This window comes from Panthera onca, chromosome F2 (genome assembly GCF_046562875.1).
Source record: "Panthera onca isolate mPanOnc1 chromosome F2, mPanOnc1 haplotype 2, whole genome shotgun sequence".
Taxonomy (NCBI): Eukaryota; Metazoa; Chordata; class Mammalia; order Carnivora; family Felidae; genus Panthera; species Panthera onca.
Genome location: NC_138356.1, coordinates 21,896,055 through 21,968,143, shown reverse-complemented (window position 1 = coordinate 21,968,143; position 72,089 = coordinate 21,896,055). Strand labels below are relative to the sequence as shown.

Sequence of the window (72,089 nt, the reverse complement as noted above, 5' to 3'; positions counted from 1 at the left end):
CTTTCAGTCCCTTTAAATAGGTAAGTCATGATCTTGTAGATGTCAGTGAGACTTAAATGGTAATTAGGAACTAAATACAAAAATGACCTCACTATTCCTCATGATGGTTTGAACATCCAGATGTACATTTCCCCTCATGGTAATGGATTTTCTGAAGTCAGATTTTCTTGGGGCCAAACTATGATTCTGTTTTCCAGTTGTGAGACCCTGGTCAAGTTACTTGACATCTCAGGGGCTCAGTTTCTTTGTCTGCAAAGTGGGGCCAATAAGGGTGTTGTCATGAGAATTAAATAAGACAGTAAGACACTTAAGGGCTTGGAGCATTGCCCTGCACACAGTATATACTCTCTGAATATAGTGGTGTGGTTTTTCAGGTCATAAGCTGGAGCAGAATGGGCTTCTTCATCAGAAAAGCACCTGGAATTTTGAAATGTACCAACCACAGCAACAGAAATAAAGCCAGGCTTGAGCTACATAAACTTCTTTCACAGACTTCATGGGATTAATTGGCTTTATGACTCTAAAATGAGCAATTAGCATTTTAGGACTATCTGAAAACGTGCCTAATGCAAGTATAAAATAACATTTCCCACATTCTGCATGATGGTTTATGGTTGTAGAATTGAATTTCAGCCAAATAATATCAACCGAAAAGTAATTTAGGAGCAATCCAGAATCGGTAATATAGAAATACTACATGCAACTAGAGAGTAAATTATGTTTCTCCAAGAATGAGAGAGAACTCCACCATCTGGATTTTTTAAATTACAAAGAGCTGTTACAGACTATATGCGATAATAAGTAAAGTAGACCACAGTTAATCCCTTCGTGGAATTAGCACAAAAATATACTAGAATATTTTATGGTAGCAAGAAAGCAAAGACAAAGACAATAAAAACATGAAAGTACTTGGAAGAAAAAGCAATGAAATATATCACTTCTACACCGGTAACATGTATATCTAGGGTTTACATTCATACTTCTAATAAGCATGAGACCTCACTGATTTTCTAACCATGAAGGTGTCGCAGCAGAGGGTGATGTCTCTTGAAAAGACCAGAAGAGGCAGGCTGGATACGTGCTGCCCTGTGGTTAGCATGTCCCAAGGAATAATTTCAGCCAGGAGTCTGGTCTTTCAGGTCACAGTTTGAGACACATAGAGTATGCAACTCAGAGCCCATCTTTACGGAAGATAAATAGGACAAGGACCCATTTTATTGTTACTTGAATTCCTCGCTTTTCCTATTAGCAGGCTCTAATAGCACAAGCATCAAAGAGACCAGGAGAAAATCGGTCAAAATAGCACAGAGAAGGGAGACAAAAAACAACCTGGAAACAACAACAACAAAAGGCTCCTTTCTTTTGGCATTGTTACCTTGGATCCCCATTTCTGTATATTTTAACTTTTATTCTGTTTATCAGTTTCCATCTAAAAAATAATGTCTGAGCCAAATTTCATCCTATGTAACTCTATGAGGATTCTCTTTGCTTTCTTGGAGTCTAATTCTCCCATGGCGTTGCCATGAGATGTAAATCTGACCCTGAGGGAATATTATTTCAGTGAGAGGAGAAACTGCCTTTTATGGCAGCATGGTATCATTTAAGTGGGTTTTTTAAATGTAATCTTTAAGAGAGATATAAAATTTATAAGTGGTAATGATATCATTTTAATCATTTGAAGATAACAGACCAACACAAAATGAGGGTGTTTTCTTCTTAAGTGGGCTTAATCAAATGCAGAGTTTGAGAGTCTCCAGTTTAGAGAGACTTCTTCAAATAAGCATTTTTCCCGCTGAGTCACTGTGGTTTTCATGGAATTGGTTTCTGAAGGTTGGAATTTACATGGTTTAACATTTTCCCTGTCCCTCCAACCCTAACTCCGACCCATTTTTGGTTCACTCGCTCTCCTGAGTCACGAGCCCGAGGACATCCCGGCATGACCAACCTGCAGGATTATTTGGCTCTGTCTCTTCTCACTTGACCACGTAAAGCTCTTCCTGAAAACAGCAGTGGGATCTCAGGCAGTCCATGCTATAGAGATCCGAATCCAGTGTCAATAACCGAACTGTCCATCTCAGTGCTCACATACATTGCGTACTAATCATTTATTTCCTTACAATTATAAAGATCTAGTGCCAATCGGTTCTGCTACTGAAATACTGGTATGCCAAGGAGTAGTGGCTTGCAAACTAGTAAAGGTTTAGTTTGTTTTTTAAAAGAACTGGTCAGTTTGGGGGCACCTGGTTGGCTCAATCGGTTAAGCGTCTGACTTCGGCTCAGGTCATGATCTCACGGTTTGTGGGTTCAAGCCCTGTGTCGGGCTCTGTGCTGTTGGTGCAGAGCTTGGACCCTGCTTCCCATTCTGTGTGTGTGTCTCTCTCTCAGCCCCTCCCCTACTTGTGCTTTCAGTCTCTCTATCAAAAATAAGTAAATAAACATTTTAAAAACATTAAAAAAAAAAGAAATGGTCAGTTTTTGTCAGTAATGCTTGGTGTTAGCAGAAACATACTATTTTATTTTTCAAAAGAACCAGAGAATGACTTTTTGGAATAAGGATTTTCTGATTAAATTAAAATTGAAAAGGTGGGGGGGGGGGGAAGTAGAAGAAGAAAAGGACCAACTGGGCCAGGCATGCTGTTTCTGCGTAGTGAAAGGCTCCCTTCCCTTTAATATACACATATCTTTCCTCTCTTATAGTTTAGGGAATAGTATTGTCCAATAGAACTTTCTGTGGTGATGAGATGATTTCTGTCTGCACTGTCCAATACAATAATCACCAGTCATATTTGGCCACTGAGCACATGAAATATGACGAGTGCAACTGAGAAAAGAAGTCTTTAGCTTTATCTAATCAATTAAAATTTAAATTTAAGGAGCCACACCTGACACTTTTTGGGATGGTGCAGTTCCAGAATCTTGAGTTGTGTAAATTTGAGTTTATTTTCATTCCACCCATTAGAGTAGTTAGATGTTTGCATTTCTTTATGTCATTTTCAAATTTGATTGCAAATCATAAAGCACAAAAATTCGAAATTGTCTTCTTCTTACATATCCTATGGAAGAATTTTGTTTATCGGTCTCTTTAAAAACTTCTTCTGTTGCTGAAATTTCACTCACCTTCGATTTATTTAGGAAATGTATTATTTATTAAATGAAGATAGGGAAAAGGCTAGCTTGACCTTTGCTCTGGGAAAACCAGCTCCTAAGTATGGTTTTGGTCTCTTTAGCATAAAATTACAAGATCACCTCTGATTTGCATTGGCTTTCTAACTACCTCTTGATTTTTAATTGTTCCTTTTGCACTAACAGTGCCCTCAGGGTCCGTGCTATAGGACCTGGTCAGAATAAATTTCTCCCCAGCATTTCTAGTAACTAATTTCTCTTGGAAGAAACCCATATAACATATTACACATTTGGTATAATAACGTTATACCAAATTCTACACAATGTTAGCTTATAGTAAAACACCTATGCATTCTGTAAGTCTTTCTGAATGCGTTGTAATTTATTATATATAATGCAACTTCATTTTGCAAAATTATAATATAGATGCTTATGACCTACTTTGTGAAATTCTATATAGATGGATTTGGAGGTAATTAGGTATGTGTTTTACTAAAGAACCTGCTTTTAGTCATTCAAATGTTTCAGTCTGAGAAAATTTTATAGAGCTCAGTCATGTAAAATTCTATCATACGGGATTTTAAGTGTTCAACTTTCCTACAAATGTCATTTTATGGGTTACTAGTGTGTTTAAAATATTGTGCATCATTTAAGATTTACATTAGCCATAATAATAGCATACTTTCAAATAATTAGCTGAAATTTTTAGGTAATTTTAAAAATAAATTAAGAAGGATTCCTTAAGACGACACACATATCTGTGGTAATATTAAAATTTATGTGTGGGTAAAAATAAATACTGATCTGAAAAGAAGTAATCCTTAAAAATATCCTTAATTGCATTTGAAAAATGGGTCAGTATTAACAACATATAATTACTCTTGCCAGACTAAGAATTTAAGTTGGATCAAGCAGTATGTAAAATAATAAGGAATAAAGTAATAAATATCTATTTGCTAATGTAAAATTATGTATTTAAAAGAAGAAGACAAAGGGTCTCTATTCTTAAGCCTTTTCAACCATAGCTGAAATACAGTAAGAATTGTAACAAGGGAAAGATAAGTGATATTAAATAATGACAATCTAAACAATCCAAAGGTCACAAAGGATGGCAAAAAAAAATGATAGCCATGTGTATAAATCCTTTTGATATATTACTAGGATTCAGATGTAAGAGTACTAGCCTTGACGTTACCTGCTGTCTCAATGCTTAGATGTTTCTGAAGAGATAAGACATGAAATTAGAAATGCTTTTCAGACACTGGACGTGGGATCATTAAGGTGTTTTGACTAAATCGCTTGCAGGGCTTGACTCTGTGACTCACTCTCTCTCCCTCCTGAGCTAACAAAAGTTTTGCTTGAAAGGAACCATTGATGACTAGGGAAAAATAGAGGAATTCACAAATTCTCTAACAAGATGTCAGAACCACCTAGATATTTTTTTATGAGACTGATATAAAATGAGCATATTGATGAGCAAAATGAGATATTCATGAGCCACCAGAAATGGCATACAATTTTAAAGGACAGTAGCTCAAATAAGAAATAGTAACAATTTAGGAAAATAAATTAGACACGCACATTGAGACAGGAAGGCGATGGTTCTCAAGGAATGGAGGTGAGAAATTTTGTTTAAATGCTATGTTTTCACCTTTATTTAACTTAAAATCTGTTAAACTAGGGTGAAGTCTGAAAGGCAGTTTAGAAATAGAGCCCGTTTCAAAAGAAGAAACATGATATGTAAATGGACTATAATGGATGAGAAAAGCTTAAGAAATCTTGGGCAAATCCAGGGATGTTGAGAAACCAGTTTAACTTCCTCGAGCTTTCCATTCATTAAGTATCCTCACTCCAAGAGTGGAAGCTAAGCGATGGACTTTTAAGTACAAGTTTTCCCCACTCTCCAAAAGAGGAGTGTTCCTGGGAAACCTTTCATAAGCTGAAACGGCATATAGTGAAGAAGTAATTACCATCAATTTATATGGCCGCTCTCACTGCACAGGTGTCCCGCTCTCTACAACAGCTTGCTACCAAACAGACATTGAAGAAACACTATTTTTGCTTTTGGCCTTTTTTTCCCTAAAGGTGGGGATCCTCTCTGCATTTCTTTTGCTTAGCAAAAGCGGGACTGATGTTGGTCTTTTATAAAAGGAACGTGGCATAACCCGAACTTTCTTTCTTTTCTTTTTTTTTTTTAACGTTTATTTATTTTGAGACAGAGAGAGACATAGCATGAACGGGGGAGGGGAGAGAGAGAGGGAGACACAGAACCGGAAGTAGGCTCCAGGCTCTGAGCCATCAGCCCAGAGCCCGACGCAGGGTTCGAACTCACGGACCGCGAGATCGTGACCTGAGCTGAAGTTGGTCACTTAACCGACTGAGCCACCCAGGCGCCCCTAATCCGAACTTTCAAAACGCAGAGGATACCTGTGCCATAGGCAACATGCTGGTGACTAGCCTAGAGTCTAAGTAAAATGTCTTTAGAGTTTATCCATGACAAGATAAGCAAACTCTCCTCCTGGAGAGTAAGGTTTATCAGTGATTTCTCACAGAATTCAGAGCACTTAACACCTGGGACTATTCTGGTAGGGATGTTGTGTTTGCTACGTAGCATCATGTCATAAGCTTGCAGTGGCCTGTTTGTGAAAAGCGTTAAAATTCTGATCTCTGATTATCGAATTATAGAATCTTAGGGTTAGAAGTCATTTTCGATGTTGCCAACTCATCCCAATCCTTTCGGCGATATCCCTGCTGAAGGCCCACCCAGCTTCTTAGTAAACACTAACAGCATCAGAGAACTTAGTAGATCGTTCTCATTTTCAGAGTTTTACTTGTTAAAAGGCTCGTCCTTGTGCAGTTTCCTAAGTGCATCTATCTTTAACTACTCTCCTCTAGTACTAATTACACTTTCCCCTAGACACTCCCAGTGGGTTTAGAGCTCCTCCCCCAGGAAACCCTGGCCACCTGGTAAGCCTTCTGAGTTGTTTCCATCATTGCTCACTTACCATGATTTATGGTGTGCATCATCTTTTCTGGATCTCTCCAGTTTGCCAATGTTCCTGTTAGACTAGAGCACCAAGAAGCCAGCATGATATCCCAGGTGTTATCTGATCTAAGCAGGAAAGAGCAGGACTTAGCCTTCCCCAAGCAAAGCCCTGTGCTTCCTTTTAAGATTGGGTCAAGTTCTCTGACAGCTACATCACACTGCCAACGCATATTGATCATGTGGTCCACCGTGTGATGATATTAGCTGCAAGTGTTTTATAGATAAAGAAGCTCCCTTCTAGTCCCGGTTTGCTGAGAACATTTCTCAGAAAGGGATATACATTTTATTAAACACTTTTTCTGCATCTTTTGAAATAGCCATATAATTTTTCTCCTCTATTCCTTTAAAGGAATGTGGCAAACCTTCACTGACACATTTTACAAAAGTCGACCCAACATTGTATTCCTGGAGCCAATCCAGTTCGGTCGCACTCCATTGTCTAATTGATGTGTTGCTGGGTTCTGCTTGCACGTGTTTTGTGTAGAATATTTGGATCTATCCTCATAAGTAACATCGGCCTAAATTATTCCTCTCTTATAGTATCTTCATCAGGTTTAAAGATTATTCCTCCCTTATAGTATCTTCATCAGATTTATGGCCTCATAAAAAGGAAGTAGGTATGCTTCCTCTTTTTCAATTCCCTGGGAGAGTTTGTGTTTCTATTCTTTCTCAGATAGTAGAGTTTGCACTGATCCATCCAGTCCCAGAGGGTTGTTTGCTTGGGTTTGACTTGGTTATTGTTGAAGGTTCAGAATTACAGAACTAACTTCTTGAATAGCTGTGGATCTTTTTTTGATTCTTTTTTCGTTATAGCTATTTCATTAATGTCTGGTCTCATTTTATCCCTTCCTTCTTTTTTGGGGTGAGTTGGAGTTCTTTTTCTAACCGCATGAGGTTAATATTAGCCCACTTCTTCTCAACCTTTGGTTTTTATCACATATATAAAAATAGCATGTTTCATTTAATCCAGCATGTATCTTTGCCTTTTCATTGCATAATTTGGTATGGTTAATTTTTAATTACTCATGCAATTTTTAATGTAATGTAAGTCTACCATATTATTGTATCTTTCTATTTGTTTTCGCTTGGTCTCTATTACTTTTTAACTCCATTCTTGCCTTATTTAAGATGATTCTTTCCCATATGCTCTCTATGGATTTGGAAATTGCATGGGGGTTTTTGGATATTTTATTAGTTCTTATCCTAGAAATTATAATATGTACCTCTGGCTCATCGAAATCTGATGTTAGATTTCTGCTTCCAGCCAAAGTTGAGTGACAAGGACTTAATTTATCCTCCTACCTGAAATAACTGAAAAACCAGATGAATTATATATATTACAAATATATACAAACCTCTAAAGATATGGGGCACAAGTAACCTAAGGACAGTGATGCCTGGCAGGCAAGAAATCAGTGAAGTGAGCCTTGCAATCACCTCTGCTTATAGCCTGGAAAAAGGCAGTACAGGCTGTGGTACAAAGAGGGGGATGCAAAGGAAATCTAGGCGGTATTTCTAAGTGTAGAGGTGGATCTGTGTGAGTGGAGGAAAGCAAAAATTGCCAGGGTCTGTAAGGCAGAGTACGAAGGAGGAGAGAATTGCACAGAGGAGGAGCTCTGGAGAGACGCAGGTTTGTCTCCAGTATACAGCTGAGCATCCATCCACATACACCTGAGGAAACTACCCAAGGCTGGGTAAAGAACTACTCAAAATGTTAGAGGGGATAGTGTCCCCAGATCTCTGGGGATAGGAATAGTGCCTGCTCCTATATTAACTCTATTTTCTTATTTTCTAAATTCCTGATACACTGGTATCTGAGGTTTCCCTGACTGAGGAGAGACAACCCCTCCCAGGGCTGGCTAATTCCTAGAAATAGCAAATGATTCTCCTGGAGCATACCTTTTATATGCGAACCAACCAGTAGAACCCAGACCCTCAACTATTGCTTTTATGGAACACTTGAGAAGACAATATATCTCTGTCCTAATTGCCCCAGGGCCAGGTCGCAGACAACTAGGGAATGCCCCTACAGCCCAGAGCCTGACATGATTACTCAAACTATTCAATCCTGAACCTGTTCAGCAGTTACCTGGCCACAATTTTCCCTCCCATGAAACTCACAATAAAGACTTTTGCCCATGTTTCCCCACACTGCTTTTGCCTCCCGACTGACCTGGTGCTTCCCCACGTGGCTTGCCACGATGTGCCGTGCTTCTCGTTTCTAGGGAACCGTCAGTAAAAACAACCCTCCTCCGTGACCGTCATTTCCAAGCCTAAGTGTCTTACCGTTTCGGATTAAAACAAATGCTAAAAGATGGAGTGCAAAATCTCAAATTCATGAATCATTTGATTTCCAAAAAGAGTCTTAGTACTGAGGACAAATTACCATAGGCTAGATGCTGCTCTTGTCGCACATAACAAAGTATAAAAAGACCACAAAAATCCAACCGATTCCAAAGAACTTAACCACATTCCAGAATAAAGCTAAAAAATTTATAGAAATACAAAAATATTGAACACCCCAAAAGGTAAAATACTGTGATTAGCATCCAATAATAAGTCACCAGGCATGAAAAGAAACAGAAAAATATAATCCATAGTAAGGAGAAAAATCAATCAATTGAAACTCACTCTGATAGGACACCAATGATAAAATTAATAGAAAAGTACATTAAAATATTTATTATCTTAGAGGAAAGACTGAGCATGTTAAAACAGGAAAGATCTAAAAGAATACAAATGAAATTTCTTTAAATAAAAATCACAATGATCAAGAGGCTCCTGGGTGGCTGTGGGTTGAACATCTGACTTCAGCTTAGGTCGTGATCTCCCTGTTCATGGGTTCGAGCCCCGTGTAGGGCTCTGTGCTAACAACTCAGAGACTGGAGCCTGCTTAAGAGACTGGAGCCTCCCTCTCTCTCTGCCCCTCCCCTGCTCATACTCTGTCTCTCTCATAAATAAATAAACATTAAAAAATTTGAAAAAATCACAGTGATCAAGAAAAAAAAATACACTGGATTAGATTAATTGCAGATTAGACATTGCAGAAGAAAACATAAGTAAACCTGAAGACATAACAATAAAAACTTCCAAAGTACAACATAGAGATAAAATGGACTGAAAAAAAAGTAGAGGGTCAGTGGTCATTAAACTTTAGGACAACTTTGTGCAGCCAAAGTTACATGATATTGGAATCTCTGCAGGAGAAGAAAGAGGAAAGGGGACAGGAAAAATAATGGAAAAAATAATGCCTCCCCCAATTTTTAAACTTAATGAAAACTGTTAATTCACAAATTCTTGAAGTTATAAAACACCAAACACAAGAAACATGAAGAAAAGTACATAAAGGCTCATCATAATCAAATTGTGATCTGAGTGATAAAAAGAAAATCTTAAATGCAAGTGGAAGAAAGAAGAGAGAGAGGACCAAAGTTAAAGTGACACCCCATCTGCACTGAAAACATACTGAAGAAGGTCCTTAGAGCAGAAAGAAAATGATACCAGGTGAAAACATGCATCTATACAAAGGAATGAAAAGAATCAGAAATGGTAACTACATTGGTAAACATAAACAGTTTGACTCATTAAGACTCCTTAAAAGACAATAAACTAGTTAAAGCAAAATAAAAACAATCTATTGTGTCTTCAAATCATATACAAAAGTAAAATACATAGCAGCAACTAGCAGAAAAGCTGGAACAGGAGAAATGAAAGTATACTATTGTAAGGATTTGCAATGTATGTGATGTAGCAGATCACTTCAATGAATGTGTGTGTATATATATATATATATATATATTTAATATATAGTATAAATATATAATATTAAATATCATATATTTTGTATATATTACATATATAATATATATTATATTACATTATATTATGTATGTAATACATATACATTACATATACATGTAACAATTATATTACATGTATGTTAAAGCAACCACTAGAATAACAGGGCAAAGTGTTATAAATAATAGGTCAACAATAGAGTTGAATTCATTTAAAAAAATCTTTCAGTCCAAAAAGGGTAGAGAAAAAAAAAACAAAAAAGAGCACACGAGACCAGAATCAGGTTGATTCTGACCTGTGCAGTCATATGAGGCCTTGCTCTTAGAAGGGCACTGAATTTGGATTAATGCTCTGCTGTTACTATTTTGAAATAATTAAAAATTTATGAACAAAGACCCCACAGTTTCATGTTGCACTGGACCCCACAAATTACATAGTCAGTTCTGCCTGGGACAGATAGAAAATAAATAATGTAAATTTAAACCCAGCCACGTCAATAATCACATTAAATGTAAAAGACCTGAACATTTCAATTTAAAGTTACAGATCAGGGGCACCTGGGTGGCTCAGTCGGTTGAGCATCCAACTTCAGCTCAGGTCATGATCTCACAGTTCATGAGTTCGAGCCGCGTGTCGGGCTCTGTGCTGACAGCTCAGAGCCTGGAGCCTGTTTCAGATTCTGTGTCTTCCTCTCTCTCTCCCCCTCCCCACTCATGCTCTGTTTCTCTCTCACTCTCAAAAAGAAATAAAAACATTAAACAAATTTAAAGATGCAGATCAAAATAGATTTGAAAAACCTTTGAAAAAGTCAAAGGTACTTCCTACAAGAAACAAACTCTATGTGAAATTTCTTAGACATTGATAACAAAGTGTTAACCATAAATTGAACTTCATTAAAATAAAGAACTATGCTATCTGAAAGACACTGTTAAGATATTGAAAATAAGCTACAGACTGAAAGAAAGTATTTACAGATCACATCTCTAAAAAACAAAAAAAAATCACAGTTGTTTCCAGAAAATATAGAGAATTCTCAAACTTGATAACAGGAGAACAAATTTTGAAAATAAACAGAAGACTTAAACAGATTTTTCAACAAAGAAAATATACAGATAGTAAATAAGCACATGAAAAGATGGTCAACTTGCTTAGTTACTAGGGAAGTGCAAAATCACAATGAGATATCACTACACACCTATTAGAATGTCTAAAATTAAAGACTGACCTTACTGTGTGTTAGTATATGGAACAGTTACAATTCTAATGCACTACTGATGAGAATATAAAGTGATACAACCTTAGAAATTCATTTGACAGGTGTTTTTTTTTTTTTTTCCCAATTAAATATAGATGTACCATGTTATCCACCCATTCTACTTCTAAATATTTACTAAAGATAAATGAAAGTATATACACAGTTTACACTAAGTATATACTTTATACTGTATACTTTGCTACTACCAAGACTAATAAATAAATGCTCATTGCAGCCTTATATGAAATAGCCAAGAACTGGAAACTAGCCACATATTTATCAACAGGTGAATGAATAAACAAATTGTCCTATATTCGTGCAATGGGAATATAATTCATCAATAAAAAGAATGAACTACTACTTCCTGAAACAACATGGATAAATCTTAAAATAATTATGCTGAGTGAAAGAAGCCCGAGAAAAGGGGATATACTGTATGGTTTCATTTATATAAATTTCTAGAAAATGCTAATTTTCTAGCTTGGGGATCACAAGCAGATCAGTAGATGTCTGGGAGTGGGGTGGGAGGGGAGAAGAGTTTACAAAGAAGCAGAAGGAAACTGAGGTGCATGTGTATGTTCATGTGTATGTTTCACGGGACTATATACATGTCAAATCTTACAAAATTTGTCAGTTTATTATATGTCAATTAAACTTCAATAAAACCATTTTCAAAATAGAGTTCTAAAGATATTGCATGTCCAAGAAGGAAACAATAAAGAAAATTTTACACTAAAAAAATATATCATGTTAATTGATACTCTTAGCCCTATTCTAGACAAACCCAGAATTTAAAATTTATTGCCCTACCTATTTAGGTAACTATTCTGTGTTTTAATTCTCTATATAATTTTACCCACATAGTACATTATTTTTGTTTTATATAGTCAGTATTGATTTACATTTACCTACATTTTATCATCTCTGTTCCTCTTCTCTTCTTGCTTCTCTTGTCTTCTGGTGGGAAAGCTTTTGCTTCTGCCTGAAGAAAAAAAAAAAAAAAAACCAACTTATTTTAATGCAGATCTTCTGGTGGCAATTGCTCTCATTTTTTGTTTGGAAAACTTTGTATCATCTTCATTCCTAAAGTAATTTTTACTGGATGAAGAATTCTGGGTGGGCAGGGGGATTTTTCATACATTGTTGATATTATTCTCCAGTCTTCTAGCTTTGTTGCTATTGAAAAGCAGCTGTCGATCTAATGTTGCTCTTTTTTTTTTTTAATGTTTATTTTGAGAGAGAGAGAGAGAGAGAAAGAGAGAATGAAAGCAGGGGAGGGGCCAGGCTCCCCTAATGTTGCTTTTGGGAGTAACCTGCCCCCTACCACCACCAGCCCTGCTACTTTTAAGATTTTCTCTTTGTCTTTGGTTTTTGGCATTTCTCTATGACGTATCAAGGCATGGATTTCTTTTTATTTTCTCTGACTTTAGATTTGGTAAACTTTTACATTCTGTGGGGATTGGTAGCTTTCATCACCTTTGGAAAATTTAAATCCACAATCACTTTGAATATTGTACCTTCTACATTCTTCATCTCCTCTAGTTCTAGGTCCCCAACTGAATATCCGTGACAGCAACTCACTGAATTCTTTCTCACTGTCTTTCAGGTATTTCTCATCTTTTTGTTATTCCATGCTTTGTTACATACAGCTTATTCTTAGCTATCATCAAGTTTACTGTTTCTCTCTTTGCTAAGAGTATTTCGTTCGTAAACTCAACTATTGTGTTACCATTTTTAGTTATGGCAGTTTGCAGTTCTACAACGTCTCTTCAGTTCATTTCACATATGCGATATCATGCTTTCATTTAAAACTTCTGGCTGAGTTTAAGCTGAGTTTTCATTTCTTTAAACATAGAAACCGTGGTGGTTTTATGGTCTGTGTCCAGTATCTCTACTATGTGGAACATCTATAGGTCTCCATGTCTTGTCTGTTTGTGCTCATTCTCGTTCCTGTTGTCTTAACTCCTCATATGCCTTGTTATATTTGATTTTTTGGTGGACATTGTATTTGAAAAATAATTTTTTTAATTTATTTTTTAGAGAGAGAGAGAGAGAGAGAGGGCATGGGAAGGGCAGAGAGAGAGAGAGAGAGGGAGAGAGAGAGAGAATCCCAAGCAGGCTCTGCACTGTCAGCACAGAGTCCAATGCAAGGCTTGAACTCACAAACCATGAGATCATGACCAGATGCTTAACCAACTGAACCACCCGGGTGCCAATAAAAATAATTTTTGAACACAATCTGAGACCTAAGCTGATATTAGTTTCCTCCATAGACAGCTGTCACCTTCTGCCAATATTTTTTTTTTTTTTAAGTGTTCAAAATTACTGATAAGTTTAAAGAGTTTTGCACCGAGCATTTCCACATTCACCACCTAAACTCTACCTTTCACATTTTACTACACTTTCCTTATCATGTATCTATTCATCTACCCATGTAGGAGGTTTTTTGGTTTTGGCCTTTGCCTCTGTCAAATATATGAGAAAAATGACAATCTGGGATCATTTTAATTTAGTTTCAGGGCTCAAGATTTTTCTGAACTAAGATGAGTTGAGTGCATCAGTCAGTACGAAAACTGCTTTACTTTTCCTTCCTTTCTCTGTTTCAGCGTGCTTTTTCTTTGTGGCACTAACTCAAGGCACATCGTGTTTTATCAACACTCTCCTGTAGAAGACTCTCGACTAAAATTTTGGCTCCTCAACTTGTTGAAACTACGAGATATACTGATTACTCTCTCAGCCACATTTTCATAGTTTACAAACACCCCCAGAGCAAAAATAGCCCCATATTACGCATTCCATCTCTGGATTCATAACTCCTTCTCTTTATTATCACTACAGTCACTTAATAGTTTTTTAGATCTTTAACGATTTTAGAAGTTTTTATAAATACTGCATCAAGAAGTGTACATTTTCTTAGCGTAAGAAAATAAATGACCTAGACTACCATTAGCAGAAGCACAAATCTCTCATTCTCTCATGAACCCATTCAGATCACAATTTCATCGCCATCACTCCATTAAAACAGCCCTTCTCCAGGTCACCAGTGACTCCCAAGTTTATGATTCCAATGGTTGATTCCCAGTTTTCACCTCAACATTTCAGTAGCATCCAGTATTAGGGGTCAAAACTTGCTTTATTTACTTCATTTCTGAGACTTCCCACTCTCCCGGATTTTCTCCCATCCCAACTCCTTCCTTCTCTAAGCTCATTTGCTGGAATCTCTTTCATGAACTGGAGCCTGAGTATTCATGTGGCCAGAGCTAAATCTCTGCAAAATTTCTCTTCTTTATGTCTACTTCCTAGGTGCTCTCCTCCTGGTTTAAATAACATATACATCCATCGTGACTGTCAAAGTTTATTCATCAAATCCTAAATCTAAATACCATAGAGACACATTTTTGTCAATTCTCTAAGCATTCTATTTTGGCTGGTTAATTTCAAAGAGTATTGTGTACATATTCAACATAACATTAAGTACTCAAATGCTCTCGCAGTTTAATGAAGTTTTTATCCCTAATAAAAAATGAGATGTCATTCTTAGAGTAAGGAAATGGCAGTAATTTACCTACCATCACAAAGCATTCTAGAGGTAAAAACAGAATAAAAACCAATGGGTTCTGATTTTTTCACCCATTTGTTCTATATCAAATTGCCCCTTCAATATTTTTACTAGAATATCTAAAAGACTTATTGACATTAACACGTCCTAAACTGAATTCTTTATCCCAGCCTGTTCAAGCTTCTTCTTCTCGCTGTTACACATATTTAATGAATGGCATTATCATTTGCTCAGGTTTTCAGATCAAAAATCCATGTGTCATTATAGAAGTTATAACTTTATGTCTTTCACCAGCTTTGGAAAATTTGTACTTCCATATTTTCAAGTATGCCATTGGCTCCATTTTCTTTTCCTTCCTTTTGGGACTCCAAAACCAATATGCTAAACCTTTCCACCAGGTTTCACATATCTCTTACACATTTTCCATACTTTTGCCTCTTTATGTATGCTTCATTTCCTTTGATTTATCTTTCTGTTCATTAATGCTCTTTTGGCTGTGTCTAATGTACTGTTAAACCCAACTAATAAGTCCTTAATTTTAATTATTTTATTTTTCAGCCTTAGAATTTCTATTTAAAACTTCATTGTATTTGGTTATCTACTGAACTTCACCATCAAGTCCTCTATTTTTTGTGCATATTAATGACAGTGTTTTTTTTAAGTTCAGGTGAGATACCCAGATAACTGTTATCACTAATTTTCCTCTTTTTTTATTCTATGATTTTCTTGGTATTAAGTTAAATAACTTAAACTCAGTCATTTTCTTATATGCTTGCTAATTTTTGATTGCTAATCAGAAATTTGAGGGGTGCCTGGGTTGTTCAGTCAGTTAAGCGTCCACCGTCAGCTCAGGTCATGATCTCACAACTGGAGAGTTCAAGCCAGGCATCAGGCTCTGTGCTGACAGCTCAGAGTCAGGAGCCTGCTTCAGATTCTGTCTCTGTCTCCCTCTGCCCCTCCCCCACTCACTCACTCTCTCTCTCTCTCTCTCTCTCTCTCTCTCTCAAATATAAATAAGCATTAAAAAATAAAAAAAAAAAAGAAAACCAGAAATTCGAGATTCTGTTGTTTTCCTCAAGAGAATGTACTTTTGTATTTAGCAGGAAATAGGAGAAAATCTTAAGAAATCAGGCTTTGAGCTGATTATGACTTGATCTTTAGTCTTAGGAAGTCTGGTCCATTTATAGTTCACATTTACTTATAGGATATATCCCTTCAGTGGTCCCAACAGAACATTTGAGGTGTTTCCAGCACCCCCCCCCCATCTTGATAAGGCTTGAACTCCAAGGTTTTTTTTTGTTTTTTTTTTTTCAACGTTTTTTATTTATTTTTGGGACAGAGAGAGACAGAGCATGAACGGGGGAGGGGCAGAGAGAGAGGGAGACACAGAATCGGAACCAGGCTCCAGGCTCCGAGCCATCAGCCCAGAGCCTGACGCGGGGCTCGAACTCACGGACCGCGAGATCGTGACCTGGCTGAAGTCGGACGCTTAACCGACTGCGCCACCCAGGCGCCCCTGAACTCCAAGTTTTGTCTCACTAGCTTCATGGGAGTGCTGAAGGTTCTGCTCAGCTTGTCAGCCTCTATGCCACCACATGTGGATCTGTAAATATCACAAGGTGGAAAGCAGCATTGAATGTTGGGCTCACTTTCTGTGCTCTTTTTTGGGGGGGGGAGAAGAGTGGTTCCTAGAATCTCCCATTTTGGCTGGTGTGGTAGTTCTATGATGCCTGTATACCTATGTGTTTAGCAGTTTATTCAGCTTCCCTAGTTCATGATGCATGGTCTGATAAATTCTAATCCACCATAGCCCGAGCATAACCCACAGGGGTCAATCTTGATGTTTTTCTTTCTCTTATATCATATCCATGTTTGATCCATCATGAAGTGTTGTGGGTTCTGCTGTCCAAATATATCCTGAATATAACCCAGTTATCACTACCTATCTCAAGCCAACATCACCTTCCACTTACATAACTGCAATAGCCTCCTAAATAGTAGGGAATTTCGCTTTAGGTGAAAAGTTAGCTTTTATTTTGAAACAGAGAAGGAATATATAATCATACGGATTAAGTTGCATGTGTATATTTGGTGTTAATTAAAAATGTAAGAAGGTTCCTCTTCCGTCCTCTCTATTTTCTCTGTAACTTAGGAGGTAAGGTAATCTACAGGGGAAGAGGAAGAGGTAGAAGTCAGGGGTTTAAGAAGAGTAAGAAAGTGGTTTGATTTGATTTAATGATTGAACTAATTTAATGCAGCATCGTTGAGACCCCCCACTGGGTCACGAATGTAGTAGAAGTAACTGCCATGTTCTATGACCCAGAGAAAGTAAGTGGTTGGGCTGACCAAATTTAATGATTTGTGAGTAAATAAAGGAACTCTAGGTTATTGGAAAGATTGTTTTTCCTACTGGAATGATTGCCTGCAAGCTCTAATTCCAACAGGACTGAAATAAAAACAGCAAGGCTCATATATTTGTACAAAGTAAAATGGTCTGTGACCTAGAGGTTTCAAATGAGAGGAAAAAAACATTATAGCAAGAAGTACATGAACAGATAAACCAAAAGCAGTAGAGTTGTGGTCAGACCTGGACTCAAAAACTAGTGATATTAGAGGTGGAGAAATTGCAAATGGTGACAGAGTCTGAGGTGAGGCTGTCACGTAGGTGACTGAAGTAGAGTGGAAAGTGAGGCGAAGAAGAGGGAAAAAGTGAAAGTTCTTGGTGATGGCAGTTGACCTGTGGGCACTGAAGTAACTCAAGGTGTTGGCAGGGTTTTGGGTGGAGAGAAAGACCATCAGCCAAAGTCTTTCACTGGCTGAGAGGTTAGAAGAATGGCTTAGTGGAACAGCCTGGGCTTCAAACAGGAAGTTAATAACCTGAGAAGAGCGGCGGGGAGAAAGTGACTAGTGTGAGACTTTAGAAAATAGACAGCCACTTGTCATGCTTCATGAAAGTAGCTTCATGAAAGTAGCTCCAAGTCTCAAGCTGGGTCAAGGACAAAAACATACAGGACATTTGGGGAATGACTGTAGAGTGGAGGGTCAAGTGTATATAACAGACAGCTTCCAGGTTGTCTTCTATCCTTGAGACCCTAGGATAATAAGGCATCCAGATGCTTTTTAAATAAAGTATAGCAAAAATTCTTATTTACTTTCTGGAGGATAAAATTAGTTGTGGTATCAAAAGTGTCTGAATATAAAGAAAAAATGCTGCCACTAAATAACTGTCTCAACATTGAAGGAGAAAAGGACATTATTAGACATTTATTATTTCTGAAGAATTTCAAGGAACATGCTACTTATAAAAATGACTCCCATAAGACAAAACAGCAATGTGCTCATTTTGTTGAAGTGTCATTTCTGTGCCTATGGAATTATTTGTGTGATTTCTCTTAGTAATGTGCCCATCACAGCTTCAGTTTTTTACTAAAACTATGGCCATAATTCTATTACATGTACCTTCCAGAAAGAGGTAGAATATGGTCTTCCTTTTAAATAGAAATTTGGAATAAGAAAAATGCTTTCACCTGTTGATTAGAGAGCCCCAGATTAACCAGAAATATCTTGATTCACTCTTTCATTTTTTTCAATTGACATTTAGTGAATATCTCATAAGTGCAGCCTACTGTTTTAAAAACCAAAGACTATACTACAAAAAGAAAAAAAGAAAAGAATGATATTTATTCTCCATAACACTTATTTTCTTTCTGATTGTGCATACCTCTTCTCAAAACTAAGACTTGTTAATGAAAAGACAAAAATGGTCATGCAATTTGATCCAAAGATCAGCAATAGTCCAGAATAACGTGGATTTCTGGCAACATACCAGATAATGTAAAAAAAAAAAAATTAGGTTTTAAAGATCCTTGCACATTTGTTTTCAGTATGCTCTGATATCAAGATGTGTATTAATTGATAAAAATCGTGACTTTTTTTCATGAAATCACCAGCTTATTCCATAAGCTACAGAATAAAAAATCTTTAGGTTGATTAAATCTCTGCTTATAGATAGGGTGACTTTCCCTCCCTCAATTCCTAGGACAATCCCTTGTTGTTCTGGATAGCACTCTCAAAAGTATCCTGGTTTGGAAAATAAAATATATGGTAGGGTTACTTATAGATAACTGAGCCACAGAATCGTACGTAGAACTACGTTACAAAAGAAACAAAGAAAATACATAGGAGCCATATGCAAATTTTAAATTACATTTTAATATTCAAGTTAAAATTTTCTATCCATAACTAACTGTGGATTCTCTCTTAGTATTTTTTGAGTGCTATTTTTTGCATTAATTACTTGAAAATGAAGACAGTGTTGATTAATGTGAACTTGCGTTTTAGAACAGGTTTTTAATGAGTGGTGACATATGATATTTATCTGCAGAATCAGTAAAAGCTATTAGCTTTTGGTTCCACCGCAGAGAGACAGCAGCATGTTATGCATGATATCCAGAAAAAACACTAAAGTAGTTTAACGAGCAAATTTCATTGTACCCTCAGGGGTGATTTTTAGTCAAGATCACTCCAAGTCTGCTATAACAAAGGTCAGAACATAAAGAACACAGACGTACTGTCCAAAGTGCCTTGATCTTTTCTTGGTGACTTACAGTGTAACTGTCCCCCACAACATTCTCAACTGACAGTCTTTCCTTTAAGTCTGGAAATATTTTTATATTTTCTTTCACTTATTCTTCCCACTGGCATTTGTTAAGTTGTTGCATGAAAATTATTCATACACACCATTGGTTTTAAAATAAAGAAAGATTTGTCCTGAAATCACTTTTTAGAATTAAATCTGTTTGGATAAATTATCATCCTATTTAAGCCAATGAAGCAAAATTACCCCCTGGGTTTCTGGGGTTAAGAATTTGGCCTAACAAAATGATAGCTCATGTCTCAGTAAATGTCAGTTCATTAATAATTTTTATGTGCAGTACCGTAAAGATGCAATTTCAAGAAATTCAATTCCACCTAAAGATGTTCAAATGATATTGTAAGAATTTACCATGACAGAGTTAAGAGTGGGTATATACCCATTTTGTAGATGAAAAAGCTGATGTTCAAATATAAAAATCACAAGGGAGGGGGGAAAAAAACAAGAAATGTATAATCCAGGCTTCTGCTGTGTGGAAAATAGAAATTTAATATTTGGGGTTTTTTTGTTTGTTTTTTTAAGAGATTGGAAAGGCCATGGGGATTCAAATTCTATTGGTCTTTGTTTTATTCCAAGCCAAGAACTCTACTAGGTGCCTAATCTACATTATCTAATTTAATTCTTTTTTTTTTTTAAGTTTACTTATTTATTTTGAGAGAGACAGAGACAGTGTGAGTGGGATAGGGGCAGAGAGAGGGGGAGACAGAGAATCTCCAGCAGGCTTCGCACGGTCAACACGGAGCCCCCGTCACGTGGCTCCAACTCACATACTTCGAGATCATGACCTGAGCTGAAACCAAGAGTGGGATACTTAACCGACTGAGCCACCCAGGTGCCCCTAATTTAATTCTTAACACGATGTTGTGAGGGCATGAAAGTCGCAAAGATGAATTTACCTCGGTTTTACGGAGTTAGGATTCAGACTGAGCTTTCTAACTGCACGGCGTCTGCCATCAAGCAGGCTGCTTAAACATTTCCCAAAGTGAGATTGCCACCCATGATACTCAAAATCCTATGAGTCTGCACTACCTCCATTTTGCAGATGGAGAAATTGAGGCCCTAGCCCTGTGTAAGATCACTGCTTTGTGTGGCTTTAAAGCAAAGCCTTTTCTCTGGTATCAGTGTCCCTCCTTAATCCCATCCCCTCCTTTAAATCATTTTACTTTTAGAAAAGCTAAACAATCAAGTGTTCTTCCATTCTCTTTTTGTATAGTCTAGTGTTTTCCTTCCCACCAAAGAGAATTTCTCCATGTGGCTAAAAACAAAAGGTTTTTTTTAAGGAGTTTATGCTCACGCAGTTATGGGTGGCCTACCTCTCCCTGTCTCAGTAAGAACCTTTTCCGATTGCAAACTGGCGTGATGTGTGCACACATGATGTGCATGTGTGAAAGGTAGTGTAATTGGACGGGGGGGGGGGGGGGAGGTGGTGACACCATCTCTAACTGACATAATAACATATTTGCAAAGTAGCTATTTTTTATTTGCCCACTTTTCACCTGATATTATTTTACATTATTGTATTATTTTCTGCACACTTTTTAGATTAGCGTAGACAAAGGTCCCAGTGTTTTGTCATTTCTCAATAAAATACTAGGCTCTGATTTCTATCTGTGTGACTTCAGACAAGCTACTTCTCTGTGACTCATAAAATGGGAGTAATAAATGTGCCTACTCCAGAGGAGTGTTATGAGGATTAAAAGAGTTAATTCATATAAAGATCTGTAATTAGATCTCAGAATCCATATAAAGAACCTGGCAATCAGATGATAAGATTTAGGATTATGATTTAAACACACACACACACACACACACACACACACACACACATCAGAACCTTCCAATTATTTGTCCAGCTTTCCTTTTCCTCTGGCAATATCTTCATGGTAAATCTGAGTTTCATGAACACAAATTATATACCCTCCCCAAGTCGCAATCATTTTGTTTTTGAAATTGGAGAAATGTTGAACTATACTAGAAGTGACCCAAGACAAAGAAGACATTTTGAAACTCACAGAATAAAGAAGCTTACTACTAAAAAATGGCAGTAAACGTTGGACTGAAAACTGTGGTAAGAAATCATCTTGTCTATATTTACCATCAGTTGTCTTCTGAAGTAGATTATGGCTCTGATTATTGTCACCCTCCGTAATAAATGAAATCTTGAATAAAATGACGGTACAATGTAATGCCTTCCAAAAAACTTAGGTAGATGAATGTTAGCATGTTCCTCATAATACTGGGAAATCATGTTTTTGACAAAAGCAAACCAAATAATGATTTCAGACCAAAGAATATTAGCAACAGGTTAACCTTATCTACAAAAGAAATGTGATTGGCAACCATAACATTGAAGCAGTTGTCAGAACTAAGCACACTCCACTGTAGGTCTTCAAAGTAATAATATGATGGACTGGGGGCACCTGGGTGGCTCAGTTGGTTGAGGGACTGACTTCGGCCCAGGTTATGATCTCGCAGTTCATGAGTTTGTGCCCCACGTTGGGCTCTGTGCTGACAGCTCAGAGCTGGGAGCCTGCTTTGGATTCTGGGTCTCAATCTCTCTCTCTCTCTCTCTCTCTCTCTCTCTCTCTCTGCCCCACACCCGCTTGCGCTCTCTGTCAATAAAAAAAATGAATAAACGTTAAAAAATTTTTTTTAAATATGATGGAATGCAACAAGAACAAAGGCAGGATAAGCTTCCCGTATATGCTATCATTTTTAAGGATATCTGAAGTAGAAATGCTATAGCATACTTTCCCAAATATTTGTTGGCAAAATTAGATTTGTGTGTGAGCTTGAATACTTAACAGTATATATGTTTTGTCCAATATCGTGAGTGAAAAAGTTCCCTGGAGCTCCATTATTTCAAGCTATGTTTTGTTTTTGTTTTTGTTTTTGTTTTCTGTAAACTTTGCTGTTCCGGCAAGTACCATGAACTTTGTTGATTATCAGTTTAAACTGGCAATGCTTGCATTTTCTCTGCTCAGGAGGTGGTGCCAGAATATAACTCAGTGAAATCTGCCCATTCTGGAAAGATTGTAGATTGAAAGCAAACATAGAAGGTGAAGGAAGACAAACCCGCTCCTGAATGGTTATTAACGCAGTACATCACCGAACCTTGCATACAGACCTTTCATGTCCATATGTGCAGCGTGCCTGTATTTGTAGTCCCGAATCAACAATGTGACTGTTATCTTTTTCTATGTACATTGCATGTTCTGATTTAAAATTTCAAAATGCTTTCCCATGTCAATGACAATCTTAATAGAGTCCAATTAGTTCCACAAGGCACTTTCTGATGCGCAAGCCTCTGGCTTGATTGCGGTGAATGGTGGGTATTTCCTGTGTTTAAGCCCACATATGGATTGAGTAAGGTAGTGGCAGAGAGACTACTGTTTTCCTTCACTACATCTTCATTTCTTTTTCACAGGCTAAGCCTTTTTTGTTTTTCCTGGCTCTGTTGTCAAAATACTGACCAAAGTTTTGGCTCATGGCTTGGAACACCAGGCCAAAACAATCCTCTGGAAACTAGTGTGGCAAAATGTATTTTAATCTATACATTCACCGTTCAACCATGTGCATAACCACACCCATTGACCCACGCTGTGGTTTAAAAACAACATGGGTTTGCCCCCAGAACAGTTTGATTTATATGACAAGTTTTTTCAAACCTGCTCTATCAACATTAAGAAATGTTCTGAGGCTTGGTTTCATCACATCTCTTGCGGGGTGGGGTGGGGGGGAAGCATTAACTACACGAGGATCACTTTTGGTTCTGTTTTTAAAAACAAGGTGAATTCCATGCGCATTCCGCAGAATTTCTTCGAAAATGTATTCAAATAATAGGCTATTTTGATAACACATGAAAACTATGTCTGAATCAGAGAGCAGTTAATGCAATTATTGAAAGTATTTCCTAGCAGGTTACAAATAAGAAAAGATTAAGAATTTTCTTTGAATGAGTCATCATATTTTTCCTTTTAGACTAATTAAAAATGATTAATTCCCCTAAGTGTCAATTTGCATTTCCCGCCCCCCCCCCTCCCTTCCAGGAGTGCTGGTTAGTTGTTTGTTAACTCTATTTCACAATACAAAAGCATAAAGAGTTGATCTCCCATCCAGCTTTGGATATTGCTTGAGAGATAAGATTGTTCAAAGGTATTCTGAAGAACTTTACTAACAGTGGATCTTATTCTTAATTATTCATCCATTTCATTTCCGCCTTTGTATATCTAGTAAATCTACATTTTAAAATTCTGAACTGATGAATATTTTAATGAATGTTAATTGCTTCTTATTTCAACAAAAGCAGATTTTGATTTGTGTCTCAAAGTACCTGCTCCACTCAAGATGTTTGTGTTAAACAAAACGACACTGGAAAATTTTGCTGAATTACTTAAATTTGCCACCTGGATTTTCTCCCAGATGAACGGCAAGAGCTAAAGTGGTCCAAAAAATGTCCTTTGACTTTAAATTACGTATTAAAAGTTTTCAGCAAAATGCAATTTATAGTGTGTGCTGCAAAAAATGTTACGGTTCCCCCTCCCTCTGCTGAAAGAGAGAGAGAGAGAGAGAGAGAGAGAGAGAGAGAAAGGAAGCGCAAATTTCCTTTAAATCCTTAAGTCTCTCCTCCCTCCCCCTCCCCCTCTCCTGTCTCATATCTGACTACCTAAGTCTTAGTAACATATCTCTAGTAGGTCTGGCAGGATTGAGTTTTCAAAGCCCCCAAATCTAGATCCTCCTTTTTGAAAGTGAAGAAAATGTTGATTTGGGAACGTGGCATTCGACAGAAGGTGGAAAAAAGAACGGGAATGAGGGGAAGGCATGGCGTTCCCATTGCTGGTGACCTACTTTGGGCTATCTGCAAATTGTAAATACATCGTTTATAAGATATTCTAGTTAGTTCGAACTTCTAGACTTGATTGTTCTGTTCCCTCTTCTCACCCCAATTACCATTTCCTAAACTGCAAATAAGCTTCCATAAACCAGAGACATTCCCAGTTCCAAATCCATTGGTACTTTCAGATTCCATCTGGGACTATTGATACCACCTAAAGGCTTTCAGGCGCATTTAGGACAAGGATTTAAGATTTTGAACCAGAGGCAGCTTTTGGCGACTTCACTGTCTGCGGGTGTGGAGCCTGCAGTTATCAGGGTAGGTGTGCTCTCCGTGCTCTCTGAGCACCAAGCATCCTTGACTGCCAGCCGCGGTCTTCACCTGGAATCCATTGAGGCCGCACAACCCAGTCCAGGCGCCAAAGTGATCCCTCTGCCCAAATACATGCACCCCACCCCGGGGTGCAGGAGGGAGTGGTGACGATGTCACCTCGTTTCGCATATCTCTGGGTTGGAGCCTGGCTTGTAACCTGTCAAGGCAAGTCCACAAGTGCATTAGAGGTCCAACAGGGTACCTGGACCTCCTACACCTAAGTGAGCTGTAATTTTAATAAGCTGGATCCTATTTTGCAGTGCCTCTCACTTCATAGGAAACAGGGAAAAACTGAAAATACCTCGAGCAGAGAAAACAAAACTGTTATTTGTGGGCAAGAGAGTTTTGTTTGGTTTTGTTTTTTAGTCTGTGACCGGTGATCTGTTCAAATGTTGGTCCTAGAAATACTGGATATTGAATTACCAAAGTTTTTTTATTAACTATACAACTAATACGATAATCTTCGAGAGGCTGAAAAGAATCAGAAAATTATTATATGGCACTTATTTTATTAGGATTGTGCAGTTGATCACTTATTAATACATTCTTATTCTGTAATGCAACAGGAATACATCTGTTTTTAACTTGCTGTATAGATCATTAGTCTACCAGTCTTTCTGATCTGTTTCTGCAGTGGCAGAATAAACACCATAATTAGTGCTATTTCTGTGCTTGTATGTTCCACTTTTGTACACGTTCAGAGATGTTATTGGGTCTGCTAATGTGATGCTGGTTTTCAACTCAGGTGATTAGTGTAGGGAATTAAGTGTGTCTACTCATTATCACTGGAGATGGCAAAGATACAGCAGACAATCAGAATCATAATTCCAAATGAAAATAAAGGATGATTCTTTAAAAGTGTTTAGAAGGGTGCACGGCAGGGCATATTTTCTTTCTTCCTGGCAAGAGTTTGTAACTGGATACGTTAACATTACTGAGAACATGAAAACATGAAACAAAAGTATTGATTCAAGAATTCACTGAAGAATCCCAGGGCACACTGGCTGGTTTTCCTTTATTCTTTCAAAGTACAAGCATTATTGGTTGTTTATGGCAGACAGGTACAACTTGGCTGGTCCTTCCCTTTATGCATGTTTCAACGTACATGAAAGAAAGTGTTATTTGTATTGTTAAATTTACATTATCTCCTCTTTAATTGCATCAGCTGCTAACTAGATCTAGAAATAATGACACTTAAAGGGAAAATGGCAACTATCTCCAGAAGACTAGAGTATAATGGAGGAATCTAATGAATGTAACCTCATAATCTTCCCTAATGGCTGAGTTTCATCATTCCCACAGATGGAGCTTGGAGAATTAAGAGTGCTGTGCCTCCCCACAGACTCCACAGATTGGCTGGCCAGGGGGAGATTTTTCTTTATGTTGCTTCAATTCACATATTGGCAATGTCTGCTCGAACTATACTAGGAAGACAAAGTGTGTGGCATTAAAAGGTGAAAGTGAAAACCCCGTGATTGCAAAAAGTCTTGCCTGTAGTTTTATACAGTGGAGGCAAAACAAAATCTCTTTGTTGAGAGACGTGGGACCAGGAATTTCAGATTACCTATAAATATTCTTTTAGGTTTAAATTGCAACAGAAAGGGAAATAAGGCTTAACCTCAGGAAAATGAGAGATTTGCACGTGTCTACAACTCGGTTTAGAAATGCCCTTATTCATTTTTTTCTCTCCTGAATGATTGGTAATATTTCCTGGAACTTTTCCTAGTCTAAGGAAATGGAAAGATGTGGGGATCCTGGGCGGGCACACCTACAACAATAGAATAGGAGATGTATTTTTTAAAATACTTGGGTCATAAGAATAGTTTCACTGTTTGATTTCTCCGCTACAATGCCTACTACCCGAGACATTATACGATGCCCAAATTCATTATTGGTGAAGAAAGCCGGGTGCATCTCAGTCATCTTGTTCCAAGGAAGCCACTTCCTTTCCTTTGTCAAAAAACTATATGTTCATTTACGTACCATAATTGTGAATATGAGCACGGGTTCATGTTTCTCTGATCACACTGATCATTTAGTCTCGGAAAATATGGACAACAGTGTCTGAGGGAACGCCAATGTCAGGTCCTATCCATATTGTGTATGTATTCGATGGGCTGATAATCATGAAATTGAAATTATTTGCTTGGGTCTCATGCAAATCTTAGAAATAGGGAAGACGGTAGTCGCTGAGGGCTCACTAGAAGAAAAAAACAACAAATAATAATAAACACAAATAATATGTTACCCATATTATTGCCAACACTGGCATTTACTCCTTCAATGATCATTGCACTTCTCTGTACCAAGCCCTGTGTTGGAGGCAAAAATTGTGAAGGTGCCCCCACAACGAGTGTTCTTTTGGGTCAGATTGTGGTTTTTAAGTTGCTGATCTAAATTTCAAAAACACCCCACGTCACTCTCTACCTTCCCCAAACTTCCGAATCCGTCTTCTGGAGGAGGGCGTCTTTACCTGGAAAAAGCCCCATGGGTCTCCTTGTAGCCCTGGGCTGACGAATAACGACCTCCCTAGATGCATTAGCAAAGGTGTTGCCCCAGTGAGTGGTAGCTGGGCATCGTTGGACCTCATTCAGCCCAGCCAGTTTACTGCCTTGGCGGAAAGAACTGGAGACAGCCTGGGCGAGGCTGAGCGGTCTCGGTTCTTCCGCACTTTGCCCCGCCTCGCCTCGCCTCCTTCCTTCCCGGGACGGTGTACCACGGTCCCCCCAGGGTGGTGGCGGCCCCGGATACTCTACAAGGCTTTAGCTGAAGGCAACAGGGCGCTTGGAGTCTGTCTGAGGGTGGAGGTGTGGTCTTGTCTTCAAGTCGTGATGCACTGCACGCACGCTTTTTTCCGCTTAGACTATTTGTTCACGGTGGGGGGTTGGTGGGAGCGATGCTAAGGCTTCTCCAGGCGACCTTTAAGAGCTCCACCCCTGTCTTCAAAAGGAAGGTTTGTACTTGCCGGCGGTTAAGGCCTCCAAAAAAAAAAAAAAAAAAAAAAAAAGTGGGGGATGGCCATAAAGGTGAGAGGAGACTGAGGAGGAAGGCTTTACTCATTGTAACTTTCGGCCGGCGGCAGTTTTTGATCCTAAGGAAAGGGTACGGACCACATTAAACTCCCCAGAATTGCAGAATGAAAACTGAGGTGGGGGTGGGGACTGGAGAACAAGCATTCTCAGAAATCTGTATGGAAGGGAGGAGGGCGAAGAGCTTCTGGTTCTCTGGAGTCTGTTCGTAAAAGGGCATCTGAACTGGGTTTGGGAACATTGTCCCCAGGCCTTGGAGCGCGTGGAGTGGGCGGAAGGTATCCTGGCACGTGGTTACGCGTCGGTTAAAGCGGGTGCGGGGCGATTCCGACCTGGCTTCCCGCTCCCGAGTCTGCGACCCCCTGGCTGGGTGTCCACTCATTGAACCCAGGTCCAACGACGACTCGCTTCGCGCCAGGCTCTATTCAGGACGCTGGAGAAAACAGCCCTGTCATCTGAGGTCACTTAACCCCTGGGAACGTCAGTGTCTTCAGTGTCTTCATAGGCAGCGCCGCAGGGTGGGACGGCTGCAGGGCCGCTATGATCCCTTCCAGCTGTCAAATATGACACGGGCGCGAATGGGTGTGCCCTCCGCTGACGGATGAGCCCCCTACTCTCGGCGGTGGGCGGGGAGAAGGACCCGATAGGCCATTTTGCTTCGGTCACTTCTAGGCAGGCGAGATACAAATGTTCCTGATGCTCAGCCTGAAAGACAAACCTGTTCGAGGGTGCGGGAACTTAACTGATCTCGGCCACAACAGGCTGCTTTTCCAAAATATTACGGCAAACCTGGGCGAAATCTCCTCTCAGAAGCATGTCCTTACCTAGCTGACCGTCCTTAGTGTATGCACAGGCCTGTGTGCGGCAAGCGGGCCAGCATTAGGCCCCTTACAGCACCAGGCGACTCTTGCCCCGGCCCGGGGTCCCACTCCAGCTTGGCGCTCGGAAGAGAGACCGAATCCAGCCCGCTGGAGCGGGGCCCCCTCTGTGGCGCGGCCGTCGGCCCGCGCCGCCCCGCCCTGCAGAACGGAGACCAGCGCCCGGGGCCCGCCTCGGCACCCCGAGCGTCGTCGGCTTCCCAGTCCCAGTGTCCAGCAAAGCCTTTGTGAGCGCCTGCGGTCGCTTCCAGGCTATCTGTTTCTAGCCCGAGCTGAAAATGCAGTGAGAGGACGAGGGACTGCTCGGGCGGCCCCGGCGAGCTGGGCCGCCGGTCACCGAGCGCGCTCTGCAGCGCCAGCGAGGGCCCTTCCGGAGCCCCCGGGGGCCCCGCGCCGGGAGCCGCAGCGAGGGCACCCTCTTCGCGAGTCCCACCTCCCCGACGCTACAGGTGGCGGGCAGGGCACCCGGCCCCTCTGCCCGGCCCAGGCCTCCGACGTCTTCCTCGGCGCGGGTGAAGGGAGCGAGCCTAGCCCGCCTAAGGCCTCCTAATCCCGCCGCCCCAGCTCCTTACTCCCACCTCCCTGGGTAGGCTTAAAGCCTCCCGGTCCTTCTGGCTCATTCCTCGCGCTCCCTCCCCCGGTGCCCCCACCCTGGAGCTCAAAACCTGCGCGCGTGACTTCGCCACCGCGTTGACTAGCCCCGGTCGCTGCGGAGCTTGGGAGGGGGGGGGGGGGGGGAAGGGAGGCGGGGAGGGGGAGGGAGGGGCTGGAGGAGATGGAGCCAGGGGAGAGGCCGTGGGTTGGGGCAAAATGATCCTCGCAGGGCTAAGCAAAAGCAGCTGCTGGTAACAGGCGCCGCCAGGGAGGGAGCGGGTTTCCCAGCCCCGGTCGCTCGCTGCTGCAGCGGGTGCACGGACGGCGGGAGCAAGCGCACGCGGGAGTGACCCGCAGCAGAGACGCGAGCTCTGTCGGCCCACCAAACCCTCGCTGGGACAGAACAGTCCCAGAGGGCTCTCCCGACCAGCCTTCCTCACCAAGGCGTGGTAAAATGCCCCCCCCCCCCCCCACCACTGCTCCCTCCCGAACGAGCTCTCTCCCTTCCTTGCTCGCACCCCCAGTGGGGTGCTAGAGGGAGATCAGTCAAAGCTTCACGAGGAGGTGGGGTGGAGGGCGGCAGCTGACTTCCCTGGCCTCCGTCCCCCACACCCAGCGTCCTTGCGGAGACGTGGCCAAACGCTTCGCATTGTTTCCTGAGGTCGAGCAGCAAGGACCCGTTTCAGTTAGAAACACCTCTGGTTGTGTCTTTTCCCGTGTACTTCTGAGAAGTGAAATAAGGAACTGATGCCTGCTGCACTTTCAGAAGCTCATATTGGACAAGTGTTTGTAAATGCAAAAAATTAAATAAATACATAAATAAATAAAACTTAGGAAAATTAATAAACACATGGAAATCCACGACAAGCCGTAACAACTGATTTTTATCTACCATTTTATATCCGTCTAGTATCCATCTAAATATAAAAACCCCGCGATTTTATGTAGTTTACATAAACCACAGGTATTTGGCACTTCATCTTGTGTTTTATTCCGATACATTCATGAATTGGCCATGGGCCTTCCAAACAGACTAAATACATACTTGAATCTTGGAAAAATAAAATTCAGCTCAACTTATTGCATTTACATTTTATGAAGTTTTTTCTTAATTGGGAGCTAGTTCTCTAAAATCCCTTCACCACCCAGTTAGAGTCCTAAGGCTTTCAGCCTCTGGTTCCACTGCTTCAGTGATATCTAGTAATAAAATCTTTGCGGTCCCAGAATATAATCAATCTAGAATTTCTTTCTTTGGATGTTTACATCGTGAGGAGTTTTCGTTACAATCTTGTTAACATGTTTTGTTTAACTCCAGACATGTTAGAAAAGAAAAAAAAAAAAACTGAACATTCTTATGGAGAGAATATTTTTTCTTCAATCTTGATTTGACTGAGATATCAGGGGTAGCACTTTGATTTATCTTCCCTTTCCAAAGAAAATTTTGTGTTTGAATTTACTTATCAAATGATACATCCACACTGACAGCTTGTCTTTTGATTTTATTGACAATAATATAAACTTTTAGCAAATAAGAAGGTACCTTCTGAAGCAAAGCAGCTTCCAGAAGTATCTCTTTCGCGTGTCTGCCTACCTGTTCAGCTACCCAAAACAGACCATAAAAAGATGTCTTTTCATCCGCACTTCTCTCATTCTTGAAAGCTTCAGACATCTCTAAATAAGTGAAATTCGAATGCCCCATTTGAGGGAGCTTATGCATTATAGGGTCTTGGATTTGGACAAAAGAACTGTTCAAAATCTTTAGAGAAATAATCTCCGTGTATTTAGAAACAGCCTGGGGAACGGCATCTCTCTCTCTGAGGTTCCTCCACAAAAGCCCCCGCTGGCGAGCCGCTTGTACATTTATGTCCGTAGACACGTCACTATTCGGGCCATTATCTTCCCTCTTCCACTTTTATTGGGTAAGCGCAGCTGTGAAGAATCAGAAACAATATATATTGGGAAAGAATAAGGGAGATTCTGGAATTCTAAAGCCGGACCATAATTTCTAGTTTCACTTCTCTCTTCCCCACCTCCCCCACCCTCCTATCCCATTTGCAAGATCACGTGTGCAGTTCTGCATCCCACAGTCTGTTCTCGAATTTCTTATATGGTCCCCCCCCCCCCCCCCCCCCCGCTAGACTTCCGTAGAGTGAAGGCGAAATCGGCAGAGAAAAGCCTCCTTTCCGAGGTGAATTTTGCTTAGCTCTCTGAGCCCGGCTCACGTCGTTTGGCGGTCTCTGCTTCTGCGATTCCTCCCACGATGCCACAGCCCCAGTACGCGCGACCCCAGACGGTCTCTCGTTCTGTCTGTCTCCCTCTCTCTCTGCCTCTTCCCAAGCTTCCTAGCTCGATTTTCACATCAAGTGAGTCATTCACCATTGATCCTTGCAGCCACGTTCGCAGTATTTCTTGAACAGTAAACGCCTCTTTCCAAAGGATTTGATCAGCATTTCTCGCTCACATTTAATTTTGTACATAGTTTCACACCCCCCTGCGCCTGGCCTCACCGGCAATCCAATTGCATTCGCACAGAGTGCAGGTAAACGCATGGTGCCTTTTGCCTCCATCGATGTCATTGTATCTGATTGCGGGTGAGAATTTCGCGAGTTGCTGGAACGACACCCAAAGCGATTAAATTAATGATTTGAGACTGCTAACAAAACTTTACCTAACTTCAAAGATTAAAAATTGCTGCAAGTGGTCGCACTGCAGTCACCACAGGGATCATATTATACACACACACACACACACACACACACACACACACAGAAGAATAACTCCTTTTTTCACTCCAACAAACATTTTGCCCCTGCTAATCCAGTAGTTTCCTTAGCTGATCGGGACATGATTTGAGTTTTCCTTTTGCATATATAAATAAATTCTCTGATCTGAAAGGAAATATCTACATCATGTTAGATTTAGGCAAATTATTGAGCTGGGCATTTATTTCAGGATCTACAGCAAATTAAAAAATGAAATCCGGGGATAAGGATTTCAGAGTAAAATGGCCACTAGCTGTCAGCATGCTGTGTGTTCTAAAAAGTGATTGCTAAGATTTCAGTTGGATTCCCCCCCCCCCCCCCTTCATAGTCACCATAAATATACTGGTCTGGGGCTATGATTCAGTTAATATAGAGATTTAATATCCTGTCAAAGCACTGGTTTAAATGATGCATAAAGCAATTTTAAGTTTTGTCCCTTCAAGAATACTTTAAGCTATCAAATATTTGTTTGATAAATAGAATACCAAAACAAAGCAAGCAAACACAATGTCTTGTGTTAGGAGAGAAACCACATGGAGGCAAAGAATAAAACAAAGCAAAGAAAAACAGACAAAAACAAAAACAGAAACAGAAGAAGTCAACCCCAATCAACAATTCAGCTCTCTGAATATCTGACTAATATTCAAGGACACATTAGGTTTTCATTACCAAGAACAGCTCTGAAGTGCCTCTTGTTACATGTTAAGAAATAAAGACAATTACAATGTTGGAAACATAATTTTCCTCACTATAAATATTTTATGCTTATCAAACAAACAGTGGATTGTTTGCTTTCTCCTTTCCACTACTCCTTTGGCACTAATTTTGGCGCTTAGACGGTACTTGGTTTGGCATGCAAGGCAAGGCTGTTTGAAAATTATCTTTACAGCTACCTCTGGTACTATTCTTCAGGCTTATTTTTGGCCAAAAGAGAGCTGATTGTTTCCTCTAAATGGCCTCAGCCCACAATCTCTGCTTTTACAGGATAAACCTTTCATGTTACATCTTTTCAATGAATCCAAGCTTTCTTATCCTGGGCTCTCTACCTGTTTAGTTTTATTTTTGCATGATGACAGAACTCACAAAGTAGAATCCGTTTCAAGACAATGTTGATAGTAATTTACAATTATAAACCAAAAGTCAACAAGAGTACTATCAGCTATCTGCCAAAAACATGGTCAGGAAATAGCAAATGAGATTTAACCTAGATAAGTACAAGTAGTATGTCTGGGGAAATATAATCTAAAAGTCATAAAGTTGAGGTCCAACTTCGTACTCTTCATGAGTCAAACTCCCAGATATTTCCGTTCTGCTGGTCATGAGAGTTTACTTATGGAGAATGCAGTTCTGTTCTAAACTATACCGGAAGAGCAATTATGCTGGTTATATTTTTTTAATGCACCTGCAATTTTATTCTTGGAGAAAAAGGTGCTGTTTTAAAAATTTGCTAGTTGTGAGAAAGAGGAATAAATCTGATGCTTGTTTGTCATATGATATTACAGAAATGTAAAAAGAACAACCAAGCCATTGGCTGTGGAGTGGGGGCAAGAGCAAAGGACTGCCACATCAAGGAATCATATTCCCCTGAAGCACTTGTTAGATATTATCTCTTTATAAAAGTAAAGGCAGCTCACAAATGGATATGTTAATAAGTAGAATGATCTGGATAAAAGCAAATGGGAAGTTCAGGAAAGCTCCACCTATAACAGTCGTTGAGAATGAAAAGTATCTATATGCCAAGAGAGAAAAATGATAAAAAGAAAAGAAAAAATGGGCAAATTAGATTAAATTCAGAAAATCTGAATCTCAGTAACTTTGGAAGATTCACCTAAAAGGAAAAGATCAACACAACAGGTATTATTTGTTTTAACTAATCAAAAGTACAATAAAGTTTGCTGTAGTAATTACTTGTGAGACATAGGGTATGGGTAAAACATAACTTGACAATTCATCTTAAGTCTTTGCTTTGGTAGAAAGCTGGCCAAGGATCCTTGTGTTGTATCCCAAACTCGGTTTCCTAAGTTGTAAGTGCATAAAGTGCCCTTTTACTACATACCCCCCAAATTGCTAGTATAAAGAATTTGATAATGTTCTTTACAAGTCTTGATAGGATGAAATGTATTTGCTAATGTTAGTTAGTCAACAATAAATGGATTAGAAAACTAGCCCTAATGTAACAAGAAATTAAATGTAAAAGTCAAAACTTATGGCTCACGTAGAAAGTTCACTATGGCTCATGTAATAAGTTCACTATGGCTCATGTAATAAGTTCCTGTCTAGTGGATAAATTTCTCCCGGGTTTACCTCCTACCACTTTTTAGTGGATCAATAGGCATAGACCTTAACTTTCAGATCACAGGATATTTCAGTAGACTAAGAATCACAAGTGCTTTTTAAAGTATATAGGCCTTAAAGCATAGGGATCAGTCTTGTGCATAATATCTCTTGGTATTATTATTCTAGTGCCTTCAATTCATGCTCTCTAGCCAGACATACTCCAGGAGTTAACATGATGCTAACAGTATTAAGTGATTTAGCTAAGTGAAAAAAGAAAGACCGGTACTGGGGGGAAAAATCATTGATCGATTAAAAGTTTCTTTAAATGGCTCCTGCACATAAGAAAATGTCTAACTCACACTTGAAGAGTTGGCTTGACTCTTGGTTGTTCCATATGGTCCAGTCTTCTCCAACTGATGATCACAAGTAAATCTTGATCTAAGCTAGTGGGCTGGATCTTCTTTCCCCTTTAAGGAAAACTCCCATTAGGTGCATTTGACAAGTCTTTCGAGATGAAAGTACATTGCCAAACCAAATAATACAAGGATTTTTAAAGTGTGTGCGCATGTGCGCGCGTGTGTGTGTGTGTGTCTGCGTGAGTGCACGTGCACGTGAGAGAGAGAGAGAAAGAGAGAGAGAGAGAGAGAGAGAGAGAGAAGCACAAAATTTCTTTTGAATCAGGATTGTTCATAATATACCTAACCTGTCATTGTAGACAGAATACAAATGCTCAAAGAACTACAAAATTTCTGTTGATTTTTGTCCTCTCCCTTCTGTGGATATGTATTTGAGAGTTTGAATAAGTCCTTGGTTTAAACATATATTTCTGTCACATGTATTCTATGTTTATGCCATAAACTAGAGTAAAAAATTCTACACTTAAGCAATTTTTGTGCCTTCATGTGCAAGAAACCCTGTCATTTCTTTATTGTACATAGGTAGGTTAGGATAGCAGTTAAGATTAGCATTTTATGACATGTAAACAGCTCAATGTTCTTGGTCCAATATAAACTAACAGATACATAATTGAGTCCTTATGGTAGTTACTAGTTTTTTACATGGAAATTCTCTTCCTCTCTCTCATATATATATATATATATATATATATATATATATATATATACATATATATATATACATATATATACATATATACATATATACATGTACATATATATGTATACACACATATGTACATATATGTACATGTATATATATGTATGTATATATATACACACATACATACATATATATATATACACATCGATAGATGAATATAAACATATATATTCTCAAGTGGTTATGAATATGTGTTTTATTGGATCTTGGCTTGGTGTTACAAAGGACACTTAAATTTTTATTGAAAATTTTATTCATACTTGTATTCTTGTCAAATGGAAAAATAAGTATATTTTATGTTAAAAATAAACCTATCTTAGGTGGTATCATGCATTTGCGGACTGTGACCCCGTGCCCAGACAGGACTACAAATCCACACTGTGCCTGTGACTGATTTGGGATTTGGATTTCTGATTTGGCAGAGAGATGTGTAAAAACCTCAAGTAGTCAACAGCTCCCTATTGGCTGTGCATCTGAGGGGCTCAAGAGCATTGTTTATTCCAGCAAGTGTCTGGAATACATTATACTCAATAAATTGGCTCCTGCTACTCCCGTTTTGGAGAATATGAAGAATTTGTATACTGCACTAAAATAAATGTACTTTGCCCAAATAGCAATTTTCCTTAATAGGAAATTCTGAATATGACTTTATCTTCTGAATCTAGTGCTGCCAATATTTTAAACACATGGCATTTCCTAAAGAGCAGTAATGAAATAATTCTTCACACCTTCAAGTTCAGAAACTGGTTCAAAATTTAGCTATTTTTATCCAAAGACCATATGAATCTAGGTTTTGAGATGTTAGAAAAATAAAATGGTAGAATATTTGGGTTTGGAGCTGTTCTATATATATTTTTAAAGAAATATTAGAATCAGGGATCAAAAGACTCTTTGTATTAATACATAAAATTTAGATTATATGTTATTGCTTCTAAATTACAAAGATTGATTTTTTAAATACGATTTTCAAATAAATACCATGCCTGTAGTCTTTGACAAAAGAAACTTTCATTGCTTTTGGTGAGTTCATAGCAGATACTTATATTTGGTATTTTGGGGTTTTTGTTACTTCCTCCTTAAATAAAACTTTTGATCACCTGAGCTCTAAAAGACTCTGGATTTGCTTTTTTATACCATATTTTTTTATATTCATAATGAGAAAGGATAAGCAATGGATTCAAAAAGGCAAGGTCGTCCTCATCAACTGGCTGATTTGGTTATTATTTCTATTTGGACAAGGTATTGGGGAATTATTGAGTTAACATAATTTATCAGTACACTGACTTGTAGAAATCCTCTCACCTGACATACATGGTCTATTTTGGAAAGTTTCAGGGTCTGCACACTAATAAACATCCAACAGTTCAGGACCCCTAATCCGTGTTTGTGTATATTTCTATTTATTTCCTGCATGTTGGTCTTATCTCAATCTATAACCTATGGTCTTTGAAGGTGAAGGATTCTGACTCTAACTTCATGGTATCTCGTACAAGCCAGCAGATACTTGACTCATAAACAACAGCAAAGCATGTGACTCTAGATGAATTTGCCCGAGTATGCACAATTATATCTGTATTCATACCGTGCTTTATACTTTCCGAGGGCCTTTGGCCTACATGATCTCATTCGATGTGAATAATTGAGTGACGATGCGGAAGGCAGTTTATTTGAGAGCGAGAGAGAGAACTGCAAACATTTTAATGCTGCTCACTGAGAAGCATGAGTCCTTATAAGAGCAAATCATCAAAGTGTCTGCAAATCCTTCACTGCTTGTGATTGGATTCCCTAATCAAGTAAGCGGAAGTTGCCAAAGAAGGAGGAGCTCAGATTACTGGCCTCTGATGGAGGTTTCATCCAATGCTGAAACACTTTACAGGTTGAATCCAGGTTGGCCCTAGCCCCCATCAACTCAAAGATACAGAGGGACTTGGAGGTTACAGGAACTTCCACCTACCTTCCCCAAGTGTTCCTCGATGCAAAGAAAGGCAAAAGTCCTTAAGTTACAGTACTTACCTTTAAGACCACTTATAAAATTATTCGAATCTCTGATGTTTTAATAAGTTTCAGTCTGACGACTTAAGCACTTCAAGGTGCTCCCCACCCACCAGGAAAAAAAAAAAAAGATCACCATGTCACTCGGCCTGTCTGTCCCTACAGGCCCACCTCAAGCACACCTAACTGCCCCACGCTGACAGACCAACCCCCCTCCACCCTCACCCTGAGTTTAAACACGGCCAAGGCTGAGGAGTCCTAGACACCCCGCGGGGCGTGGGCAGCAGGCCCAGGCTCCAGCTCCCGTGCGGAGGGGAGTCGGGGCCCAGGGAGGGGACTGGGGGCCGGGAAGGGGGGACTGGGAAGACCGGGGGTGCTGGGAAGAGGGTTCCCCTCGCCAGCGCCGGCCCTGGTGTCGCTGCGCACTCGGAGCCGCGCAAAGGGCGCCCCTCAACCCGGAGGCACAGGCGCATTTCAGAAGGAGAGAAAGAAAAAAGCCACCACCGGCTCGAATTTCTGGAAGCCAGAGCCGTTTTTTGCCCTAAACACCGAGACAGAACCCCTCTAAGCGCTGCCCTGGCCTCTCCGTTACCCATTTTCGGTTTGTTTTCGGAAGAACCGGTTCCTCAGTCCCGCGTCGCCGCAGTTGGGACCCGAGTAAGTCCAGCCGCCAGGACCCTGTCGCCAGCCACCCTCCCCTCGCGCGCTCTCTTCCCACCTTCGCCCGCGGCGGCTGCGCTCCGGCCCCTGCCCGGGCTGCCCGGCCGCTTTGGCCTCCAGTCCGGTTGCAGTGATGGGGAGAGACTTTGTTGTGAAACTGAATCTGACCCTCTGGCTTCCAGGCAGCGGCCGAGAGCCCGGGGCCGCGGCCCCACCCGGGGCGGGAGGGCGGCGATGGGAGCCCGGGGAGCCGCGGAGGGGGCGCCGCCGCCGCCGCCGCCGCCGCCGCCGCCGCCGCCGCCGGGGTCCAGACCCCCGGGCGAGCGCGCGCGCCGCCCGCACCCTCGCCCGCCGGCCTCGTCCGAGGCGCGGGCACCGCCGCCAGGTACGCGAGGCCACCTGGAAGGGCGCGGCGGTGCGCGCAGTGCTGGGGACGCGCGTCGCCCCTTTGCCTGGAAGCCTTGGGGCGCCCGCTGCACGTGGAGGGCTGTGTCTGGGGCCGGTTTGTTTTTCTTCCGGGAGGTGGTGACTGATTGGGACGTCGGGGGACCGAGGGGGGTCATCTTGGCCCTATTTGATGTTGTGATTGCTGTCTTGGACGTGTGCTTGCGCTCGAAGCTCCAGTAATGGAAAACATTTGGGGAGCAGTTGAGGCAAGCAGATATTTATATTTAGTGCTTTCTAGCCCCCCTCCCGTCCCCAGGATTCCTTACTGTGGCTGAAAGTGAGTCGGTTGGTCCAAATCAAAGAGGCCAGTTAAAAGAAGTAGCAGATGAATTGGAGAGGTCAACAATGGTGACCCATTATTATTTCTAGGAATAATTAAGAAGCCGATGAGAAATAGACAGGATCTCTGCGTTGCCTTCGGTGAGTTTGGGGGAAGGTGGGGACAATGCCTCCAGTACAGACAATTTTTATTGTTTTCTTCATGTTAAGACCCACCCAACATTTTTCTTCTGGTGGCCACACTGATGAATGCTAGCCAAATAAGTCATCTCATAAGACTCAAAGCCTCTTCCAAAAATCCTGGTGGGAGGAGGACTCAAACCTGTAGAGAAGTGCGAGTTAATTACCTGTTTAGAAGAATCAAAGCGAGTGTATACTCAGCACACAAAGTCGCAGTTGTGAGTGAGAAGTGCTATGTAGAAGCAGGATGTCCATGTAGAACAAGAAGGCATTCTTCCATTCTCTTCAGAGACCCCAAGTGTGCCGTGTGTCAAGCTCTGAGCTGTTCAGTGAGCCAACACTGGGAAAGGTGCCATGTACCAAGCATCCAGTTACATGGGTAAAAATGGGTAAAAACGCTCCTGAAGGAGCAGTGTGGTGGACAGTTGTGACCTCATGTGATTAGTACTCTAATGGGCGAAGTCACAGGTGTGCAAGGCTTCCTGGAAGAGAGGACTGAATGAGCCTTGCAAGGTAGGCAGGAGTCTGGGTGGACAGTGTGTCCTCTAGGCAGAGACTTTTGGCACCAGAGGCATTTAGAAGTAACCTGGAGTGGCTATGGGTGAGCAGGAGGGACCTGGGATGTGGTAGAGATGTGCAGGGATGGTAACTGGGGCCAGCTTGGAAAGGATTTGGTTATCAGACCACATCAGACTGAATCAGACTTGTTCCCTGCTTTGGGAGAGAGCACAATCTAACAAGTTTCACAATGTGGAACATGTAAAGGCCTTGGAGGGAAGGCAGGGCACTGTGCTAATTAAGGTCAGTTACAAAATAGGAACTATGAAAAAAATCTGTTAGTGGGATTATTTAGCCCATAAAAAAATCAAGGTGTTCACAACAGGTAATTAAAGAGAGGGAGTGCTACAATAACAGTGTTGTTTTCCTAATTGTTATATTAGTAACCTGAAATACAGCTTCTAAAAGTGTCTGATTGTTCTTAAGCAGTTGACTTACATGATAATTTTTGGAAGTAAATACTAGAGACAATTAGGCATATTGGGTTATCGTTTTATGACCTTTCATCCCTTACAAAATACTTATCATCTGCTCAGCACAAATTTAGTGAACGTGGACTAAGTGTAGGACGCATTTTCAATCATCTCTATCCTATTGGATGGTATTAATGTCACTGTATAGGTGAGGAAACAGGCTCAGAGAGGTGAATTTTTCCAAGATCACAGAGATGGTAAGTTACCAACTGCAGCCCTCGTCCTCCTGCTCTAAGCCTTCAGTAGTCTTTTTCACCCTTTGACTCATCAGGACTAACTCTGTTTTTGGCTTTCTCCCCTTTATCATTTCTATCAGTGACTTGAAAGTTGCAAGCTAAAGCCGTGGTTTTTAGGTTGGTGCATTACGTAAAGCTGGAACGGATGCATCAGTCATTGGCTTGCAGAACCCTGAGTCACAGAACAGCCAGTGAGCTTGATTGACACGCAGAAATTAACAAAATGAGAATTTCACAGGGATGAGTCAGTTCCTCAAATAGAGAAGAGAGGGATAATGCCTTGAAAATAGGTCATTTGCCCAAGAGTTTGAGTGTCCCTAAGCTCAGTACGGTGTTTGCATCCAGGGACCACTGGCCAACAGATATGTCCTGTGGAGGGAGATCAGAAAGTTAAGTAACTCATTTTAAAAAAGATATTTTGGGCCTAGAAAGGAGAGCCCTTAGGGGATATTATTAATCTTAAATGTTTCAAGAACTACTTTGTATAGGAGGGTATTGCAATATGTTTGTGTCTGCGCAGAAGAAAAACTGATTTTAGAGAAAGGGGCTTTGATGGGTCTATTTCAGCTCATTATAAGGGAGCACCACCTAAAGGTTAAACCTTCCAGTTGTGGACCAAGCTTGCCAAGCTGGTGAATTTCTGTCCCCGGAAGTGTTCATGCAGAAGCGGGTTGGCTGTCTGTAAAGGATGTTTTATTTATTTATTTATTTATTTATTTATTTATTTTAAAAAAGTTTTAATGTTTATTTGTTTTTGAGAGAGAGAGAGAGAGAGGGAGAGAGAGAAGGGGAGGGGCAGAGGGAAAGGGAGACACAGAATTGTAAGCAGGCTCCAGGCTCTGAGCTGTCAGCACGGAGCTCAGTGCAGGGCTGGAACTCACGAACCGTGAGATCATGACCTGAGCCAAAGTGGAACTCTTAATCAATTGTACCCAGGTGCCCCTGTAAAGGATGTTTTAGATGACTTCCACTCTAGATGGGAATTTGGATTCCACAACTTCCTTCTGTGGCCCCATCACATCTCATACCATGTATATCCTTGTGGATTATGTCACCTATTTTTTTCTCATGGAATTGAGGGGAGGCAGATTTCTGAAACTTTTTTAGCTTTGCTGTAATGTAAGTTACCCTTTGATTTTAAGGAAAGAGTGAGATTCATGAAACCCTGAGCCAGTACATCTTTTCTGACAGCTTAATGCTTTCTCCATTACTGTCTTTATTTTCGATGTTTTGGCCTCTGAGACGTAGTCCTGCAATCTTATTACATCAAGTAATCCTTTCTCTGGTCAAGAAGCAAGTAAGAGTCAGCATCCAGGAAATGAAGAAAATGCTTTGCTAAACTTTAGTTGTGATTGTCAAGGGGAAGGGAATAGTGTTGGAGCAGAGCAGAGAGGTGTTTATTCTCTAGTTTCTCCTAAACTGGCACATGTAATATGCATTAGCTTTAAGGTCTAATGATGAACATACGTTACCTAATGAGCTGGACATTGAAGTCTATGCCTATATCCATGGCTAAAATTGCCTCTGAATTTTAGCAGAAATGGCATAAGAGTCTGCGAAATAAATCTTTCCATTTTATTTTTTAGAAATAAACCTGCTTTTTAAATTTTGATAACTGAATTTTTTGTAGGCCAAATACTTTATGAATCTGACCCAGGGTATTACTGAAAACCGGACCACCATTCAACATTCAAATTTAACTCTTTAAAAAATAAAACCTTCAGAATCATAACTATTGACATGCCAGTTGAGCCTTAACGTTAAACAACATTATGTACTTTTTAATCCTCACCTCTTAAACCAAGGATATGTTTTAAAGCCCCTTTTCGGGGGCGCCTAGGTGGCTTAGTCAATAAAGCGTCCGACTTCATCTCAGGTCATGATCTCAGAGTCCACAGGCTAGAGCCCTGCATTGGGCTCTCTGGTGACAGCGCAGAGCCTGGAGCCTGCTTTGGATTCTGTGTCTCCCTCTCTCTCTGCCCCTCCCCTGCTTTCTCTCTCTCTCTTTCTCTCTCAAGGATAAATAAACATTAAAAGAAAGAGATAAGGAAAGAAAGAAAGAAGGAAAGAAAGGAAGAAAGAAAGAAGGAAAGAAAGAAAGAAAGAAAGAAAGAAAGAAAGAAAGAAAGAAGGAAAGAAAAGAAAGAAAGAAAGAAAGAAAGAAAGAAAGAAAGAAAGAAAGAAAAAGAAAACCCCTTTTCACTTTTACACCTGAAAGTGAACATTATTGTTGGACCCATATAGTTTACTCAAGCAGGAGTGAATATCACCTGTGTTAGAGGTGAGTGTTGGTGGATAAACAGTTAGACAAAGATCAGCACTAATGTCATGTTTTATTAGGAGGGGCAGGGACTATTATGTCCAGTGGTGAAGGCCGTCATCATCAAAACGTTAATTCCTTGATGGTGCTGGAAAAAAGAGGTTGACAACTGATAAGAAACATGAATTGTGGCACATTTAAAAAAAATCAAGCTGAAGTGTATATTTCAATGAGTTTTGATAATCATTTTCGCTCATGTCACCACTACAGTCAAGGTAGAGAACACTTGTAAGTGCCCCCAGATCGTTCCCTCGTGCCCCTTTACGGTCCATCCGCCACTTTCCACCCCCTCGGCTCTGGCCCCAAGCAGCCACTGTCCTGCTTTCCATTCCTATGGGTGAGTTTTTCGTGGTGTATTTTTAACATCTTAGGAGGTATTTAATGGTAGGTCTTCCCATATAAAAGAAAAGGAGTTGGTGTTTCATATCTCCTCTTTGCCTTTTGAATGAAGTGAGAACATTCATCATTTAGTTCTAGTCATTTACTTAATTTAAACAGCAGAAAAACATAACCCCTGAATGGTACCAATGTAGTTGGCTACCAGTTATTCCAGACCTTGTTTTTTTTTTACCTTTATTTATTTATATTGAGAGAGCAAGAGAGAGAAAGGGAGGGGCAGAGAGAGAGAGAGCGAGAGAGTCCCAAGCAGGCTTCACACTATCAGCGAGGAGCCCGATGTGGGGCTTGAACTTGTGAATTGTGAGATCATGACCTGAACCGAGATCAGGAGTTTGATGCTTAACCAACTGAGCCACCCAGGCGCCCTGTAGACCTTATTGTTTTAAAACTGAAACTATAGTCTCTGTAGGCTGAGAAACTATTTCCGTGATACATTTTTTTTAAAAACTACATCCCCGGAGGACTGACAATACCCTCAATCCAGCAGATACAAGCAGAATTAATATACCAGCCCAGTGAAATTTTAGATGAATTTCTCATTTGTGATTGTGGGTTTTTTTTTTTTTAAGGTTTATTTAGTTTTAAGAGAGAGAGAGACAAGGTGGTGGGGGGGGGGGGAAGAGAAGGAGGAGGGGCAGAGAGAGAGTGAAAGAGAGAGAGAGAGAGAGAGAGAGAGAATCTGAAGCAGCCTCCATGGGGCTCGAACTCACAAACCATGAGATCACGATTTGAGCCAAAGTCAGACAGCTGACTGCCTGAGCCACCCAGGGGCCCCTGTGATTTATATTTTTAGCTTATTTTCTCTTGGATGCCTGCATTTCTTCATTACATATGAGATTTATAGGCCTGCGGTTCCTAAGCAACGTGCTGCCACACAACCATGGTTCCTCAAATCCCTCGTGGATATGCCACCAGTCATAATCAGTGGGCACCATTTACTATTTCTATGCTTGAATATAAATTATTTTATGACAGGGGCACCTGGGGTGGCTCGGTCAGTTAAGCATCTGACTCTTGATTTCGGCTCGGGTCATGATCTCCCAGTTCCTGAGATTGAGCCCCCGTCAGGCTCTGTGCTGATAGCATGGAGCCTGCTTGGAATTCTCTCTGTCCCTCTCTCTGTCCCTCCGCCCTGCTTGTACTCACATGCACGTTCTCTCTCTCTCTCTCTCTCTCTCTCAAAATAAATTAAAAAAGTTAAAAAATGGTTTTATGACAATGGTCGTCAGACTCCACCAACCGAGTCGTGTGGCACGGTGATTCACCTTGCTGAAAGAAGACGAGAGAGTGATCAGGATGGTAATGAAAGATCCCATATTTACTGGAATGAGGTTTGACTTTTCATCTGGAGTCCACGAGAGCAGATCGTATTCAAAGAGCAATGCTGAGTGGAAGAGAGAGCAAGTGACCGACGCGGGAGATCAGCACAGTGAAGGTCTGCATCGTGATTTGGTTAAGGCTTTCAAACGCCCAGCCGCGGTTTTTCATATTCAAACGTTCGTCTGTGAACACGAAAATTTGGTACCTTTCGATATGGGAGGATTCACGAATGCGGTCGAGATTGTAGGATCTGTGGGAGCAATTTCCTTTGAATATCCTTAAAATATGACTTTCATGTTGCATCTTCTCGTACTAGGGCCACTGTTATATGTGAGAGAAATCTGAATAAGTGAATTTGACCTCACTTTACAAGAATTACTACTTTCAGACACCAGATCGTTTGATCCTCTGATTACACCGTTTGGAATTTGTGCTTAAAGAAAGCATTAAAAAGAAGGCCAAGAGCTTGATGAATGCAGATTTTGAAGTGTTGGATGCCATAGTGCAAGAGTGAAACAAACCCCAAATCTCCCACCTTATGGGATTATCTCCCTGATGGAACATAAATTACAGGGGCGTTAAGAATGACAAATGTAGACTGTAAAATACTTATGCAACGAGGTTCAGAGAAACCGAAAACCAAGCAAGCCTGATGATTCGCTGTGATTATAGTTTCCTAAAGTAAGTTGAGTTGATGGGACTATGGGCATGTTTCTCTGGAGTTTTCTTAATATTGTCCATGTGTGAAGTGCTACATTAAAAGACTGTGTAGGTCTGCCGCTCTCTCAAAACGTAGTTTGAGTTGAACTTCAGTTGCTCGATAAACACATGCCATTAATTTTCCTAATTGGTTTCAACTCATTTGATTGTCCCCACGCTTTCCATTCTTCATCTGAAATGAGAAGGAAGTTACCTATGGTGGAAGCAGAAATCTGGTCGTATTTGGATAGAAGTTCTATAATGAATAGACAGGCCTCATGCTTAAAACAGTAGTACCAGGAAATCCGTGGAACAGCTATAAGAGCAAATTGTTGTGGACATTTATTTCTGTAGAAACTTTATCTCCAGCTGGAGAAGACATTCACCAACATAGAGCTGAACTTGCTTTTTTTCAATGAATGGCTTCAGTGGCTGGATGTGCTCCTTAACAATCTGAGAGATGATTGCGTATCTGCTTTCTGAATCTCACTCACATATATCTCTTTGATATAACCACATTTCTTTGGAAGGTGAGTAAAGCAAAGAAGAGGTGACAGTGCCACACGGCCTCTTGTGGCTTTGGGAACCATGGAATTGCCAGCTGAGTAGGTCCCTGGAGGTCATTCATCCAGTGGTTCGTTTCACTGCAGGCTTCTGTTTGTAAATTTTGTTAAAGACCCCTTGATTTGATATGTTTATTCAATCTGTAGTTGTAGTCTTCTGGGGACACACTTCAGAATAGCCCTTTTCTTTTCTATAAAGCAATGTTCAACCGCTAGTTTCCTTCTGCTTCTCAGGAATGTTAGAAAACTCAACACTTGGTGAGACAGCAAAGATTAAAGTGATGGGGCGCTGTAATGAAAATATTCTTTCATCCAAGGAGCCACAAGTTATTCACAGTGTCTGATGGGTCGCTGCTTCATTACAGATGATTTACGTGCCATCTGAAATATAACCCATTTTTTTCAAAACCGGCAGGAAAAATTAAAATAGAGATGATGCATCATATTTTTAAAAATATTATTTTCTTCCCAATCATCTTAGTCTCCACCTGAGTTTTCTTCAATCTGGAAGGTCTGTCCCAAGAGCCTGCTTGACAAGACCCTCTCTCCGTCTGTTTTATGCCCCCGTAATTCACACACTTATGCCAACTTAACTTCTCCCAATATTTTGTTTTGACAATGGCCAGGATGCTTTGGATGAGCTGGAACTAAGGCAAAAGCAAGATAAATGTTCCCACGTAAGGAGAGGTGCTATTGCTTATTTTATCTGCTGCCCGGCTTTTGCCGCTGGGTAGAAACGAATAGGAAGCACCTATGTGGAGTAAAAATTTTACTGAAGCCAGGAAACATTAGGTTCAGAGCTATTGAGATTTCCCCCCATTAATCCTGTGTGCAGCGAGTCCCCGTAACAAAATTAGCTTTTCAGTGGTGTTTCATCAATGGTCCAGGGGATTGGACTGAAGAAGGCATCGTTCCCTCAGATACTGAAAAGACCAGCTCACACAGGGCCCGTCCTCCATTTCTCCTTCTTGCCCAGGATTGCCTCCTGCTATCCCTCTCATCACCTGCATGGTTCCTCTCAGCACCACATGCCGAGGCTAGCATCTGGCCTGGGACTGTGAATGCAAGATAGGAGCCACACCACTCTGAGCTGGGAATGCCCCTACCCTGTATTCTGTGAGCTACGGTGGCCTGGGAAGGGGCTGATTCCCACCGTCCGCCCCCCCCGGGAGAGCAGTTTCGCAGGTGGCATCGTGCAACTGGCCAATAGGAGGAGTCAAATCCTATTTACATGTGTGCCCAGCCGTGCAGCTATTTTTCACTATTTTGTTCCGTGGATCTTTTCTTCCTACTTAAGAGCTTGTTGAAATACACTTCAGGAAGAGACTTCCAGGCTTTTCCTCCGTGCTCGGAGTGGATAACTGACTCCAGAACAGTGAAGTTGGCCAGCAGAGATTCAGGCTGTCTTTCAGTCCCTTGCCTTTTTATCAGGAAAGCTTACACCTCCGTGGCTAACAGAGGGGTGGCCTTCCATGGTGTACAGCTCCAGGGGGCACCCCTCTTAGGGAGGGTGCCATAAGAGTTGACTCAGGAGTAGGTAAGTAAAGGATTTGGCGTTTTGTGACGAATGCACCCTGCTTTGGCAAGGTGAGTGCTGGGGGTGGATGCGTGAATGGGGATCCAACTGCCACCAGGCTCATGGCTCCCTGTCCTTGTAGGGACACCCCTGCTACCAAGGCACCTGCCTCTGGTGCTCCACAAATCTCCCCAAACAAATCTCAACCAACTGGCCTTCCCATCCGTGCGTATCTGCCCTCACCATTCTGTATTTAGATGAGCCTCCTTGAACGTTCCTCGATTCCTTCTTTTCTAGGGACCACGTGTTGGTTTAAACAAAGTCTCTGAGAGTTCACCTCTGACTACTCCGTATGTATTTACGTGTAGGTCTGAACAGTTTTATGAATAGCTACTCTTTATGTGTGCAATAAGTGGGTAAGTACGTAAGTAGGTAGACAGATAGGCGTCAAGTAAACTGTTTTCTACTTGAGCCTATTTCCTGGGTACTTGAAACAAATGTTCAGGACCAGAAATTTGATGGATACTTTTAAAGTTGATTGAATGATAGCACCACTATTTGACTGCCCACCCAATTCTATCTCGGAGTTCACATGCATTAAAAACTTGCCATGTATCGATAACACCATTCATTCATTCATTCATTCATTCAAAATATTTAATGAGTGCCATATGTGACCTGAATGAGAGAGGGAGGCATCGTCCTAGCCCTCATGGAGCTACAGTCTAGTGCGGGAGACAGGTAGAGAAATAATTACAGTCCCATTAGATAAGTGCTATAATGGGGGCAGGCTTATTTATAAACCATGAAAAATCAAGTGCACCAAGGGAATTAAGGGTTTACTAAAGCCAGGCTCCTAAATATCGGTAGACCTAGTCGTGGCATCTATTGCACGGTTTGGATTGACATGTAGAAATCTGGAAACAACTATGCTGATTTAGCAAGCAGTGGAGGATTTGTAAATAAAGTCCATGGCTCTCTGTGCTTTTTTAAAAATTTTCGAGTAGTAGTCTTTCTCCGTGGAGACATCTATCTGAAGTAGATGAAGGCTGACTCTTTTGACTTCTCAATAAGCTCAGTCTTTTCTGTTTTAGCCCAGGAAACAATAACAAATACAGCATTTGGTACAGAACAGTTTCATCTTCAGAAGAAATAAAATTACAAATGAAATAGCTTTCATGCTCATGTAACTTGACCATTCTTAATACCTTAAACTGTTCAGTAAGTTCAATATGGAAATATGGAAAAGAAACACATGGGAAATAATCCTGGAATATCAAATATACAGATTTTGATTGAAACATGTTCTCAGGACAGGTATGGAGAGGATGGGAATTTAGGGGGAATCAGAGGGGGCTTTGTCTTGGGCCCGCCCCCTTCTGTGAGGAATGAGACTGGACTTTGTCTCAGCACATATAGGTGCCCTGTGGGCAGTTTATGTGAAAGCACTTTGTAAACTGTAAAGGGTTTGACCAATGTAAGACAGCATTATTATTATTATTTTTAAAAGTTGCCTTATCGCCTAGAAAAGTTAATGTGCCTCGAGAGAGTTACTCAAGCAATGGAAAAAGTCTAGTTTCCATAATATCTCTTCTTTGATTATGCAAGGAATCCTCTACAAGCAATGGTAGGGGTGGATTTGAAGATTCAGTTCTGAAATTTTAAGGAATTTGAAATAGAGTACCATATTGTGTTTTCTTGGTTTCGTAGACCGTAAATACATCCACAGGATTTTTTATTTACTTATGACCTGAAATTATAACATAATTTCTTGTTAAAATTACAAAACACACTGTGCCGTCATAAGGATTCTCAAAATTTTCGGAGTCTAGTTACTCATGAATCTCATGTTGCCCAAGAAGCATCACCTTTGCTTTGGCAGTGGGTAAGGCATACATTTTCCAGCTTGGACGATTGTGAGTAAAACCAACACAAAGACAATTACTCCAACATTTTAAAATTACATCCCAAATCATCCAAGCTTGAGATCTTTTACCTGAAGATTATGTGTGTAAATGCAAACAATCATTAAAGTAGACATATCAAACATATGCCTGTAAGAAATTATCCAATTGAGGGGCGCCTGGGTGGCGCAGTCGGTTAAGCGTCCGACTTCAGCCAGGTCACGATCTCGCGGTCCGTGAGTTCGAGCCCCGCGTCAGGCTCTGGGCTGATGGCTCGGAGCCTGGAGCCTGTTTCCGATTCTGTGTCTCCCTCTCTCTCTGCCCCTCCCCCGTTCATGCTCTGTCTCTCTCTGTCCCCAAAAAAAAAAAAAAAAAAAAAAAAAAAATTGTTAAAAAAAAAAAAAAAAAAAAAAGAAATCATCCAATTGAAAGCTCCCATTTCACAGATAATAAAAACTGAGGCTCAGAGAGATAAATTATTGACCTCAGATCATTCACCTGGTTAGCGCCAGAGTCAGAACCTGAATTCTCATCTCTTGACTTCCAGTCCGGTGGTGTTCCCACCAGGCTAACATGCAGAAGTTCAAGTATTTCTACAAAATGTGATATTGAGGTTAAACGGCTATGTATTCTCTGTTCCATAATTTTGTCTTGGGCGATATCCAAATCATACCGATTTTTTTAAATTCCATAATATTCAAATATCTATGTTGGAGGTGATGCGAGGCACCTAGAAAAATTTCTCAGTTGCTAAGCGCACGTAAGAGAATCTGAGAGACTCTTCTGGGTTCCTCATTTGAGCATAAGCATGAGAATCAATTTGGAAAGTTAGGAAATGAGAATGGGCAACAAGATGACTGTGTGTTGTTGTTGTTGTTGTTGTTGTTGTTTTTGTTGTTGTTGTTTGAAGATAACTAACTGTAGAATATGTTTCAAAATACTACACTTATTCTTCCCATCTTGAAGCATCCCCAGAGCCCATGCTTCTCGAAGGTGTTGAGTCTCTGAAGGTTCAGAACTGATCAACCGTGAAACTGTGACCTAATGTAAACTTGCTAAGAAATAGTATAATAATATCCTTGCCCTGAGGGTAAAACACTCAACTCTAGACTTTTTCTCTTTTATCCTTGCCCAGACTACAATCATATCTCTTTGTTACTATTTCCTCTTTGCATTATGGTACAATTGACGTTGATAAATAGCTTGGAGAAACTGAATTCAAGAAGGAAAAAGAAAAAAGCTCTTGTCCTGTTGGCTCAAAAATAATGTGTCTGGAAAGCCCTCTAGCTGGCCTCTCCATTCTTTTTTCCCTTGGCCTGCGGCTGCTTCCAGCAGACGCACTGAGCTATAATTTGGCCACATTTGGCTCATGCAAATCGTGATAAACAGTGAGCCCGTAACATTTATTTTAAAGATTCACTCAGTGAAGGTAAGCGTTCTTGACTTGTGTATACATGCAGGCACATGGAAAGCTGCAGACGCAAAGATCAGCTCTTGATTTCATGCCACACAATTAATACGGCCGCTTGATGCTCTATTCTGCACAGGTGCAGGGCTGTTGGAACCCTTTGAAGAAGTGTGTAGCTAATAGCCCATATATAATTCAGAAGAAAAAGCCTTCAATGGAAGACCCCCGGGGGATGAACGGACAGTCTGTAAGTAAACAGAATGTCAATCCGAGGGAAAGAGTTATTACTTTTAAAATCATAATTACTATTTTTGTTGTAACCCGAGTGTCTGGAAATTCCTCAAAAGCTCTGTACCAATTTTTAATGATTTTAGAAGTTATGAATTAAGTAGTACACTATTTAATCAGCTAACCTAATTTATATCTGTCTCAGAGATACTGGTTATCAAAAGTAGACTTCTAGAAGAAAAATGCCAACCTTTATAGTATGACTTAATTACACCAATATGAATAATGTAGTTTTAAGGTTTCTATTTTCCTTTGCCTCTGGGAAAACCTATACTTGTCTCATAAAACTTGAGATGGATGGTTTGGATAGTCTGTGTGCATTTGTTATATGAATACATGTGTGCGTGTGTATCTTTAAAACGTGTGTTCGGTGTGGTACTTTCACAGTTTAATCAACTCTCGAATGTGCTTTATATTAAGGAGAACCTTAGGTCTCTTAGGTTTTATTTCATTTGTTTATCTTGTGAGCAGAAGAGAAACGATTCAGAAATTTTCCTCAGGTTCATCTCAGGAAGAAAGTAAGCTTCCTTTGGCTAATCAACAAATATTCCCAATTAGAGGTAATCTTATATGTATTTTTTGAGTTACTCAGAACTTAAATAAGGCAACAGATATTAATTTTTTAAGAGCATGTCTGTAAGCGAAAGTTGTTAGGGAAAACGTCCATGGCAGTATTTGGGATGGCACATGTGACTTTGCCTTTTAGGTTCTCTGACCATAGGTGATGCTTTCAGACCTGTGGTTTCATAATTCAGCTTTGTCCACAGTAGAATTGTTTTTCAAACCTGAAGTGCGATCTTTAGTAATGCTGTTGTGGTTCCTGTAAATGCATGTTTTACAAGACCTGTTGGTGTTATGCAATAAGCAGTAACTGCTAATGGATAAGGATTTTAATAACAAAGGGTCAAGTGCTATCAGAGTGCTTTTGCAGTCAGACTGTATGCAATTACAGGGTGTATTTTATGGATCTCCTAAGTCATCTTGTGAGGTAATTCACATAAAGCACTTCCAGTTCATTCCGTAAGGTGTAGTTTTTAACTTAAACAGGCAAAGGACCCTTGACCCGTTGAGCTTGTTTGTCCTTTTAAACTCCTGTAATGGGCCTGGTGTATTTGATTTTATTATGATGTTAAAAATATTTTTGAAGTGCATATGAAATAAATGAAAAATTTAACTCACTGAAAACTTACTACTTACTGTGCTCTTTTTTGTAACTTTTCTCCTTAACGTTGATGTAAATTGATATGTGGGAGAATAACTAGGAAATTTAACAGTATCTGCAAATTCCAATAATATATATATTTTTTGGATATTTTGTATTACACAAATCTAATTTAAGAATTAAGGGGCACCTGGATGGCTCAGTCAGTTGAGTGACTGACTCTTGGTTTCAGCTCAGGTCATGATCCCGGGGTTGTGGGATTGAGCCCTTTGTCGGGCTCCATGCTGAGCACAGAGACTGCTTAAGATTCTCTTTCTCTCTCTCTCTCTCTCTCTCTCCCTTCTGTCCCTCTCTCCTGCTCATGCTCTCTCTCTCTCTCTGTCTCTAAAATAAAAATAAATAAAAAGAATTAAGAAATTAAGATCTGAGACTAAAATTTAAACAATAGGTAAAAAATATAATGATTAGGGGTGCCTGGGTGGCTCAGTTGGTTAAGCGTCCGACTCTTGATTTCAACTCAGGTCATGATCTCACGGTTAGTGGGTTGGAGCCACATGGTTCGTGGGTTCTGACAGCGCAGAGCCTGCTTGGATTCTCTCCATCTCTCTCTGCCCCTCCCTTGCTCACTCTCTCCCTCAGAAATAAATAAATAAACATTTTTAAAAAGATACAATGATTAAAAATATTTTTGTGTATTATAACAGTTGTGTTTATGGGGCAATCTCATTACATATCTTTTTGAGGTTTTTTCTTTTTGCTATGTAAGAGTGAAGCAGTTTCACTCTTTTCTTAAAAAAATTTTTTTAACATTTATTCATTTTTGAGAGACAGAGAGAGACAGTGTGTGAGTTGGGGAGGGAAAGAGAGCGAGGGAGACACAGAATCTGGAGCAGGCTCCAGGCTCCAAACTGTCATCATAGAGCCTGAAGCGGGGCTCAAACTCACGGACCGGACCGGGAGATCATGACCTGAGCTGAAGTCAGATGCTTAACCGACGGAGTCACCAGGCGCCCCATGTTCCTTCTTTCTTTTATCGTTAGGCTTGTGAGATTCATCAGCGTCATTGCATTGAATCAGTATTTTGTTGTTGTTGTTGTTGAGTAGTATCTCACAGTCCACATTCTTTTTATAAAATACTAAATATATTTTATGCATTTCTCTGGGAACCTCAATTTCTACACCTATAAAATGAAGAGACTGAACTTCATTTAACCCAGTGTCCTTTTCAGCTTTATTTTTGTAATTCTTACTTTCTTCTCCTCTGTAGCTCTTTGCTCACAGAATTACCTCTGCTAATGACCTCTTCTAATAAGACTTCATACCTGTTTCCCTAATCAGATTTCTTATAGGAGTAGGAGTTTTAGTTTCCTCAGGAGAGAAATGGTATTTTTTTTTTTTAATGAAAAAGCTTCTTGCGTGGTTTCAGCATATTATGAATCTCTATTGCCTTTGTAAGCAGTGATTCTCAGGTCCCGATGGTTCCCCTTCTCTACTCCCTGGATAAAAAGATATGTGACTAGGTGGGAAAAGAGACAGCGAAGGCTTCTCCCCTCTTCCTTTAAGCCCTGGCATCTCGGCTGGGCAGGAGGCTCATAAGAGCCCCACCAGTGTTCTTTTAGTTCCTTGACAGCTGTGAGCCCAGAGGGTCTCCGTGTGGGAGAAACTGAAAAGAAATCCTCTGGCCCTCAGTGGTCAGTGAAGTGGGAATGGTCTTAATCTTGGTGCTGTTCTGCACTGTGAGATTTGAAACTCAGTTTTGAGGTGACCTGTGACACTTTGAGGGAGGGAAAATGATGATTTGAACATTAAAAAATATCATATTCCTATAATTTAGCGTCTTGACCCCAGAGGTGCTTTGCAAATGCAATGATCAAGTGACAAGGGACCATGGGCAGAGGTCCAGGAGCTTCTCATTTTGGTCCTCAGTCGACATAGCACTGGGCAAAAATGTTAAATCGTAAATTCCACTTGTCGTATTCTGAAATGTTCTGCATGTGTGCTTTCTATCTCTAGAAAGAAGTAGCTCATGTGATTTTATAAGCTTTATCCACTCTTTAGTTTGCCTCGCGAGGACAGAAAGGAGAGGAGGAGGTGTACAGAGCTTTCCATCATGGTTCTGACTACTCCTCTGTCACCTCTTGTGGAGTCCTCATTCGGGGAGCAGAGCTCCACTGTCCCTCAGGAGAGCCACGATGGATCCTCTCTGAGGTGAAACACCTCTGAAACAAACATCAAAGAGCCAAGCAATGGCTGTGTCTTTCTGTTTCTTTGGTGTATGAGGATTTCTAGAAGGAAATCATGTCAAGATACAAAAAGCATCTAGTAGCTCTTTGGGAAAAAAAGCGAATTAAAAAATAAATCACCGTATTTTTCTTAGAAGCTGTGAGGTCAGCAGTTAAAAACCCACCATGCAATCACCTGACCCTCGTATGTGAGTTAGGTAGACAGTCTGGTATCTTGAAAACCACATTTTACGTCTGGAGTCAGAAGACTTTGTAAGGCCTGGGGCAGATTTCCTAACCTCAGTCTCTTCAGCAATAAAGCAGAGATGATCATATTTAACTACTGTTTAAAACTGCAATTTTGTAGGTAAGTAGGATCATGTATTTTCAAGTTTTTTAAAAACTGAGACGTGTGATATAATTATAACGCACTTTTATTGGACCTATCTCTAGAAAAACATAGTAACAGATAAAAAAATTATCTGGCCACCTGCAAGTTTACAATAAAATTTCAAAAGCGCAACCATCATTGGTGCCTGGGTGGCTCAGTCGGTTTAGTCAGTCTGACTCTTGATTTTCAGCTCAGGTCATGATCTCACAGTTGGCGAGTTCGAGCCCTACATTGGCTCTGAGCTGACAGTGCGAAGCCTGCTGGAGATTCTCTCCCTCTCTCTCTCTCTCTTTGCCCCTCCCCTGCTCGCTCGCTCTCTCAAAATAAATAAATAAACTTAAAAAAATAAAAATGCAACCATGATACCAATGCCAGTTATAAGCACTAACGCTACATTTGTTTGGTCACGTGTTGTCAGCTGTGCGGGGAATCGGGTCTCCTGAGACTCTTCTAGAGAAATATTTTATTAGAAATACTAGATTGCTAACTTGCTTTCATTATAAAAATTTCAAATGATGACATTCTAAAGCTTTTTGGAATAAAAATATTTGAAGGCCCCATTGTATTTTTGTAACTATGCCTCTTATGTCTTAACTTATGGCAAATTTGAAATGCTAACTCCAGCTTTTGCTGAGATGCTGGATTTTACAAGAAAACCATTAAATAAAATATGTGTGTACCTTATTCCTGTCCTTGAAGATTCTAAAGATGAAAAGTGACTTTTAACCAAATTGGAAAAATGAAATATTTATTTTATTAGCAGAGAAGTACACCGTTGAGTAGAAGTTACTGAAAATAGTTACACAATACATAGGAATAAAACAAACTAACTGGGAAATTACAAATTAAATCAGGATTTCATTTATTCAGCTTCCCCATGAATGAGATGTTTTATAAGTGAAATTGTTAAGTGACTGACATTTAAAATAGAATTCAGTGGTTTTCAATTTCTTTTTTTGTTTTTAAGCAAGAACATCTTATCAGAAGCCTATATTTGTTTCTTCAGGCTGCTGTAACAAACTACCATAAAGTGAGTGGTATGAAATAACAGAAATGTATTGTCTTACGCTTCTGGAGGCCAGAAGTACAAAATCAAGGTGACTGAAACCCATCAGGTACTTCTCCCTTGCTTCTTTGTCGCTTCTGGGGGTCTGCTAACACTCCTTGGCACTCCGTGGCTTACGGCTGTGGCACTTTGACCTCTCTCACATCATCACATGGCATGCACCCTTTTTGGTGTCCGTGTCTCTTCTTCTCTTGTTATAAGCACAGTAATTACCTTGGAGCCCAATCAAATCATCTTAACTTGATAACATTTGCAAACACCCTATTCCAAATAAGGTCACATTCACAGGTATGGGGAAGCAGGAGTTTTAACATACCTTTTGGCAGCGGGGGAGGGAGCAATTTAACACTAACCAAGCCCAATAAAAATGTGAGGCCTAAAATAAAACCTTTTCTAGTTGCCTACCCATCCCTCCTCTCATCTCGGCGTAACTTTGGTTTATTTGGTTGCACGTCATGGGGGTCACCATGAGCTGGCTTAAGCAAACAAAAGGGAAGTCTGCAAAAAAGAAGGAAACCAGGGAATCCAGGCAGTTTTCTTCCTGCTTTTCTCTGCACATGTCCTCCAGTCCCTTCTCTGATTGTGGGCTGGCTTTCTCTACTCCCCTTGTACGTCTCTGGCTTGCTGGGCCATCTGCTGTGCAGAAACAGAGGTTCTGATTGGTCCTGCATGGGTCATGATTCTGTGGTTGATGGAGCAGGGAGCTGCAGCAGAAACATGGCAATTCCCAGAGGAGGGGCTGGGCAGACCACTCAGTAGGTGCTCCCTTATGGCCCTTCGGGAAACCTCCTCAGAGGCACCAGTTTGAAACCACGGTTCTAGTCTTACCTCAACATCTTATAGATGGGGAGATATAGCCCTTGATGTGCCATCACCTACATTCTGACCATTTGGATGGAAATCTCTAAGAGTGAATAATTCTTTCCTGATGAATACAGGTTCTTTTTACAACTATCAGCTCTAAGCTGCATCCGTAACATACTAGTATTTCTTCTCTCCCTTGACCCTTCTGAGAGCAGTGATGCTTTCCATTTTCAGTAGTAGAGCTTAGAGCTGGGGCAAAAGTGGTTGTGATGGGTGCACAGCGAATAGATCCTAACCTGGAAATGGGAAGGCAATTAGGCAGAGTGAAGAAAACCCTGATGTGGAATCAGAATACCTGTTTTGGAGTCACAGCTCAAATACGGGGCCTTGGGAAAATTATTTCAGCTTCTGAGTCGCAATTTTGGGTTTAGCCCAGAGATAATAAGGTCTATACTGCTGGGTCTCTGTGATGAAGAAATGAGATTACTTGTGCCAAAGCACTGTGTAAACTGTAAACCTATATGCATAGCTACTAGTTCCAAGCCCTTGGGGGCACCTTTCCCAAAGGCAGGACATTTTGAGTCAGATATCCCTGCTTCGCTCTTTGCTCTGTACTGGGGCAAGTTTTGAACCCTCTCTCAGCCTTGGTTCTTCCTCGTTTGTAAAGGGATAGTAATACCTTCCTGGTATGGTTGTGCGGTTAGAAATAACGTCTGAAGGACATCGAGTGAGTAAGATCAGTTTCTGGAGGCTGACTCCCAGGGTTCAGGAGTGAGCTTTCTTGCTTCATGAACCGAGCTTTCTTGCTTCTACACTGCTCCGTAGAAGGTAATAACATGTCACAGGGTTGGTGTGCAGAGTGAACGAGATAGTTTCTGTGACAGTACTTAGAAAGGTGCCTGGCTTACAATATAATACTATGTCGGGTGTTTTCGGGTGTCACGAATTTTATTTCCAACATGCCAGGTACACATGGGGTGAGCGCTTACACCACACAAGTTGTTATTTAATTGACATGGATTTGATTGGGGGAAGATGAGGTCCTACCTCTTAGTTTAATTATAATGGACACACATTCCCAGGGTTAAGATGAGCTTATGCCTCGGGATGTCAGACCATGCTGGAAGGAATTAGGCACACTTTCCCCTTCGCACAGGCACGGCTGGTTTGGGCACATTATAGAGACCAGGTTGGAATGTGATCTGAGAGTCTGGAAGAGACTGGCCGTTAGCGTTCAGATTGGGCACCAGGTTACCAGCTGGGTATTTTAGGTGAAGAATAAAACCTAGACAGGAAAATTGCTCCAGAGCCAGGACAGTGACTTGTTTATATTTCTAGGGCCAACCACAAGGTCAAGCCCTTTACATGCACTCAGTAAACGTTTGTTTATCTGAGCTGGCTGGCAGCTTGTGTCCTGGTATGGCTCACTTGGTCCATAGGTACCAAACAGATGGAGCGTGACAAGGATGAAAATTGCTTGTGGCTGATGCTGGGAAGAAAGGAGAGAGGGCATCTAACCGGTCAGACTCACTGCCTCTGATCTGCCTCTGTCCTCTTACTAACTGTGGTTTCGGATCCAGATGTATATGAGCATCAGCAACGATACTATGTACGTCTCTCTCTGTCCAAGTAAAAGTACAGACTTTGGGACTTGGGTTTTTCCTGTGTGGTTTTGTTTGTTTGTTTGTTTTTTGGGTGTTTTTTTAAAAATGTTTTTGGAGGCAAGAAGGGCAGCTTAAATACTTAAAGGAAAAAAGAAAACCTCCTGGTTTACATCTCAGTTAGGGGATGACAGTAATCACCCCGAGTGTGGGCTAGAATAGGCAAACCATTTCAATACAGCAATCATATACTAAACTTTCTCTGTGAAAGACCAGACGGTAAGTATTTTGGGCTCTGCAGGTGAGAAGGTCTCACGTCTACAGTTGTGGCATGGAAGTATAGGAAATGCAGAACAGAGCCACAGGCTGATGTCAGTGCCGAAGAGAGACGGAGGCTTCCGCCATCGTTCTCTTGTTAGCACTTGCAGGGACGTCTACAATTGTGCCTCCACCCTTTTTCAAGACCTTTCATTTTGCTCCTCTCAGGCTAGCTCTGCCATCTTGGATGTGACTGCTTCTCTTCCTCTGGCCTCATTGTTTTCACTTAAAAAATGAGGGATGGAAAAGAAGGTCTCTTTTGCTTCTAACAAAGAATGATTCCATTAGAGTTCATATTTTACTGGATAATCAAAGTTAGTAAAGTTTAGGCATCAGAAAATAAATATGCGTGATGGTCGCCAAGGCATGGGACAAAGGACCCATCGCTTTTTGCTACCTCACCAAGTACTCCGTTTGACGATCCCATTGCGTAGTTAGTTCCCACTTCTAAGGCCTCCTTTTTTTTTTTTTTTTTTTCCTTTTGCAACCTCTTCATCCCTCAGTCAATGAATACTATTTGTAGAGCCCATAGTATATCCTTATACTGGCACTAATATCATGATAAGGGTTCTTCACTCCCCACATTGCTGTATAATTTTGTTTATATGTAGCATCAGATGCAAGTGCTCCTATGATTAATTTTAAAAGGTGCTTGGAATATAAATAAAGACGCACTTCTGCATCTTGTATCCCACTCCTGAATGTGTTTGTAGTGATTTTAAAATACGTGTACAAATTCTTTGATACGCTTCCCTTTGTAACATAAAGCCTCTTGATGATAACCCCTCCCCTTGGGTATGGTCTGGACTTAGTGACTCACTTCTAGTAAGCAGAAAAGTTAGCCCACGTGGTATGGCACTGTGGATACTAGGTCATAAAAATCAATATGGCTTCCTCCTTGCTTTCTCTCGAATCACTCACTGGAGGGAAAGCCTGTTGCCGTGTTGCGAGGACAATGAGGCAGCCTTGTGGAGAGGACCATGTGGCCAAGAACTAAAACCTCCTTCTTTTCCTTCCATGTGATGGAGCCTTCTTGGAAGTAGATTCACTGGCTTGAATCCAGCCATTAAGTGATGCAGCCCCAGCAAACAGCCTACGTGCCTTGTCACGAGAGCCCCTCATATCCAGCAACACTTAGATACTCTGCTCCCAGATTTCTGACTCTCAAAAAATTGTGTGAGATAATAAATGTCTGTTATTTTGAGATGCTAAGTTTTGGGGTAATTTGTTACACAGCAATAGATAATGAATACAGTGATCCCATCCACCCGTTTTTTGCATTAAAATTATCTTTACTCCATATTTTTGAATGGAAGTAAAGCTTGATAATGTAACTATAGAAATAAAATATTATATTGGTTATAGATGATATATTTATATAATACATATAGTTATATAAAAAGAATTAATATAACTCTTATTTTACCTATTGTGTTCACATGGAATCAATCATAGGGTTTTGTTTTGTTTTGTTTTGTTTTGTTTTGTTTTGTTTTGTTTTGTTTGTTTTTTCCCCTTCTCCTGCTGGGTACATTCAGATCTCAATTTATCTTTTTTTTTTTTTTTTTTTTTTTTTTTAATTTTTTAACGTTTATTTTTGAGACAGAGAGAGACAGAGCATGAACGGGGGAGGGTCAGAGAGAGGGAGACACAGAATCTGAAACAGGCTCCAGGCTCTGAGCTGTCAGCACAGAGCCCGACGCGGGGCTCGAACTCACGGACCGCGAGATCATGACCTGAGCCGAAGTCGGCCGCTTAACCGACTGAGCCACCCAGGCGCCCCACAATTTATCTTTATCTGCTCCCCCCAAACAGAACTTTTTCTCCTTGACACAATAAATGCTTCGAACTGCTCATTAGTGTGTATTTTATTCTATGTTATAGTGTCCACACATGTATTCAAATCTGCTTGCCTTCTAACCGGTGAGCTGTTCGAGGGCAGACAACAGAGGAGAGGAATAATTACTGTCCCTTTGACAATCAGTCCTCTGTTTTGTACATTGTAGATGCAAAACAATGTTGTGGTTGATGCAGTGAATGAATGAATAAGCACAATTGCCTGGAGCGGAGATTTTGTAAACAGAGAGACATCTTCACAAGTGCTTGGCAGCTTTTGCTTCACATGGCTCCCGGAAACCAAGCACCTCTGGAAACAGACCAGAATTCAGCTCACAGCTTTTCCTGCTCTGCCAGGTTTCACGAAGGTAGAGGCACACGGAAAACAAACACCACTGCTGTGAAATGCATTAATTAGACCTCCGTTACAGGGAATTTCTGATAATTTGAGCAGAGAATGAGGTTCATTCTTACATATGTCCTTTTATGAAAATAGGATTACGAAAGAAAAGAACGATACAGGCTAGTTTTACCTATGTAGATGCGTACAGAAAAATAGGTGGGCAAAACAGGCTGATAGTCCTATACCAAAAATTTCATGTGCTTTTGCAAATAAATCTTGTTCATTTGAGAAATTTTCCAAAGTGTTCTACTAGGTTAAACGAGATCAATTAATGTTTGTATTTCACAGGAATTCTTGAGATTTCTGTAAGAGGTCTCCCAAATTCAAACTGAACGTAAATCAGACTAAGATCCTCTTGTTTCTAGAATTTTGATTTGTGTGACCCTGTGGACATATACAACTATCTCACATCCATACAGCAGTAACTGAACTTGGGCTCTTACCAGTTGAAGTCAGGGGAGACCCATGAGGATACAGAAGTGGGAGCGTGGGCTTGGCAGGTCACTGAAGGCTTGAGTCCTAACTCCATCGCCGGCCCCGGGGTGTGCAAATCTCTGTTCATCTCTGAGCCAGGGTCTTCATTTCTTAAAATGAGGATAATAGTTTAGTCCTGTGTATCTCAGAATTGTTGTAAGGATCAAAAGGAGAACATGAGTACATTTATTAAGCAAGATAGCAATATGCATACGCATGTATGTGTTTATCAAGAGCACATCTTAAAAAACAACAAATGCATGTTTCTTCTAGGTGGTATTCAAACGCAAATTCCTGCGTCCTCTTTAACAATGTCCCTTCCTTTCGTAAGGGAAAGGAAAAAAGTAAAAGTTTAAATTACTGATTTCATTTCATTAATTTTTTTTTATTTTGAAATGATGTGCAAAATGTGAGGGGATGCAAAGGATAATTGGTACTGGTCTGTGCAGATATTGAAATGAATGACTGTGTGCTCACTAATTCTTGTTTTTGCTTAACTCGTGTCTAAACTCATGTTCCTTTTAGGGATCCCAGAATTTAAGGTAACTTGATAGCTAGAAATTCTCAGATTTTTTATTCTATCAAAAATCATTTGGCAAGGTATATAGTACATGCCGATCTCGATCTTTACTGAGCCTTTTGTATTTCTTTCAAAGTATTTACAGCCCTCTTGGGTGTTTTTCAAGAGTAAAGTGTTATGCTTTGAATAACCAGCTATTAACTTTAACCCCAGTCGTGTATTACAAGGATAAAAATAAATGCTAGGTTTTTTTATTATGTAAAAATAGTATCCAAAAAGAAATGCTAGATTATTTATTATTAAAATGATCTATTATTTAAAGGTCCATTTGTAATTTCCATTTACAAAAAGAAAAAACAGTTTCTTGGCATAAGGCGATGACCAAATACACATTTGACTTCTTTTTCAGTCAGTGCTCAGATCAGTGATTTTTAGTGATTTGTCCATTCAACTTTCTGTGTAACACTTAAAAACATACATTTGTTATCTGGCTTCATCTGGTAAGCTGGGAGGGTTAACTTTAATTTTTTTAATGTTTATTTATTTTTGAGAGAGAGAGAAAGGCAGAGTATGAGCACGGAAGGGGCAGAGGGAGGGAAACACAGAATCTGAAGCAGGCTCCAGGCTCCAAGCTGTCAGCACAGAGCCCCATGAGGGGCTCGAACTCACAAACCATGAGATCGTGACCTGAGTCTAAGTCAGATGCTTAACCGACTGAGCCATCCAGGTGCCCCGGGGTTAACTATAAACATGGGTTAAAAAATACTTTGTGTTTGGGTGTATGAAGTTATCTAACCTGAAAAATGTTTACAATTGGCTAAGTATGCCTGAATTTAACCACTTGTGTCCTCGAAATAGGTGGTGAAACAGAACCCAAAGAACTTAAAACAATTTCATCCATAAAGCTGACTCGTTAAAGTTCATTTGTTAAGTTCAGCTTAGACATTAGAATGACTTATTTGCTCAGGTTCCAAATTGTTTGGGAAGCAAATATACTTGTCATTTACTATGGACTAATGAAATCAGATTTATATTTTAACTTAATCATTAGCATCTTATCTTTTAAAAAATGGTTATCTTTCTGTTGGTGTAGGATAATTTTTTAAGTGCAGTGACTGATTCCAATCAAAATCAATAAACTCCTTACTGATACAATTGAAATTTAAACTCTGAGTCAGCCTGCCGTCTTAAAACAATATAGGCAACAGATATTTTCAAATGAACCATGGGATCTATTTGTACCAATGAATGAGGACTAATTCACAGAAGTATCAGCAATGACAGCAGGAGGAATAATGCACTAATTCACACAAGTGAGTTATGAGATTGTATGGTGAACTTCTCATCACTGGGAGCATTAGAGTCCTTTGAAAGTTGCATGAACTTCTTGGACAAAAGTGATCTACTGGAATGTAAATGAAGTTAGTGGCTTTTACCTACACTGCCAATAAGAACTGAATAGATTTTGATATTACTTTGGAAGAGCAGGCCCCACAATCTTAGGATGTTCTTACCTACCTTAAAAAATGAGAGACGGGGCGCCTGGGTGGCTCAGTCGGTTGAGCGTCCGACTTCAGCTCAGGTCACGATCTCGCGGTCCGTGAGTTCGAGCCCCGCGTCAGGCTCTGGGCTGATGGCTCAGAGCCTGGAGCCTGCTTCCGATTCTGTGTCTCCCTCTCTCTCTGCCCCTCCCCCGTTCATGCTCTGTCTCTCTCTGTCTCAAAAATAAATAAACGTTAAAAAAAAAAAATGAGAGAAGATAGTATAATATTAAAGACATTTGTAAAAGTAAAAATAAGGTCTATAATCCTATAATTTAAGGAAAAGTTCTAAGACGATAAGTGCATTTTGCGAAAAAAGACGAAAGAAAAATATAGTGTGTATTAAATTAGTCAAGATATTGTTCCAAGGGTCCCTTTATGTTGTGCCAAAGAAGGCGTTTATATTGGTAGCTAAATTCTCCATACGTTGTGTGTTTTTAAGTCATTAGACCAGGAATGGTTCTTCAATATGTCAAGGTACAGGAAAACATGAAATAGGCTTATTTTCTTAGGAGATATCAGCTGTATGTATGTCCTTGGAGATGTTTGGTGTCTGGATGTCACAACTGTGATTAAATAACATTTATTAGGCACTCACTATTCGGCCGAGGCTGTTCTAAGCACTCGTTACTACTTCTTGATAGTGTGCTGTAGGCTCCTGCATGGGAGTAAGGTAGAACTGAATTACCTCTAAAATCCCTACCACGGCTGAGATTTAGTGAATCCATGATTTATTACCCAGCGCTTAATGAAAGAGAGGAAGCAAGGCTGTAAGGATCAAGGTGGTTTTTCCATATTCAAGGAAGCAAAATGCATAATGCTCTCTGTGTTCCTTTGGGGTTAGCATATAATTTTGAAGAAAACTTGCTATATTTTTTCCAGAAAGGTTCACACAAAGCACATACAGATTAGACATACTGCTGATATTTCTTGCCATTTGTCAAGCCCCTTGTGAGCCCCCAAATATAGTAATCAAGCCCCTTTTTTCTTTCTAACATCCAACAAAATTACTTATAGACCCGTGATTAAGTAGTATAAGCTTTAGCCTGTTACAAATTTACTCAGGATAGTAATCTGTTCCTTTTCTTTCCTTCCCACCCCCCCCCCCCCATTTCTCTTATTCTCTCCTTTCTTTTTAACAGAAGTTCAGATTAGTAGTTATAAATTTGATCTTAAAATGGGAAATCTAGGTAATTACTTGTTGAATAAGTCATAAAAACCCTTGAAAATATGTGCAGCCTTGAGAGAAAACAGGGGCTTTGCTTGTGAAAGGTTTAGAAAAAAACAAAGCAATTTATCTAACTTTTCTTTGTTGTTAGGGAGAAAAATTAGTATGTTAAATTTTGATGGTTTAAAAAAAATATGGTGAGACCTTGTTTCCACCATTTAAGGTTTTACAGAAATAAAGGAATTCTGCAATGATTTCTCTCTGCCTGCTTTTACAAATCTCTACAGGCAATCTATAGATGAATCTTCATTTTACCTTGGAATTTTTAAATTTCTGTCGTTTCTCTACATGTATGTGAATCGCTTCCCATGAGTAGTTTCAAATGTTGAAAAATATTGGTCTGTGAGTATTTTCAGTTAAATTAGAATAAAACTCACAAACACAATCATCTTAATTCCATGTTACTGAAATGTAAGAGCAGTATTAAGCACAAATTTGGATATGACTGAGAACATCATTTCTGTAGTTTTTTTTTTCCTCATTATTAGTTAATGCTATTTCCATCTATTATTAATTACACTGTATATATTCTTTTTGATTCAACTCCAAGTAATGCTGGCTTAATTTGAGTTAGAAAAGAAAGATATTTTTAAAAAGAGGGGACTCAGGTATAGGATTAGGGGGATAGTTAATCTATGTCCCATCTTGTGACAAATAATTTTTTTTTAAATGCTTGCAAGTTTAGTTACATGTGGAGATTCACGGAATCTTGGGAACCAGAATATATTGGCAACTACCTACAAAGACCCTTACCTGCATTTGCTTGTGTAAGTTTTAGAATGACATACATTTTTAAAGACATTTTAAAAAAAATTCTTGAAGATACGATCCTTTAGGTTCATTTGTTTTGAGTGTAGATACTTTGGGATCTAAAAAACATCCCCAGCTTAAGTCTTGATTTCTAACCTTCATTACCTCTTTGATAGAATTAGCACAAATTGGGAGCTAGATTCCGCTCACTCATACTGAGCTCTGGCCCCGGGGGTGTGGAGGTGGGGAGAGGAAGTGTTCATCTCTTTCTCAGAGGTGTGGTTCTGTTTACTTTGGAAAGAAAAGATACAAGTATCTCCTAAAGTGGATTAGACATGGCAAGACAAGATGATACATTTGCACTATAAACTCTCAAGCAGCTGTGTGAATGCCTGATGTGTGAAATTTCTTACCTTCTTAAAAATCTTGATAGAGTTGTAGCTAAGCTCTTAACAGTCAAAAACAAACTGCCAATGAAGTTTATTTTCTTTTTTGCTGAGTTTTCTGGACCATTGTTCCGCTTGAGGGGCCCTGTTTGTTAGTTTTGGCTCAGAGACTTCTCTTCCTTCAGGATAAGCTCTCCTTAGGCACTTGTACAAGTCGGACTCAGGGGCTGCCTGACAGTTTATTCACAGCCCGGGCTAAAGCATAATTCAACTGCGTGACTTCCTGTCTCAGAGGAGGGGGTGGCCGACTTTGGGGTTTGTATTTGTAATGTAAATATATAGTTGATTTTGCGGAAAACTGGGACATTTTTGTTTGTTCTCCTAAAAGATTCCTGCCCGCAGTTTTATTTTAAAGTTGGCGTTTAGCCTTTTTCGCTGTGGCTTGGATACTGATCTGATTTTCTGCTTTCATGGCCCTTTTGTAAAAAAAAAAAAAAAAAAATGTAAAATATTTAATTCAACATTAACTGTGCTTACAAGCTACATAGCAGAATAAAATCACATTACCAACATTTGTAGTATTAGATTTTATCACCATTTATTTCTTCTAGCCTGTCCAGGGATTTCTTCATGTTCAGTAGAACTAATTTGCAGTCAGACACTGAGGTCTTCTAGAAGGCCAGCAGGCTCCAGAAATTAATTTATCCAAATAACCGATCCCTCCTAGGCCAACCATAGAGGGACACCAAAATGGCCTAAGAAGGCATAGCCTCCTTTTGAAGTCTGGAATGTTTTGACTGACTTGAGACAGGCGGCTGGAATGAAAGGGTAATTTTCAGTGACCCAGGGGATTTTTTTTTTTTTTTTGCCATTTTCAAATATTAGGTAAAACAAAGAGAAATTGCCTGCTCTAATTTAGAAAGACTTAGTAATCAGGAAGGCAACCAGACTGAGCATAAAGTTCTGAGGTATATAGCAGAAGCTTATTTACTCAGCTAGATTGCCCACAAAAATCAAAATTATTATACCCTGACAAAAATCTCAGAGGGGATACTATCTGTATTTTCCTCACCTATACCTGCACTATTTTCTTCATATTTGAAAGAAGAGAAAGTTAATTGCTGTGATGTGTTGCCATCTAAAAACATTGCTAAGGTTTTCATCTTAATTTTATTAAACAAACAAGGTTATCATTTAAAATTGCTGACTCTGCTAAATTAGTTTCCTAGAAACGCTGGGTAGGTATTTGTCTAATTTTCAAACAATTAATAGATTTGGAAGCCATTAGTTCTTTAAAGCAGACTGTCATATGAGCTGAAGCGTGGGATGATCCAGGTGTAACAAATGTCAGAGGAACAGATCAAAGTCATTTTGAGATTTCTTCCTTATACTGTAGATATTCATTGTCACAGAAAAAAAAAATACCCTTCCCGTTTTCAGTGAAGAAAGGGAATTAAAGATAGGAATTGGTAACCAAATAACTGCACATTAAAGATAGGAAATGCTTCTTTTTAAGCAACGTGTTCCCTATCACCTATGGTGCAATCATGCTCCTGTAGTATTAATTAGGGCAAAAAAAAAAAAAAAAAAAGGACTGAGTGATACCTGTAAATTTAAAGTTCTAGATATTGGATGTCGACTGACTTTATGAACTTAGGCTTTGTTTTGCAGACTTTGAGAACTGCCGTTATTTATGTGCTCACGAGGCCACAAGTGTGCCTATCCTGTTTCTCCCAGTGGGCCATTCTTTAATTGGTAAACTATGTCCTGCATTAATTTGGAGAGAGCAGAAGTTGTAATTTTATTTATCTTGACTCGTTTTCAATTTGTTTGCTTGTTTCACATTGGGTGGATTGGTATTTTGTATTCTTATTATTGAAGTTGTCAATCCTTTCTTCTCTGAGTTTCATCTTTTTGTATCAGTTTTCCATTTAATCAGCTGTGCTTGCAAAGCCAAAGTACACGGTAAGTATGAGAAATCCCTCCGAAGGTAGAGTGTTCTAATGGGAGGCATCATGCATGTTATTCTCAGGTGCTTCCGAGAGAAACTAGTATTTCCATTCTCCTTTGTGTCTTCTCTAAGTTTTCCTTGTAGGTATTGAAATTCTGAATGAAAAAAAATGTCAGCTCTTAAACAGGTTGTGGGAAATAACCTTGGGAAAAGAAGGAATGTGAGGAGTTTAAGTAATGGTTCACTGGGGCCAACAATGTTGATGGATTTAGGAGGGAGGGTGAGTTGAGCTATCTTTGGTAATAAGAGCTACGACTGTATGGAAGTCCAGAGCAGATTTGAGAAGTGGGCATAACTGGAAATGTAGGGGGACGTTTGGGACATAACAGTGGCTTATGCCAGTGGACTGCAAAGAAGAACATCTTCGGGCTTATAACTAGCCATGGGAAGAAAATAGGATTTCTAATTTTTAATTTCATCCTTTTAAAAACCATGTATTTTGTGTAGATTTTATATGCAATATTTTAGTAAAGCACTGTTTGTATATAATGTATAGATACATGTGTGCTCACTTTTTTTTTTATTGATGAGGAATTAATGTTTAAAAAACATTTAGAAGTGGTTAGTTGATTTTTTAAAAAATTTTTTGCTGTTTATTTATTTTTTAGAGAGAGGGAGCAAGTAGAGAAGGGGCAGAGAGGGAGACACAGAATCCGAACAGGCTCCAGCCTCTGAGCTGTCAGCACAGAGCCCGACATGGGGCTCGAACTCACGAACTGTGAGATCATGACCTGAGCCTAAATTGGATGCTTAACTGAGCATCCTGCCATCTAGGCACCCCTAAATGTGGTTAGTTTTGACAATAGGTAGCTTTATATGCTTTATCCTACATATTGCCCATTAGGAATCAGCACTTGTATATGTTGATCAGGAATCTAAGAATAGTTGACCCTTGAACAGGGTGGGTATTAAGTGCATTTTGGATAAGCACAGTACTATAAATGTATTTCATCTTTTTTATGATTTCATTTTTATTTTATTATTTTTAAAATTTTATTTGAGAGAGAGAAAGTGGGGGAGGGGCAGAGAGAGAGGGGAAGAGAGAGAATCTGAAGCAGGCTCGGCTGCCAGCTCAGAGACCGACGTGGGGGTGGGGCCCAAACTCACAAACCATGAGATCATGACCTGAGCTGAAACCAAGAGTCAGACACTTAACTGAGCCACTCATGAGCCCCTCATCTTCCTTATGGTTTTCTTAATAACATTTTCTTCTCTCTGGCTTACTTTATTGTAAGAATATAGTATATAACATATGACATACAAAAATGTGTGTTAATCAAAGGTATGTTATCCGTAAAGCATCCAGTCAGCAGTAGGCTATTAGTAATTAAGTTCTGGGGAGTCAAAAGTCACACATGGATTTTCAACTTTGTGGAAGGTTGGCACCCTTAAGCCCTGCTTTGTCCAAGGGTCAACAGTAATGGAAATATGAAATTTCGCACCATGATTGACAAATGCATATATATTTTTTCTTTTTGGAGACATGTATTGTGTATTTTTCTCTATGTGTGAACAATATATCTCAATGGGACTTGGCCATATTTTGTCTTTAAAGCTCGTATTAGTTTTTTGCCTAAATCACTGTAATATAAATGTATTACGTATACTACCTTGTGTTTACAGATAGTAATGAGGGAACTTGGGTAAGAGTTGGCTCATTTTTCTTTGAAATTAGGTTAATGAACTTTCTAATAACTTTTCTTTTCTCAATATTCATTGTTTGATCATTTCTTTGTTTGGAATTACTGTAAATTTGACCTCTGGATGAATAGCACTACAGTTACTTGGTAATAAAGACTTAGTGATGACAGAGTGGTTTTTTACTAAATAGTCAAAGGATTTTCATGCAGGAGAAGACTTCATCTTAATATGTTTAACTACAAATGGTGGAGGCTAATGAGTTCATTTGGGGGCATTTTGACTCTGAGAGGTTTTGGAAATATACAGGTAATTTCCATAGTCAGTAAAAAATCTGGATATGGACTTCTGGAGTGGAGTGGCCTAAAAGTATAGATTTGGGATCCATCAACAAGTACATGATACTGAAGCCAATATATGAGGTAACCCAGGAACAGCGTGTTGAGGGAGAAAAGGACCAAACAAGAGACGATTTAGGAGGCTGTCAGAGCCAGGGAGAAGATGAAGGGCCAACTATGAGGTCTGAGGTATCGTTGGAGAGTAGCTGAACCCGAAGACAGTGAGACGGCTCCCAGAAGGGGAATGGCCAGTGGCGCCAGGTTCCTTTGAGAGATAAAGTCAGGTAAGTACTAAATATAATGGGCAGGACACCATTAATCCTAGCAGTTAGAGTGGGATAGTGTAGGGTGGAATCTAGATTACTTGTGTTGATAAGTGAATGGGAACTGAGGTACAGGGGTTACAGTAGGGAGATTCAGCTACCCTTTTGAGAAGTTTGGCCGAGAAAAGAGTTATGGCCATAGGTAGAAGGAGATGAAGGACTGATGGAAGATGTTTAGAGGAGAAGGTGTTCATGCAGAAGGAGTCCAAGAAAGCCTGCCCTTCGTCCTCTGATGCTAAACTACTTCTTTTTTTTTTTTTAATTTTTTTTAATGTTTATCTATTTTTGAGACAGAGAGAGACAGAGCATGAATGGGGGAGGGGCAGAGAGAGAGGGAGACACAGAATCGGGAGCAGGCTCCAGGCTCTGAGCCATCAGCCCAGAGCCCGATGCGGGGCTCGAACTCACGGACCATGAGATCGTGACCTGAGCTGAAGTCGGACACTCAACCGACTGAGCCACCCAGGCGCCCCGATGCTAAACTACTTCTAACGTCACTGTGTCTCATGTGCATCATCTCTTCAGAGAGCCCAACTTTGTAGGAAATGGGACCACTAATAAAGCTATAGCTATGGGAAATAGCTATAATAAAGCTAGATTTTGGCAATAGAATATTCATATTTGCATGGTGGCAAATAACCATTTATGTGTTATTGGCTGAGGATCCACTTGTACTAACTCTCCCGGTTCTAAAAGCTACACCTTGCTTCCTGGCTTCACGTTTTCTGTGCTTGTTTCTCTGCCTGGCAAGAGCCTCTTCCTCCTCCTGTTTGAAGTCAGAGGCCAACCCTATCTGAAGTCTACTCTGGCAACTTCAGCTAGTCCTTTCTCTTCCGTGATCCTTTAAGAGCTCTACTGTGACCCCTTAATAAGTTGATTTACAACTAGCTATTTACACATCTCTCTGGCAATGAACTGTGACTTCTCAGAGGAGCACCCTGTCCTGTCTCTTGATCACTAGCCCATCATGTTGCCTGGCCCTTAATGGCTCCTCAGTCGATATTGCTGGAATGAATGAACGAACAAAGGAGGACTTGAGAAAAGACAGTGTAAGCATTAGGAGAGGCCCAAAACACTGCCTTTGTGACTGTAATAAGTTATTTCTATTCATTATACTCATCTATGTGTAACTGGCTAAAGGCCAACTTGATCTCCAAAGAGGGGATAATTATTACAGTTAACTGAGATTATATTTACACATCATGATCCCTGTTTATTAAAAATAGGAACATACTTTGGTTGTTAATCTCATCCTTTCAAAACGTATATATTTGTGTAGGATTCATATTGTATGTAATAAGTCAACGTAGAGATAGGCTCAGTTTAGTATATTCATTATTTGTCAAACAAGAGAAAATAAATGAGGCTTTCACAAGGAAATTTGAATTGCAAAATGTCTTGTTGGGAGTATTTAGAGGATACGATTATAGTTTTAATAGAGGCTATAACGTTCAATGGACTATTGTCGAAACACTTTGTTTTTAATTCTTTTCTGTACATAGTGGCTCCTGTTGCCTAAAAGTGTTCAGAGTAAGTGGAATGCAAATTCGTGTAAAAAAAGACTTGGGTTGAGAAATGTTTTACGTAATTTTCTATGTTTTTCATCGTTTATTCCAACAATACTAGATTTGGCACTTTTCTGTCATGGTAATGCCCTGGTATGAACTGTATCAGCAGTAAAAATGTGCTACTACATAATGAATTAGCTTTTTCTTTTGATGTTGTTCAGATTCAACTTGATTTTGAGCTTGTGGTTAACTGCATACTTTTAGAGAGCCAGGAACTGAGCACTTTATTTATTATAAAAGGATAATGAGATTAATCTCTCTTAGAGTGAAAAAATTGGGAAGCAGAGGACTGGAGGGGGAGAGCATGACTCTGAAGTCATATGACTTGGGTCCTCATCGGGACGTTGTCACTGGCTGGCTGTGTGAGCCGTATCAAGTTACTTATTTGGACTTCCTCATCGAAAAAATGAGCTACTGAAAGGTCACGGAGTTGCAAGAAACACATTAAACAGTGTTTGACATATGGTAACTACTCAGCTAGCGCTCGTCTCTTTCTTCCAAGATGGTTTCGCTCTGCTTTCTTTTGCAATTAAATTTATGTAACTCATCGTCCTTTCTTTTTTACCTCACCACCAGGAAGGGAGATCAGAGGCAAGCTTAATGCTAATTATTGGGAATTGTCTAATTCCAGATCTTAGTATAGTTCTCCACTTTTTGTCTTTACTAATTTTTATGTTGTTTTAAGTTTTCTTAAAAGGTTGTGCAATTTTACACAAATGGTACATTGACAGTAAAACTTCAAGTGATACCATAAATTGTTGAAAACTAAAGTGAAAGAAAACCACCTCAAATCCTATTATTGAGAAATAACCATTGATAATATTAGATATATATCATTCCAGACTTCTTGATGCCTATGTGCAAATTAAATATGATTTTGTAAAACTTGGATCAGTCTATTTAATTCTGTTTGATTTCAAACGAAGAAAAAAACCAAAGTAAGCTAGAGAAAGGCTGAATTCCAGGA

General features: G+C 40.0%; 1 protein-coding gene across 1 annotated transcript; it reads right to left on the bottom strand.

Moving 5' to 3' along the window:
• Positions 1-30,109: 30,109 nt before the first annotated feature.
• On the bottom strand, positions 30,110-43,779 carry LOC144615066 (uncharacterized). Its single transcript, XM_078441545.2, has 6 exons — positions 43,674-43,779; positions 38,900-39,000; positions 38,011-38,522; positions 34,541-34,648; positions 31,519-31,752; positions 30,110-31,071 (listed from the first exon to the last, which is right to left on the bottom strand). The coding sequence occupies exons 1-6, from the start codon at positions 43,777-43,779 to the stop codon at positions 31,035-31,037; spliced, it is 1,098 nt and encodes a 365-aa protein (XP_078297671.2). The 3' UTR covers positions 30,110-31,034.
• Positions 43,780-72,089: the final 28,310 nt, after the last annotated feature.

Coding starts and splice junctions, on each gene's coding strand:
- LOC144615066 (XM_078441545.2), bottom strand. CDS start 43,779: ATGGTGCCCACTGATTATGACTGGTGGCATATCCACGAGGGATTTGAG. Junction 38,523..38,899: donor GTGGCCACCAGAAGAAAAAT/GTTGGGTGGGTC, acceptor AACATCAAATAG/GGCCAAGATGACCCCCCTCG. Junction 31,753..34,540: donor GTCAAGCCAACTCTTCAAGT/GTGAGTTAGACA, acceptor GTGTCGTTCCAG/CAACTCGCGAAATTCTCACC.